Source organism: Sminthopsis crassicaudata, chromosome 3, assembly GCF_048593235.1.
Source record: "Sminthopsis crassicaudata isolate SCR6 chromosome 3, ASM4859323v1, whole genome shotgun sequence".
Taxonomy (NCBI): Eukaryota; Metazoa; Chordata; class Mammalia; order Dasyuromorphia; family Dasyuridae; genus Sminthopsis; species Sminthopsis crassicaudata.
The window spans coordinates 607,941,999-608,014,087 of record NC_133619.1 but is presented as its reverse complement, the minus strand read 5'-3'; the positions used below and the strand labels follow the sequence as shown (position 1 = coordinate 608,014,087).

General features: G+C 38.7%; 1 protein-coding gene, 1 long non-coding RNA gene and 1 other non-coding gene across 8 annotated transcripts; all 3 read right to left on the bottom strand.

Moving 5' to 3' along the window:
• Positions 1-3,661: 3,661 nt before the first annotated feature.
• Positions 3,662-30,579, bottom strand: LOC141564010 (uncharacterized). The gene is made up of 3 exons (XR_012488555.1): positions 13,027-30,579; positions 4,755-10,341; positions 3,662-4,372 (listed from the first exon to the last, which is right to left on the bottom strand). It is a non-coding gene; the product is annotated as an uncharacterized LOC141564010 (long non-coding RNA).
• Positions 30,580-37,105: 6,526 nt separating this feature from the next.
• HNRNPR (heterogeneous nuclear ribonucleoprotein R) lies at positions 37,106-65,275 on the bottom strand. Of its 6 annotated transcripts, none has more exons than XM_074305900.1 (11): positions 65,091-65,275; positions 62,110-62,275; positions 59,669-59,787; positions 59,082-59,189; positions 54,849-54,962; positions 50,221-50,397; positions 48,276-48,411; positions 44,564-44,769; positions 41,420-41,569; positions 38,546-38,667; positions 37,106-38,405 (listed from the first exon to the last, which is right to left on the bottom strand). In XM_074305900.1, the coding sequence occupies exons 2-11, from the start codon at positions 62,264-62,266 to the stop codon at positions 37,793-37,795; spliced, it is 1,902 nt and encodes a 633-aa protein (XP_074162001.1). In that variant the 5' UTR covers positions 62,267-62,275; positions 65,091-65,275; the 3' UTR covers positions 37,106-37,792. The 6 variants fall into 6 exon arrangements, with proteins under 6 accessions (XP_074162001.1, XP_074161999.1, XP_074162002.1 ...); XM_074305898.1 differs by having other exon boundaries at positions 44,564-44,779; positions 48,277-48,411; positions 65,091-65,253; XM_074305901.1 differs by having other exon boundaries at positions 62,110-62,278; positions 65,091-65,249.
• On the bottom strand, positions 49,231-49,335 carry LOC141565209 (U6 spliceosomal RNA). The gene has a single exon (XR_012488893.1). It is a non-coding gene; the product is annotated as a U6 spliceosomal RNA (small nuclear RNA).
• Positions 65,276-72,089: the final 6,814 nt, after the last annotated feature.

Sequence of the window (72,089 nt, the reverse complement as noted above, 5' to 3'; positions counted from 1 at the left end):
GGGAAACTCCCCAAATCCTTATAATTTACAATTCATAAAAGCAATGGTAGTTCTCCCAAATAGAATGGACAACCTCAAGGCACTGGGCCCCATCTCACCAAAGCTTGGGTGACCACATGTCAAAGATGTTCTAATTTGCTTTCACATATTATAGGATTAAACAAGATGGCACTAACTAAGCAAAGGACTATTAAAAATACAAATTTGTAAAATGTCACTTTATTCTTGAAATCCTGGGAGATGGGTGCTATTGTCTTGGTGGGTAAATATATATATATATATATATATATATATATATATATATATATATATATTTTTTTTTTCCCCCTTACATGTATACCATCTCTGATTTGTTTTGTGATTGAATCCTTGCCTATGATTACCTCACCACCACACATTCAGCAAGACGAATGGTGAGGAGAGCCATCACATCATCATCTCATCTAAATATATGTATATAGAGCCATTATCTCACAGTGAATAGGTAATTATCCTTAAGTGCTCTGCTGCCTCAGATTCAAGTACACCTTTTCAGAGTTTCATCCTTTTACAGCCAACAGTATTAATCAACTAGCCAAGGGTTTGTTTATTTATCAGAAATTCAATAAATAAGCCAAAGCAAAACACAACTGGAATTGTGATCAAGAGAAGCTAGTCCTATGCTCAAAAAGTTATCAAACTGTGCATAGCCTTTGACTCAGCAGTGTTACCCCTGGGCTTGTATCCCAAAGAGATCTTAAAGGAGGGAAAAGGGAGAATGTTTGTGGCAGCCCTCTGCGTAGTGGCCAGAAACTGGAAACTGAGACGATGCCCATCAGCTGGAGAATGGTTGGGTAAATTGTGGTATGTGAATATTATGGAATATTTTTGTTCTGGAAGAAATGACCAGCAGGATGAATACAGAGAGGCCTGGAGAGACTGACAGGAACTGATGCTGAGTGAAACAAGCAGGACCGGGAGATCATTATATATGGTAACAACAAGACTATACAATACTATGATCAATTCTGATGGACGTGGCTCTCTTCAACAATGAGATAATTCAAACCAGTTCCAGTTGTTCAGTGATGAAGAGAGCCATGTACAGCCAGAGAGAGGCCAGTGGGAACTGAGTATGGACCACAACATAGCATTTCACTCTTTCTGTTGTTTGCTTGCATTTTATTTTGCTTCTCTTTTTTTCTTGTGTGACACAATAATTGTATAAATTTGTATGCATATATTGCATATATTGCATTTAACATATATTTCTACCATGTTAAACATATACTGGACTACTTGCCATCTAGGGAAAGACTTGGGGGAAGGAAGGGGAATTGGAACACAGGGTTTTACAAGGGCTAATGTTGAAGAATTGTCCACGCATATGTTTTGAAAAACAAAAAGTTGGTTTTTTTTTGTTTTTTTTATTATATATATTTTAATAATATTATCCCTTGTATTCATTTTTCCAAATTATCCCCTCCCTCCCTCCACTCCCTCCTCCAGATGACAGGCAATCCCATACATTTTACATGTGTTACAATATAACCTAGATACAATATATGTGTGTAAATCCCATTTTCTTGTTGCACAATAAGCATTAGATTCCGAAGGTACACGTAACCTGGGTAGATAGACTAACAATTTACATTCACTTCCCAGTGTTCCTTCTCTGGGTGTAGCTACCTCTGTCCATCATTGATCAACTGGAAGTGAGTTGGCTCTTCTTTATAAAACAAAAAGTTTTAATAAAAAGAGAGACAGAGAGAAGCTACTCGATGAACGGGAAGACTTTCATTGTTTGACTTTGGCAGTGATTGCCCCCTTGCATGCTGTGCCTCCTCCCTCCCCCACCCCTCAGTACCAAGAACATAGTTTGATGTCAGGGTAGGATGGTTGGGACTTCTGAGTGCAAGATGTGGGATCAAACTGGCGCTGCCATTCCCTGGCCTTGCAAGGCCTTGGCTGAGATACTTCCCAGAGTTCCAGTCTGCCCATCTCCAGGGTGAGGAGACAAACAAATTCCCATCTGCTGACAATAATCACTGAGGGGGAGAGGGGGAAGAAGATTTGTTGCCTAAGGGAATGGATAATAATAAAGTGGGGCTAAAAAGTCCCATTCTTAAGGGCACATTCACATGAAACATGCTGCAAAAGTAATACATGGTCTTCCCCGGCCCTGCTCTCCAAGCACCTGCCCCAAACTCTCATCTTCTCAGCTCTAGGGAGACTTTCGACATCTGTCCCCAAGGCATCCTGCATCCCACTTCTTGGGTATTTCCTCCTTTGAACCCAGAGAAAGCCAGGTGGGACAGGGGCGAGCATTCTAGCCTTGGCAGTCAAGATAACCTGAATTCGAATCCTGCTTCTTAGGCTTACTAGCTGATCCTGGCAGTCTATACCTGCCCATTGCCTTATTTTGAAAATATTTGTAAAGTTCTTTGTGATCCTTAAAATGCTGTCCATGCCCTATGACGATCATTTTAAAGTTTTAATTACACCACCAGTACACTTGTACATTTTCAGACAGATGGCAGCGCAGCGTATAGAACCCCGAGCTTGGAATCAGGAAGGCCAGAGTTCAAATCCAGCCCCACTCCCTGCTGTGTGTTGGCCCTTTAGCTGCCACCTGCCTCAGTTTCCTCATCTGCTGAGATAGGACTCATACAGACCTCCCTCCCATGTGTGATGTGAGCCCCAAATGAGACGTTTGCTTGGCAGAGAGCTGGCACAAAAGAGGCACCACAGAGACACTGCCCTTTTGCCTTCATCCTCCCTTCCTCCCAGCCCCCAGAGAGCAGTCCCTGAATCTGCCACTAGCTGTCAGGGACCTTGGAGATCCAGCCCTGTGACTTACAGCACAGGACACCCAGGGCAGGGCTTTGACTTTGTTCTGAGCCAGTGATGGACCCAGCTCCAAAGTCAAGCCATCTTCCTCTACCTCATGCTCTGTTCATCCTCCCATCCCACTCCCACCCTTTCATTTCTTTTTTTTTTTTTTGGGGGGGGGGCGATCAGAATCATACAACCAGTCAGTGTCAAGTATCTGAAGGCAGATTTGAACTCAAGGCCTTTTTCCTCCAGAACTGGTGCCCTATCCATCTAACCACGCATTGCCTCCATGTCAGAAAGGATCTCCATGTTCTAAGTTTTAAGAAGCTATTTCAGACTAACATCCCCAGGGCTGGCCACCTACGGTCAAGCATTGCCATGTTACTAGGATTAAGGCAGAATCTCAATTAGTAGGGGTGAGCCTGGTCTCCAAAGGCACACTAGGAGGAGCCCTGGATGTCCCTCCCAAGCTTATGTCCATAACGTAGGCCGGCCACAGCAACTCATGAAGATCTGCTGCAATGCTCAAGGGGAAAAGGAGGTCATTACCTGTGGTGCCGGTCCATAATGGCACTGTGCACTGGAGCTACCGAACCAGCACCCTCCTAGAGGAAGGCGCAGAGCCCAAACACTCCGGACGGACCAGGGGGCGAGGGACTGACAAAAATGGGCAGAGCCACTGAGATAGCCCAGGAGAAGGCAGAAGTCGCCAGCTTCTTGTAGAAAGTACTCAGAGGCTAAAACAGCGGGTCAGAGCCCTCCACATCCGCCCAGGCAGAGCCCTCGGCTCCCAGAGGCGGCCTGTCCGACTGTGACGCGCTCAAGTTATCCATACGTCAGGACAAACACCATTGAATGAGAACTTTATTCCGAGAGGCAGCTGGCTTCTGTACACAAATGGCATTTTAGAAGTGAATTCAGGAGCAGGCAGGAGAGGAGAAGGCCGCCTTATTTGGAAAAGGGGATTGCCCTAGCGACAACATTCATCCCCCCTTCTGCAGCTTGTATTTGCCGTTTGTATAAGTAGCTTTGGGGGGTTGGGGGGTTGTTTTTTTTTTTTTTTTTTGAAAAGTACATTAATGTATTTAAAGAAAATCTAACATCCTCCAGAGAGTCAGAATATAATTACTTTACACAAGGGGCTACCGACTGCCGGGTGGGGAGGGTCCTCCCAGCACACCCACTTAATTAGGATTTCTCAAATGGTGCTTGCTTTATCCTTCTTAGCCAAGTGGGATGCTTGAAGGCTACTGGTTCACATGGGATTCCTTAAGGCAGCATTCTGCCTGAGCTTTATTCCAGGACAAGGGGCCAGTGAGAGTCGATTTAGGTGAGAATAGAGAATAAGTTTCAAAAGGCACAGCCACAGGCACTGCAGGCCCACACTGGGAGGAAGCCGCCTTTGCTTCTCAGAGGCCAGGCCCTGCTCACCGATCCCATGGGGCGGAAGAGTCTTCACCCGCTTGTCTTCTGGAGGCCAGTCTCCTAGCTAGGTTTGAAGAGATTCCTCGTCAGTATGGCCACAGGAGAGATCAATCCAGTCATGAAGAGACCTGCACTGGTGTAGACAGTGCCAACATGATAAATATATGTAAACTGATGCCAATTCAGCCTTTTGTTAAACTTTTCAAAGGCACTCCATCTTCCCACCAAGTTTCCATCTTTTCAAGTTTATTCTTTTGGGGCCAAAATAGAACAAATGAGGTTGGATAACCGTACCCTGCCACAGCTAAAGAATGAATAACAGTACTCCGGGGGACAGGAGAGCAGCAGGGGAGGTCTGCGTGTTCCATGACATTCAACACTCCCAGCTAATAATAAAAGTTTTTCTAAGATGACAGTTGCTGCAGCTGAAAATACAGAAGCTGCCCACATAGAGGGAGCCAAATAATTCTAAATTTCTGACAAGACTCTTCCCTTCAAACAAACCTCTCACTTACCTTGATGTTAACCTTTTCTAGACTACTGCAGGCAGGTGTGGAGTCTTGGCCACTTTTCTCATCGACCGCGGCTGAGAGAAAACTAAAACCGAGCTCGCTCTTCCTTCTCCCCGGGTCTACTCCTCTCCAGAAGGCTTTCTTCAAATCCTGGTCCACAGGCGTGCCTGCAGCATCTATCTTGGGAATGTTGAGGACCAGACAAGACAAGCAAAGACAGAACTGGGCACACTGTCCGCTCTCAGCACGCTCCAGGGAGGCAGGGTGGGGGGAAGCATACAGGCCCTGCACTCAGGAGCTCCAAGGTCCAGTCTTGGTCAGCCACTTATAGGTGTGTGACCTTGGGCATGTATCTTCACATGCAAAATAAATAAAACAAACAAAAAAGAATGAATTGATGAATGAATACAGAAAGGAAAGAAAAGGAAGGAGGGAGGCAGATAGTGCCAGTTTATTCCCATTTTATAGAAGCAAAAACAGAGTTTTCTTACTACCTAAGTGAATGGCTCATGGTCATACAGTTAACTAAGTGCACCTGGCAAAATGAGAAGTCAGACCTCCTCCGTAAGACCAACTCTCTACTGTGTCAAGCTGATCTGATAATCAGAGCCAGAAAGGGCCCAGCTCATTTGCAGGAAACAGAGCCAGGGAGAAAGGACTTGCCCAGTGTGACAACCTTTCAAAGACAAGACCAGGCTGGAGTCCAGGTTTCCTAATTTCTTAATGAATTCCCTTTCCATGGCAGCACATGGCTTCTAAAACCGTGGTTTGGATTAAAAGAACAGAGGAGAAACAAATATGCAATGTAGAATTGTCTATTAAGAAATGTGTATCAAAAATCCCATTTTCCACATTTTAACTAAATACTCAGAATTCCCTCACTTATCATGTAACAGCACTCCCACATTGATCTAGGAATCATCTTCTCTTCACATTATATTCAGGGACAAGGTCAGCTGGGAGAGTAATACCTAATTTTCTTAATGAAGATCCCAAGAAAGATGATTTCATTTCTTACTGGCCTGAGCTCCTACATTCACTTACTGACAAACTATTATGTTTAAACTCAAAAGAAGTTTGGAATACTAGGAAGAAGCACTGGAAGAAATCTGGAATATGTAGGATTTGAGCTAGAACCAGAGACTTTGGATCTTATCTAGTTCAAACTCCTGCTATTACAACAGGGGGGAAAATCACTGTAGGCCCTTTGGGGACTCTGTGAAGGCTGGTGACTCATTTGTCACAAAGCAAACTGGTGGCAAAGCCAAGCCTAGAACCTAGAATGCTTGACTGTTAGTTCAGAGCACCATAATCTACTATTTTCCTGAAAGGGCACAGAAAGGACATGAAATACAAATACATAGATATATAGATATAGATATATATGCAGGCACACACGAAGTCATTTTTTTTTTCTATTTTGGCAATTATGCGTCAGGGAGTCAGGAAGCTCAACTCATCCTGGAGTCAGAAATCCAAGACCATCTTTCTCTAACTTATTATAGCCACCAAGGACAAAACGTGGAGGGTAACAAATTTAGAAGGGCTCATTTCACTGGAACTTCTCTAGCAACTCAAAATGGAAATAAAAAGATTGGCCTATAAAACCATCAGTGCCTCAGGAGAATCTGAAACTATGGGCTTGGTGACATTTCCATAAGTCTGAGGAAGTTCGGCAGAATATTAATAGGAGCCACAGTGATTCAACTAAAAGCAACATGGTCTAGCCCGTGGCTAATGCTGCCTCCTCCCATCTCCTCTTTTTCTGACTCATTTCATACAAACATTGCCAATCCTTCAGTTACCTAATCCTTTCCTTAGCCTGGCACCCAGGAAAGCGTGGGTCAGACGTGTGCAAGCTAAGGAAGACTCAGAGATTGCCTGGTCTAACGCTCTCACTTCACACACAAGGAAGCATACACCCTGAGAGAAAAGGCTCAGTAAGATCACCCTGCATGTACTTCCCAGGCAAGATATGACAAAATGAATGTAAAGGTCATCCAAAACCCTCAACGCTAAAATTATTAACTCGGGGAACTGTTTTACACTCTCTTCTTCATTAAAACATTTAACTTCTCTGCCTTCTGTCCCCAAAAAAAGGAAGGTAGAGGAAGGGTGAATTAATTCCTGAACTCCAAAAAATTTGCTCCTTGTGTCAATTCTGGGTGAAGGAGGAGAAAAGGAAAGGAAAATATTTGCATTCACCTATTTTTTTTTCAAAAGGAAACAAAGCAAAACCAAGTTCAAAAATAACCAATCAATAAGACTTGGTTCCAGGAGGGGAAAAAAAAGTTTAAAAATGTAGAAAGATAAATGGCAGAAGAAAGAAGCAGATTTCACATTTTAAAAAAAAAAGAGACCCTTCGCCCACAACCCTGTATAAAGAAATGAGAAATTCTTGCAGAAGATCTAGCTGTGGGGGCTAGACCCCTGAATCCACAGTACTGTAGATCATCTGGGGCCAACCTTCTTATGTGAAGCTCTCAAAAGATGGGCCCACTTCTAGAAGCTACAAGGTCTCTGTCCTTTTGTTCTATCTGAAACTAGCAGTTCAGAGCCTGAATTTTCTCACTCCCGGATCATTTCTGCATCAGTAGAATGATGGTGGAGTTAAATAAGGGGATCTATTAGGAGGTGCTGTGAAGCTCTAATACTCCATATTCTAACATTCCCCCCAGATCCACATGTGGATCTATGAAAAGACACAAAAGGCAACCAAAATGTCACCTTTTCATATTTCCCATTCATAATAGAGAATTCTCTAGTCACTCCCCAAAGATAGTTAGGGTATGAAACTGATTGATCACCTGGGTTTAAATAGGCTGAAGAGTATAAATGAGATGTACAGTTTTGGACTATGTCCCAGACTGTTGAAGAGTAAACTCGGGAGATTTTCCTGCTCTGATGTTTTACATTTCTTCTACTTGAAAGATGTGATTTTTGTCCAATTCTCTATACTTGCAACTTCATGAATTGCTACATGGCCAAAAAATAAATTTTTTTTTTAAAAAAATCAGCTTGTAGGAAACCTCTTAGTGATGAGGATCTGACCTTAGTCAGGCTGGTCCAAAGATAGCCACAGCCAGACCCTTACCCCAAGGTCCTCCAGTCTGGGGAGAGGGGCAGCTGTACCACTTTTTTCTTCATGAAAGTGTTCTCTGGACACTTAGGAAGCACTGAAGGCTTTCTGCTTATTTTCTGTAACTCCAATAACAGTTTGATGCTCTCAGGGATTCACAGTTTGAAACAGCTCATTTTCCAGGACAGTGTGAAATTTTCTCCCCACCTCATAGGGTCATGAGGAAAAGTGCTTTGTAAATGTTAAAATTTTATATGTATGTGTTATTTTCCATAAGAAATCTAGCTTTCAAACTAGTGACAGCTCCTGTTCTCCAAACACATGCTTTGTTGAGCTCTTAAGCTCACAAAAGAAAGCCCATCATTTGCTAAATCACACACCTTTGCACATCTTGACAGACTCAATTGACTCCGAATGGGGGGAAAAAAGAGGAAATTGGAAGACTACCTTCCCTACTCCAGGGAAGATTTTCTGTGAGGAGGTTTTTCATCAGTCTATAAAGTCTGGTTTCCTCATCAAGTAGCAGATGAAGGAAATGAAGTCTCCTAGGTCCCTGAGATCTGGGCTTCATCTTTTGTCCAGAGAGCATATGCAGAATGGTATCATCCATACCCCAAAATAAATTTTTAACACCATATTCCAAAGTCAAATCGAGGACTTTGGGGATTTTCTCCACTTTCTTTTCCATCACTGAGAATATTGAGAGTAGGCAATTACCTGCCCTCTACGTGACTGACAGTTCCTCCAAATGATTCTGAAGACATGTTTTTAATATTCATATATTTAGACCTTAAATCACAAAACTCATTTGCAGATAAGTGACATAAAAGGATTATTTTGGACACACGTGCTTGGTCACACAGAAAGAAGGGACAGATTTTGAGTGACTATCGTTTTGAAAAAATGAGAAGCCTTGGAGCAGGCTCAGCAGGTGCCAATTAGAACATTTATGAAGAAGTATGAAGAGGACCACGCAGGACAGGAAGGCACAATGGGGGCTTAAACTCTACCCTGGTGGAGGGAGGCAGCACAGGAGACTGCAGACCAATTGGAGGATTAAATCACAGAAATAGAAAGTAGAAATTCTGTCCAAGCTTCAGCGCTCCTGGAAGGGTCAGACGTACCTACCAAAGATGCTACCTGACCACACACGTAAGCCGTTTTCTCAGAGGTGAAGGTAAGGCATCCTTATCCATCCAACACTCCCACATCCCCACGCCACCAATGGCAGCGCCTGCTGTATTCAGGGGTGCAGTACCAGGAGCAGAGCAAAGAAAATGGAAGGCAGGACACAGTCACCCTCAGAATCACTTCTGAACCAGCAGGCACACTGGCCAGACTGTTAATAGCTACCACGGCCCCCTCCCCACTCTCCTGCCCCACTCATCTGTTCTGGGATATGGGGATGGCCCAGGGCTGAGGCTGGCAAGCCCAAGCTCAGGTTCTCTCAAACTGGACCAGCTCAGATCCCGGCTGGTGACGACATGGACACGTCTGCTGGTGACGGGCCAACTAAGTCCAAGGAGGCTGCTCACCGGGGGGACAGACTTCTCCAGCTATAGCACTTTATCCTCTAAAAAGCAGGGGGGAGGGAGGAGAGCTAGTCGTCTCCCTCCTGTGGGCATCACAGCATCCACTTACACATTACCGAGTTCTAGTTCCCAGCTCTGCCAGTGAATAGCTACATTAGGTAAATCAGTTTTCTTCCCTGGGTCTCAGTCATCCCCTCTTCCAAGAAATGGGTGGAACCATATTATCTGCAAGGTTCTTTTAATGTTCTACATTATGCTACATGAAATCAAAGGAATTAACAAAGAAAAATGGCATATATGTATATATATATGTGTGTGTGTGTGTGTGTGTGTGTGTATAATGTATTTTATACAAAGAATCTAGCATCTCTTTACATTAAATGATCTTAAGTGGAATATACCTACAAAGTAAATTATACCAATCCACTCCCTTTAGAGATGAGAGAATGTGCCCAACATCATACAAGTAAATGGCAGGACCAAACTTTAAAACTAAGCCTTAAGACTCCAAATGCAGTCTTCTTTCCACTCAGGGTTTCCACCAGTAAATTCTACTCTAAAGAAATTGTGTTCAAACACCTTTCTCATCTAGCAATTCCAGAGTTTGTTTGGATTTTAGTTCATTTAAACTTCAGAGTATTTTGCTTGATGGGAAAATGTGCTAAAATTTGAGTCAATAAATTAATTTCGATTTTTAAAAAATCCATTAAAGTCTTGCTCTGATGCGTAATCACAATGCAGAGCCGACCTTGAATTCTCAAAGGCTAGACCAAAGAGATATAGCAGACCCTATATCAAGCTTGGACAGGTTCCCAGGGCAGAGTGGTAACAGTAAATGTATGTTATTTAAGAACTAACCTTAGCTAATGTGGCAAGAAGATCCTCATGAATACAATGCAGGGTAATTAATTTTTCTGACATCTTAATTCTGCCAGACCATATGTGAAACAGTAGTGCTGGTGATCTCCATGAGGAAATCCTAGAATCCAGAATTCAGGAGACACGTCACTTAACCACATCAAATAAGGTACACCATGAAAAGTACTGCAGCAGTAAATATGTTACATGTAAACATTTTTAATCTATATAACTTTTTGAAGCAGGTCAGAGGGGAAAGACTGCAATATAAAGATTATGGATGGATTCTCAACATTTTTCAGGGGTTACAGACCCTTTGGCTATCTGAATTCATTCTCAGTATGTTTTAAAATACTTTTTTATCCTAATTATGAGTTAAAGGTGCATGAAAATAAAGATATCATTTTTTTCATATATAAGTTCACTGACTCCATGTCTGACTCCTTAAGCTACAAATCTCTATTAACAGGTCTTCCACTATATCCTTGTATCAGAATGCAAAACACTATATTTTAAGTCAAAAGAAAACCATTTTTAGAACAGACATCAGCAGGACTGGTGAAAGATAAATGGTTCCCGGCCCTAAAATATGTTAAATGGTTGATGTTCCAGAATCACCCTAAATCTTAGATTATCTATTAAGCCCCTCTTTCCATATGAATTAAAACAGAGATTTTTTTTTAAATCTGTCCAAGTTCTTCTATTTATTATATATACATATATATATAATTTTATTTTATTAAAGCTTTTTATTTTCAAAACATATGGATAGATAATTTTTCAACACTGACCCTTGCAAAACCTTATGTTCCAAATTTTCCCCTCCTTCCCCCCAGCCTAATTCTGTTTGTGGTGAAATCTTTTTTTTTTTTTTTAATTTTGCTGAGGCAATTGGGGTTACGTGATTTGCCCAGGGTCACACAGCTAAGAAAAGGGCAAATTTGAACTCAGGTCCTCCTGACTTCAGAGCCAGTTCTCTATCCACTGTGCCATATAGCTGCCCCAAGTCAGAGATTTTCTATAATTATCTACTTTAGTAAAACTGCACCCAAACAACTTAAGTCATTGCCAAGTAGTCTTGGCATTAAAAGATTTCATTTCATATTCAAATTAACAAGACAACAAATTTAGTGGTTCAACGTATTTTTGGCGAACATAAGAATACACTGAAAAATAAACTTGCACAAATTAACCTTTGCTATTCACTTTGACTTAAAATAATCCAAAACCTGAATATATGATTTAAGGTCAAACAATGACTGGTGATGTGGTTGAAAAGCATCAGTCTGAGAGATAGAAGACCTAAATTCTAATCAAACCTTTGCCATTAACCAACTCTGTGAACTTGTGATTGATCACCTGCCCCTCTCTGGAGCAGTTTCTCTGCCATAGAAGAGGTTTGGTTGAAGTAGGTGGTAGCTCAAGTTCCTTCTCAATCAAGGTTTGGGCCCTTTCAAACAGCTCTCACAATCTTTTATGGTTCTTACAGAATAGAAATCAGAAGCATTCCCTTTTAAGAAATGAAGACATTTTCTGTTGTTTTTTGTTTGTTTGTTTGTTTTTTTTTTGTAAAGGTCATGATTCTGGGTATTTCTCATTTACTACATTCATGGAAATACAAGAGAAGTTAATTTAAAATATCTACTATTGCTGATGCTTAAAATACATAGTTTATACTTTTTGGAGGAAATGGAGAGAAAGTAGAAAATTAAGTAGGAAAAAAGGACTTTCCTAGAGACCTCTGAGATATACTTCATACTGTGTGCTCTAAAACGCTGTCCTCTAAGGCTTTGTACCCTGAGATAGCTACTAAACAAAAAGTGAGTTAGTGTGATCTTCTGTTAATAGCTATAAACAGACTGAAACATCAAGACATTTGAAAAAGAAAAAGAAAAAAAAAGCCAACAGAAAACTCTTCTACAACTGAGTTAAAGCATGAAAGGCAAACAAAACGACATACCAATTATTTAAACCCCTAAGCTTCTGATGTCTTAGACTGAAGGAGGCCTAAAATGTTATTTAAATAAATGACAGAAAGAACATTTTCAAATCAAAACCCCAGAGCTAGAGGACTCCCATTGTATTTTCCCAAATCAAGGTAGACTTGAAATAGTCTCTTCTGACACAATGGCATTGGGGATTTTTACAAATTCTTTTCTTACAAATTCCTTAAATCTTTGAATGGTTTCCCAGGGAGATTTCCTCCTCCAAAGGTTGCTGTACCATTTTGAGGAAAGGCAGGAATTTTAAGAATTAGAAAATAAAGCACTTTATTAATATCCAACAAAACACCGGAAATGCAAGAGAATGTGGGATGGGAAGAGCCACAAAATAAAAGAAAAATTTGAAGCACCTTTCCCCCTAAAGTCTTCTCAGGACCATTCATTGGATTCCACTGGGGTCCCCCCTTACATCAACGAAGGTCCAAATACAACCAAGGATTCAGAGCATCAACTAACCCTGAGATCTCAACTTCCTGACATAATATGTTTCAATGCCCTTCATAATATGCTAAGATCCAATCTCCTAGGGAAAAAATTTACTCTCAATTCAGTAATTCAAACATGCACACCACCAATTTGTTCGCTAACACTTTAAATTTTAAAACTGATATGAACATAAAAGCAAAGATATCGCATGAGATTGAAAACCTTGAGATTAGAGAGCCAGATTACAGCTTTGTACCTATAAACTTTTCTCCCTCCACTTCAGTAATACACAAGCATTAAAAAGATCAGGGATCCATCAGCATTCTGCATTCCTTGTTACTTTTTGTGTTATCATTTCAGTCCTCTATTTTACTGACCTTTTCTTATCAGAATGCTCAGCTTCCTTCACAACACGGCTCAGGTCTCAAAGTAGGGAGATCTTCCCTGTCCTGGTTGTTAGTGCTCTAGAGATAAGAGATCTGTTTTTGGATAGAGTCCTCCCTTATAAAATGGCCAAGGAATAAACTTCTACTGAAGTGCTCCCTTTCACCTTGGTACATCTCAGCGTGAAGGGGATCCTGACCTCAGAACAATCTCTGGCCAGGCAGGAAGGGTTTCCAGCTTATACACAGCGGTGGACTTTTTGTATGGGGTGCAGGGACCTGCTTGGCTAAATGAGAAAACATTAGTCACCAAGTGAGCCACAATATACAAAAATCTCCAGGTTTCAGCAGTTCATAAGCAGAAGGGGGATGATTTCACAGGCACAAAGAACACCCAACCAATGAAAAACAAAGATCCTGACTGAAGTTGTTCAATTCTTACCTTGCTGAGGACCAAGATGCTAATGAAACCATTCCCACCTTAAGGTGGGACTACTGCCCACAATCCTGGGGCAGGGTAGCATGCCTTAACCTTGGCAGCCAGGTAGATTGATCTGGGACCGGGACATTTGGGCAAAAAAGGGGCTAAAAACAATCCTTGGGTTTCCAAGGGAGAACTCAGAAGTTGCCAAGTAAATATCCATACTTTTGCAAGCTTTTTTTTTTTTTTTAAATCTTCCAGAACTAAATTTTAAATATTCTGAGAACTGTTTCTACCTAAAGGAACTAGGATTTTGTTAGAATTGTTTGATCCTTTTAAGCTCTGATCCACTTTATCAGATGCCAAATAGTAAGCCTGGCCCGGGTCTACAAGTATCTGAAGGTTGACAAAGCACTTTCTTACAACAGCCCTGTGAAGTAGGCAGTAAAACCAACAAACTAGAGGGAAAAAAAAACCAATTCACAGCAGTGTAGAGGAACACTGATTCCCATTTAACACAGCTAACCTGAAGATAAGGAAAAGGACAAAGAAGAAAATAGCAAAGCAATCTCCTAACTTCTTCGTCCTCAGTTCACCCCTTCCTCTCATGTTGCTGGAGCACCCGGTCTCTGATGGAGGATCTGGCCTCCTATCACCACCACACACACACACACACACACACACACACACACACACACACAAATATCTCTCCCCTGCCTGCTCCTCCACTCTTCTAAGGAAGAGGTGAGCTCTCCTGACCAAGGGCACAGCTCCAGACCTGTCTGTATCATCACGATCCTCTCAGCTGCCTACAAGCACAGCCTCGCCTCCCCCCACCCCCAGCCTTACACACACTCTCTCTCTCTCACCTGATCCAACATCCCCACCTATCATCCTGTCTTTTCTGCTCTTGTTGGCTGACAGAGCTCTCCAGTCCGCAATATCACTTTTCTCCATCTCTTCTGGCCCCTTCAATCTGGCTTTCCCAATCCATCATTCCCCTGACATTGCTCTCTCAAGTTGAGAACATGGCTTCAGAGGTTATAAAAGGAGCTAAATAAGAAAAAGGGTCTGGAAACCGTTTTGCCTTATTTTTATGAAGGAACAGGAGGGGGAAAGGTTATGCTAAGAACAAAGGAAGAAAGGGGGTCAGGAAAAACGTGTTCCTAATGGTTTGGGTACCAATTCTGCCATTTCTCAGTCCTCCCATTTCCCGAACACAACAATGTTCGGCACCCAATCCTAGAATCTCCTCCTGTCGGTGCCAGGTCATTGCTTTTCTCCATCTTCATGCTCACTAATCATGGGTATTCCGTCTCTTCCTTCCTTCAATGCTACCTCTATAAATCCACCCCTAGTCTCTCTCCTGCGCTCCAGCACGGGTTTCACCAATTGCCTGTCCCACAGACATCTCAAACTCAACATGGCCAGAACAGAATTCATCATTTTCCTTCACAAACCATGGCCTCAGCCCGACTTGCTCCCAAGGACATCGTCTTCCAAGTCTCTCAGGCTCACATCTTTGTATCTTTTACCACAGTCCATCAGCTGCCAAATGGCTTCTCCCTTTACATCACTCAATTTGCCCCCTTTTCTCCACCTGATTCAGCCATCACCATGGTACTGGGCCCCTGTTAACCTCTTACCTGGACTACTACAAAAACCGTCCGCTGTCCTATGTTATCCCCACTCCAATCCAACCTCCACTTTGCTGTTTTTTATTCCTAAAACAGTTTGACCTTCTCACCTGTTGGGTCTGAGATAAAATTTCATGCCCCCAGTTCAGCATTTTAAGGCACTGCATAAGTTCGCCCTCCCTGCCTTTGCAGCTTTCTTACTGTTTGCTCCATGGTAACACGTGCTACTGACAGCTCCTGGAACTGCCCCCTTTCCTTGGCAGTACGTCCCCCACCCCAGGATTCTCACATAACCTCCTGCAGGCCTTGGGAATCTAGATCACCTTCCAACTCGATAGTTTACACTGGCTACTTATAAGTTATCTTCATTAGAATAGGAACTTTTTTCTTTTTATTAGCCCCACTAAAAGTTCTTTAATAGCAGAGTCACATTTCTCATTTCCCTCAATTCTTAGGTTTTGCTTTCTGGCAAAAGTCAAACATTTCTTCCAAATTCATGCTTTATTCACTAACTCTTGGAACATGGCACCATCTACTTACAGGGAGAATATCAGTTTGGGAATTAAGAGAAGTATACCCTTGTCTTGGCTCCCACAAAAATCAGGAGGAGAAATGTTCATCTCAGCCTCAAAAGGACTTGTCTCGGAATCAAGTTCCTGTCAGGTCACTCAGGTATCAAGTAGGATAATGAGAATTTGAGCTTTCTGTCTTTTAGGCTCTGTCTTTATAATTGTTCTGGGAGTAACAGATTTTCAACTTGACATCATTTTCCCTTTAAAAAAGAGATTCTGTGATTTGACTTAAGAATGGTCTGGAAGACAAGGGATCCTGTCACAGATCTATCCCTTTCTCACTGTGTGATATTGGGCACGTTACAGCAGGAAGGCATACGCCCATAGGGTGCTCTCAGAGTGGGGATCTTCCAGACTTTGCAGAAAATGGACTCGTTTTTGGCCACGGCGCCCCCCTGTCCTTCCACTGAACCCTTGAAATCCAAGATGCAGATCAAACATTCCGTTTTTCTTCCTCTCCATCACACACTTCAGGATGGCTCAAGTGTCACAAGGCTTTCAGTCCCCCTCCATCATCACATTTTTTGTGGGAATGTAAATCTCAGGCTCCTATCCCCACCCCCATTCTGTCTGATGGAGCGCTTTATGAGTAAGAGGACTGGTAGGAATACTGTGCTCTTGCTTGCCTGAAGCATCTTTGGAGTGGATCTTCCCCAAAATCTGCCACAACACTAGAGGGACTATGGCATGTATGGCTCCATGACTAGAAAGCTGGGATGGTCACATCCAAAGAAGGTACATTCCCAAAAAAATTGAAGGGAAAATTTTTGTGTACACAATTGTGTGGGGAGAAATAGAAGGAGAATATAACTCTCTCTCTTGCTGAAATGGAAATTTTAAAAATTTAGCCACATCAATGATACAGGAAAATTAAGCATTTATTTTTCTGCTCACTTATAAGAAGTATATTCATTGATAAATGTATTCCATTTTGATCTCATATATGTCTTTTAAAAAATAATATTGATAAATTAACCATTTGAGGGAGAAAAAAAAGAAATTCCTTCCATAATACAACTGATAAGCAACCATTTGGCCTCCATTTGAAGATAATCAATGGCAAGAATCTAATGAGTGTTAGAAGTTGGAAGGCCTAAGTACCCCAACTCTGACAAAGGCTATGTGAACATGGGTGTACCTAGGTTTTAAAGTGTGTTAGATGGGAATAGCTACACCACTTCCTTTACAGGGAAGGAAAAAGGACTTACAGCAAGCATTACATGAACATAGTTCTCTTCATCCTCATGTTCTATCATCTCTCAAAGCAGGCTATTTTGACTTGGGACAGCCTCTTCTAAATATTAATGGTGCTCACACAGAACCAGCCTTTTTCTTCCAGAGAATCCACATTAAGGTACCCATTCTCTCCTGAAAGACATTCTCCTTGAGAAAAAAGGTGGCTTAACTTTTGTTTGATATTCACATCTGGTTTGGCCCAAAGTAGGAACTTAATATGATTTAATTGAGGGCCTCCAAGTATTTGAAAATGGTGACAATCTCCAAACCTTTTCTTTTCCAAAATAAATATTCCCCACTTCTTTTAACAATTCACCTATGACAAAAGTTTAGACCACTTACTTGAAATTTCACCTCCAGACCACAACAGATAAATGGATCAAATCCTTCATGGTAAGTATTCAAGCACTATCTAAACTCATTTCCCTTGCTAGAATTTGTAGCACAACAAAGCAAGTGAGCCTTAATTAGGCACTCAGAATATGGGGCAGGGGAAATAGGAAGTCATTTGAGGGAAGTAATATTCTGGCTATGTTATTTGTTGAAATGTTATCTAACTTGAATATTTTTGCTGTATCAGTAGAATGGCAGGCATGAGTCATTTAGGAGAGACCAATCTTCTTTAAATCCATCTCTCCACTCCCACACACATCTCGTTTCCTCACAGGAAAAAGACCAGGTGAGATAATTCTTCAACCCAACCTTAAGATATCACAGACTTATACATAACATTAGAGCAAGAAATTTGAGAAGTTGGTCATTCAATCCAATCTATTTATTCTTAACAGAGAAAGAAACTGAGGACTCAGAGAGAAAAGTGTCTTTCTCTGGGTCACACAGGTAAATTAGTGGTGGTACTGGGGGAGGGACCCAGTCTCTGCAATGTGCATCCAGAGCTCTTTCCACTGTTATACTCCCACACCAACCTGCTAATAGGCTTTTATATCTACACACATATCACGGTCAAGTCAGAAACAGAATGTGTTCTCAAATTTTGCCAGTTAATGAGCATTTGCTGGATGTCGTTTATGCAGAAAATTCTATTCAGGGTTTTGGAAGATAAAAAACACTGAAGAAAGGACAGGCTCTCTACCTGAAAATCTAGCAAGAGAGCCAACTCTCCCCTCTTAGGCACACTGAAACAAGACACATAAAATAAAAAGACAATGTAATAAAGCAATGAAGTACATAACAAATGCTGCTATCAGAACAGAGAAGTCATGAAAGAGGGAATATATCACATGTTCAGGAAACAACAAACAAAGGCACAAGACTAGATGTAAACAGGTTTTAAGTAAGGGACAGCAAAATGATTAGCTCAGACAGGATTCATTTTGGGTAGTAATTAAGAGTAAGGCACACAGGAAAAAAGGGAGAAGTTCACCAATAGGAAAATGACATATGTAAAGTCACAGTAGAAAGCTAATTGTATAGGGGAGGGGGAACAAGGAAAAGTAAGAATAATTTTGGTTTCATATTAAGGTTCATGCATCCTCTAAGATCAAAGCTGCTTAAATTGTGGGTTGTGATCCCACCTGGGACTGTATAACCGAACATGGAGGTTGTGAAAAATTTGACAGCAATAAAAAGTGTCTGAACAACCAACTACAAATTAATTCAATGAGTCCATCAACAGGGCAACGGCTGAATAAATTTTGGTATACAATGTAATGGAATATTATTATTCTATAAGAAATGATAAGCAGATAAATTCAGAAAAGCCTGGAAAGACTTGTATGAACCCTTGCTGCGTGAAGTGAGCAGAACCAGAACACTGTACACAGTAACAGTGAGATTCTGTGAAGATCAACTATGTCTTAATTCTTCTCAGTACTGAAATAATCCAGTACAATTCCAATTGATCTGGGATGGAAAATGCTATCTACATCCAGAGAGAAAACTTTGGAGACTAAATGCAGATCCCAGCATGGTATTCTCATCATTTTTATGTTTACTTTTTCTTTCCTACGTTTTTTCTTTTTGGACTGACTTTTCTTGCACATGACAAATATGGAAATAGGTTGCACATGTATTGTACATGTCTAACCTACATTGGATTGCCTGCTGTCTTTGAAAGGGAGAGAAGGGGAAAGAGAAAAAATTTGCAACACAAAAAATCTTACAGAAATGAATGCTGAAAACTGTCTTTACATGTATTTGGAAAAATAAAATATTATTAAGAGGAAAAAATATTGACATTCTTCCCAATTAAAAAAAAAATTAATTCAAAATAAAACACATAATGAATCCTGGCAGCGCTTGCTCCTGTTGCATTCCAAAACTTCACTGCAGCCTTGGTTCTAACCACACAACACGTGAACTTCACACTGTGCACCACAAATGCTGCCAGAAATACCTTTGGCTCAGATGCAAGAGATGGTCATGTAAAACTTTCTTGGGCAAAAAGGGGTGGTGGATGGAAAAAAAAAAAAAAAAAAACAGTTTAAGTCTTGCTCTAGGCAATCAGAACAATCAGAAAGAGCATGAGAGCTTAGATGGAAGTAGACCAGAGAATATGAGAGCATGGCAATAACATGAATGATGTCGATAATGACAACAGCTAGCATTTATACAGATTTGCAAATTGCTTTTTATACACTTTATCTCCTTTGATCCTAATGACAATCTTATGAAAGAGGTGCTATTACTATGCCCATTTTGGAGACCAGGAAATTGAAACTTCAAGGATTTATCCCAAATCACCCAGTGAGTGACTGCGCAGGCTATGAAGCCAGGTCCCACAGTGCAGCAGAAGTGATGTATCTATCACTCAGTGGAGGGGCCTCTAAGGAAGTCCATAGAAAGAGGACCCGCCAAAGGCCTAAGGCCTTGGGGAAATGCTTTATAAAATCAGTCACGAGAAAGCAAAAGTGTCAGGAGGAAACAAAGTACAGACAGGTGGCAGGATGTGGCACTGAAGATATCAGAAGACAATTTAGAGACTACTGCTGGGGGACAGACAGAAAGGATTAGAACTAGAGGGAAAAGCCATTGTTTCAGTTTTGTTCCATGGTTTGTTGATGATTAACTGTGAAAAAGCATTAACTGCTCTCAGTTGGTGTTTTGGTTCATTTATTACTGAAACACTACTGGACTGGTTCCTCCAAGTAATAGAGGATAACCGACCAGCTCTCCATCAGTAGTGTAAGCAAGCCAATTATCCTGAAAGGCCTAACAAGGATCAATGTGGAATCAAATTAACAATGTCACTCACAAATAGTGTCTGTGTGTACAGTGAGATATAGAAACTATAGGATTTGGAACAAAAACAAAACAAAACAATTCTCCACATTTTACAGATGAGAAAAGTGAAATCCTGAGAACTTATGTATTTACCAAAGTAAGGTTAAATCTCACAGGAACTCTACAAAATATGGTTTAGGAATGATAAGTTTGTATAATAACTACATAGATGGCATAGCTCCAGCTTTGATCATCAGTGCTCTACCTCAGGAAATAAAGAATCAGGATGTTGCTACTCAACTCTCCCTTACATCAAGGGATCTTAACTTGGGTGCCCATGAATCTAATTTTAAAATATTCTTCAGTAGTAACACATGAGTAGCATTGATTTCCTTCATAAGTTTTTTATGCATTTAAAAAAATTCTCCTGAGCAGTGGTCCACAGGCTTCATCAGATTGACTGCCAAAGGACTCCATGACACAGAGAGTTAATAAGATCTCCTCTCTTATGATTTCTCCACCCCTTCTCCCTCCTGATAAAAGTTCATTTTGATTCTGGTTATTTCATTATCTGTGATCTTGGGTACAAGCCTATTTATTTTTTCCATCTTCAGGAAAGTTACTTCTTTTTGAACCTCAGTTTACTCATTTGTTCAATGAAGATATTCTCACAGGAATCTTAACAGAAAAGCAAAATGAGCTGTTACCTGTTACTGACTCATGGGACCTCACCCTTCTGTGGGCCTCAGCTCCCCCAGATCTAGAACAAGAGGGATGGAAAAGAAAATCTCCAAGATGGCTCCCAGGGCTCATCCCCTTGAGGCATCAAATGAAGACAATGACCTTAATTGTAATGTTCGTTCTAGCTTTCTGGAGGCCTTGATCTTAGCAGGAGGTAGGAGAGCCACCAGGAAGATGGTCAAAAATAGAATGTCTATCTTCAAGTCCTTCTTATATACCTTATTGTATATATACCTTATATACCTTATTGTAATTACATCGGAACAGCATACTATGTGTGAATTAGAGAATAATTACATCACCATACTAAGTATATATGTGAACTAGAGAACCATCACCTCATCAATTCCACTAAGTTAACACCTTGTTTCAAGTATACTTGTCCAGAGTTTTAGCCCTCTACACTTAACAATAAAGAAATGTAAAAATGGGAATTATTAAGGAAGACATAAAATCTGAAAGAAGGAACTGTTACTACACCCAAAACCAGAGTTTGCACCAAAAACACTTTATAGACTTGTATCTCATGAAAGATAAAGGGATCAAAGACTGTCCAAAGGATGGGGATGAGAAGTATTCAAATGGATAGAAAGTGATACTGGACCTTCACTGACACAAAGAACTCCAGGGTGAGGAGGTATGCCCACCACTGCAGGACCCCACCTGTCTTGAGACAGATACTTAAGACACTTGAGTGACTTGCTAAAGACATCAACTCTATGGACATTGCTCTAAGATTTGCAAGGTGTTTTTCACCAAATATCCATGAGGTGAGTAATGCAAAGATTAGTATCCCCAGTTTATTAATGAAGTAACTGAGACTCAGGCAGTGGTAAGATAAAGAGTTGATTTGAACTCAGATCATCCCCCTGATGTCAAAGCCAATGATCTTCCTCTTTGTGAAAATAACTTGCAGAATAATTTCCACATTCTTTCATAAACCAGAAATACAACTCTGGGGCATAAAGCCAATTCTCTGATCAATCATATATGGTGTTCTGAGATGATCTATGTCTATAAGTAGGTATATACTGGTAGATATAGACACATGTGTAAAAGTATATAGTAATATATAGAGATACACACACACACACATATACACACACAAATTTAGAATAAACCTTCAAGTTTCTTCATACAAGTGTTATGCAAATTCAAATCAGTATTTAATTCTACTGACTATAATCACCTCAGGAGCTACTCCTGAATTAATCTGTCTTTTTCAAGCCCAATAAAAAAGATATCAATTGCCAGTTTTTCATGCAATAACAGGAAAAGGAGATGAAATAGATAAAATTCCTTTCAGACTATAAGAGTTTTATAGCCAGCAATGCTATCTTATTTACAAATTGAAGGAACAAGGAAAAGATTTTCTTTCAGATCTATGGATAAAGGGAAAGTTCATGATCAAACAAGACTAAAATGGTCAATTTTGCTTATGTAAAATTGAACAAATTAAAATTACTGCTCAAACCAAATACAGCTAAAATTAGGGGGGAAACCAGTTAACTAGGGAAAAGAAATCCACAAGTTTCTGATGACTCATTCTCAAAAAAGACAAGGAAGTAATTTGAAATTTAAAAAATAAAATTCTTTCAATGAAAAATGCCATCCACATCCAAAAAAGTAACTATGGAGACTGAATATGGATCAAAGCATAGTTTTTCACCTTTGTGTTGTTGTTATTGTTTGCTTGTTTTCCTTACTCGTGATTTGTTCCCTTTTGATCTGATTTTCTTGTACAACATAACAAACATGGAAATATGTTTAAAGCAACTCTATATATTTAGCCTATATCAGACTGCTTGCTGTCTTGGGGATGGAGAAGGTAAAGAGGGAGAAAGAAAAATCTGAAACACAAAGTTTTACAAAAATGAATGTTGAAAACTATCTTTACATGTATTTGGAAAAATAAAACACCATTGAAAAACTTTTTTTTTAAAGCCTAAGACCCTTTCCTCAAATGATAAATGTTCAAAAGATATGAAATGACAGTTGTCAATGGTAGACAATTTTTCAAATAACTAATATCACATCCATCATATTGGCAAAAGAGGGAACATTCATTAACATACTGCTGGTGGAGCTGTGAATTGACACAGATATTCTGGAAAATGGAATTATACTCAATAAGTGACTAACCTGTTCAATCCAGCAACTATACTGCAAATAGATCAAGGGAAAAAGAAAAGGACTTATATTTACAGAAATAATTATAGCATCTTTTTTGTAGTAACAACTAGAAACAATGGATTAGGCAGAATGTATCAGTCAGGGAATGATCAAAAGAATTATGGTATCTAAGTATAATGGAATATTATTTCATCCTTAGAAATGACAAAAGCAAAGGGTTCAGAGAAACATGGAAAGACTTGTATAAAATGATGCAAAGTGAAATGAGCAAGATCAAAGAACAAATCAGAAACAACATATATAAACAAACTACTTTGAAAGACAGTATGCTGATCAATGAAAGGTCTAACCATGATTCTAGGACTAATGAGAATGGATGATACTTATCTCCTGAGAGGTGATCTATTCAAGAAGTATGAGATATACTTTTGACATGTAAAGTAGATAATTTCTTTTGATTAGTTATGTATATTTTTAGTGTTTTATTTTTCTTTTAAAGTGCGGATGGGTGAAGAGAAAAAAATTTAAGTGTTTGTTAATTGAAAAATGAGAAAATAAAAAAGTCATTCTCAATATACACCTTGATAGGAAGAAAAAATAGCCCAATTATGAACAATTAATTGACAACCAACAACTTTTCATCTTATTTTGCTCTTTCCGAGTTCAGTTACATCTATATTTTTCAAGCACCTAGTCCCTAGTACAGGAACTAGATTTTTATTTGTGGCTGAAAACCTTAGACCATCACATATAAGGTGGATGTAAGCAGAATATAGCATATTGCCAATAATGACATGGAAGCAAGGAGTGTCACAAAGAGGAATCCAGGGAATGTATGATCAGAAATAAAAGGGTAAACCAGTTATGTAGCAAAAAAACAGGGACATTATTGGATCAACAGGCAGACAGTAGAATAGGGTCATTAAAAGATCTTCTGGCACTAACAGGGAGATTTTTTATAGAGGGTGGGTTTATGGGAAAATATGGACAAGACTCACAAAGGACAACGTCTAAAATAATTGTGATCAGTTCTCTGGGGGTCTCTAGTATGCACATGGACCACGAACCACATAAACATAGAAACCAACAAGATTATGCTAGAACCTGTACAGCATGGCTACTCCAGAATTACCTTCTAAAACAGATAGCATTTGTACTTTCTTCAGAAGAATACTGGGCTCTGAGAGGAAAATTCCTGCTCAAAGTCAAATGACCAAGGTCATAGCACCTGAAAGCTCCACTTGACTTTCAGTGGCTGTAGTAAATAAGATAAACACTTTTGGAGGCACTTTTCTGCTCTCTAGTGGTTGCTTCAGTCACACACAACATGATTATGTACACAAAAAACTGACGAGCAAAGAATAATTAGGAACAAAATTGGCTTTGTCTAAGATCAAAAAGATGATTCGTTGCCTGGATCTATCTTCAGAACACCAGGGTGAATTAATTTAGTAGGTTATCATGTCCTAGGCACCACAATAATTGTCCCTAGAGGAAAAAGCACCAGACTTGGAGCCAGCTTGGAAACTTGCTAGGTGTACAACAAAAGATATTTGTTTCCAAGGGGAAAAAAAAGACGACTAAATATTTTTTTCACATATTGCAATGGCTCAGAATCAGAAGGGATCTCTCAAAGACCCCCTAGTGCAAAACTTGTTCCAGAAATGGATACTTCCCCTTCAAGAACCCCAACAAGATGCAATTCATGTGGTTTCCACATGAAAACCTCCAAAAAGAAGTTTTCACTATTTCCCAAATGAGCCCATTTAGTTTGGGGGCAACTCTAAGTCATAACATCTGTAAGCCTCAGTTTCCTTTCCTGTACCATGGAAATGATAGTAAAACCTACATAAAGTGAGCTTTGAAATGTCATAGCGATCAGCTATTCCCATCATTTCATGTCCTGAAAACAAGCTGAAAAACCACTTCTCTACTACACTTCAACCCACTGTTCAAGTTGTCTTCTGTGCTCAAGCAAAAGAACAAATGGACTCTCTCCCATGGCAGCCCATCCAAATTCTACTTTAGGATAGATCCTCTACCACCACCATTTCCCTCTCTTCTCCAGGATGAACTTCCAGTTCCTTCCACCAATTTCCACATCACCAGCTACAGTTCCCTTCCATTCAGGGCTTTTCTCCTCTGATTTAATAGCAATTTATCAATGAACGTCCATTTTTAAATGCACCAAACATTTCAGATGTGGTTTGAGCAAGATAAATGACCAGCTCTCTCTCTCTCTCTCACTACCATACTCCCTTCTTATCTAAGGCTGGCCCAATAGGTCCCATTTTATCCCACTAGCATCAGCAACATGGGAGAGATGGCTTGGAAGGAACCATGCCGTGCCAGAAAGGCCCCCTAAGAGCCAGGTTCGAGTTTCTCCAGTTTCTCCTCTTCTTCATCTCCTTTCAAGGCCACAAGTGGCAGAGGTTCTGACCTGCACCAAGAGTTCATCTAGGAAGGTCCCTTTGCCAATGTATCACATCTGTATCCTTATTTTGTGGGCATGAAACCACTTATCAAACATGGAGGCTACTTCCTTTCTGAAGAAAACAAACCATCTACCTTTCTGTTGGGAAGAGAATAAAGCTAATATTCCTGGTGGCCATTGCTATACTTTATCTCAGGCTGTTAAATCAGGCTATTTTGGTGCCAAGAACATTCCCTTCAGAGCAACAAAATTGATACTTTCGATTAAAATTTGCTAGTAAGGACAAGATGTCTCACAGCTTGTGCTATTTAAGTTGGAAAGTTTCACTGGAAGAGAACGTTCCCTTTGGAATCTTGAGTGACCCTCCCCAAGATTACTATCAAAGTCTATGCCAGGGATTGGTTCTGGTTCTAGGAGGTACTCAGAAGCTGCAATCTTACCCTGGCAGCACTTCCCCCCAAGTCGCTCAGCCTAGATACAAAAGCAAACACAACTTAACGATGAGAGGGAGAAGCTGCTGCTGCTTTTCATTCCCTGATCTCCTAAAAGTGACTCTCCTAAATTGCATTGTTCTCTGTAAAGAATAATGATGACACCAGCTGGGGCCACGTTCTCTAGACTTCTAAGATCTAAGCCCAGGCCTTCACCACACTATCACCACCCCTGGGGAGACTTATCACCCCATGACAAATGCAACTGCTGATGTTTAGAAAGCATAGACTGCTTTTTCCAGGGGCTACCACTTGGTTCTAGAGCTGAAATGCTGAGATCAGAACCATACTTGATGTCCTCCTGAAAAACCCTTAGCAGCTTCCATGGAAATCCACTCTCCTTCCAATTTCAGTACTGAATAATGAATCCAAGTGAATGGAAATTCCTAACACTCTTTCCTTAAAATCTCCAACTCTTTTAAGCAAAGGATTGATCTTAGGAAGCCATAGAAGTGCCTACTTTACTAAGTGCCAAGCACTGTATGAAGTGCTTTAAAAAGATCTCATTTCATTTACAGAGCTAAGGAAGAAACTGTAACATACAGACCACCCTCTGGACAAAGTCCTTGATGACTGAAAGCTCTGGAAGAGCAGCTCTGCTATGGGCACTAAGTAGGATAGGCTGAAACTTCTTCATACCTTAGACCTTAAAGTTCCTGAGGCAAAGTAACTTTAGTTACCTGGCGACTAAGTATTTGGTGATGAGCCTCGGCAGTCAGCAAAAGATGGTCTAAAAGGCCTGAAATGGAAAACTTTCCAAATTGGCCAAGTCAATTCGACAAACATCAACTAAACACCAATAATCACGTGTGTGTGTGTGTGTGTGACAGAGACAGACAGACAGACACACGGACAGACAGGCAAAGGAGAGATCCAAAAACATACTCTGACAAACTCTAAGGGAAAGTCAATTCCTTGTAAGAAAAAGACCATCACAGTGAAGGTTTCATGGAAAAGATGGCACCTGAGCTGGCCTTCTACATGATGTGAACTCCATATACCTTGGAGAGCCTGAGATGAAGAGTCCCAGGAGGAATTTGGGAAGCAGGGGAAAGTCCTGTCTGGGTAGAATCTAAATGTGTGACAGAAATTACCAAAAATAAGGTGGGAAGGCAGGACAGGTCCAACCCTAGTTGGTCTCAGCTGCAAAGATAAGGAAATTGTATTTTATCCTACAGGCAGGTGAGCCAATAAACGTTTTTGAGCCGAGTACATAGTAACATTTAGGTATTCGAGAATAATTTGGGAATGTTTATGTTGTGAAGAAGCCTGTCAGATTAATATGCTCACTGGAAGAGCTTTTTGAAACCCAAGTCACCTCCATATCACATTGAAAACTCTAGATAAAGTTACAGATAGGGGCATCAAACCAACCAGACCTAATTTCTATGCGGCACAAGGTCCAAATTCAAGCAGACAAGCCCCTCAGCTCTGTCTTGGGCAGATCCAAGCCTGATTCTCTTGGAGCAGATTTCTGAGTGAGAAGCCAAAACTAAAGAGGTCCTTAGTTCTCCCACAGACTGGCTAAGGACACAGCCCGGGATGAGCTTTTTTTCATCACCAAAGTTTATATCTTATGTACCGTCACCATCATCCCCTGCAACCACAGTTAAGAGAGAAAGAAGTTCCAAGTCCAGCCTTGCCATATATTAGTAATATGAAGGATGGCAATTCTTTCTACATCTGTTTCTTCACCTGTAAAACGGGAGTAATATTCAGACCACCCAAATTGCAGATGTACCTGTGAAGTGCTTTTACTGTTTACAAATACTAGCAATTAAGAAAAGAATTTTACAAAATGAGGTCTGTTCAATATTGAATTACACAAATTATACAATAGGATCCAAAAGGCACAGTTACAAGGTTATCAGAACACCAAGCAAAATATTATGTTGAGTATGTCAGAGTAAACAATTTTCTGAGTCATCTATATGGAAAAATGGAACTTTGAGAGGATTTCTTTTTTAGAAACTTTTTTTAGGGCCTATATTCTTGCAAATGAGTCAGAGATGGAGGCTAAACATTTATATGCTTTCAAACTATTACAAATCTAAAAAATCAAAACACCAAATGGTAGCAATATAACAAAACTAAAGATCCTTGTACCAAAGTAACAGGAATCCTTACGCTAAATTAGAAAAAACCTTTTTCCCCTCAGGGGAAAAAAGCAGTTGTAGGAACTGAGAAAAAATTCTCAAGGGGCCTGAAAGGTCCAAAAGATTAATACTGGTTCAAATATACTAAGTAAAATACAGTATAGTATAAATAGAACAAAATACAACCACTCATTTTGTTTGATTTTTGTCTTTAGTATAAAAATAGGTGTCAGTTGTAATTCTGGATGTTTGCTCAATTTTTTGAACATCCAATGATCCAAAGAAATTGACAAATTAGATTAATAAAAGGAGACTGATTCTCAGTTTCTTCAGCAAAATCTCATTATTATACAGCTCATTACCAGATAAGACTCGCCTATACCTAAAGTAAAATTGTTCCCATTAAATATAACTTAAGATATCTGAGGTTAACATGGGTAAACCTGTAAGCTGGCTGCAGGTTGTGTCCTAAGATGCATTAAGAGGATTCACTATTTTTATAAATACTCTGTTTAATCATAGAATTTAATCTTGAAAAAAAAAATGCCATTAAAATGTTTGCTTAAAGTCAGACAAAATTCTTCTCCCTATATAAGACACTGGATTCATGTGGACACATGGATTCATCTACTTAAATAAAACCAGAAAATCATTCTAACCTACAGTAGGAAGAGATGTGTCAAAATGATACACAACTGATTGAAACTGAAACAGCCTTAAAACTATTTTCTATATTCTACATACCTTTTGCCTAACTTTCTTTATGGAGCAAAACCATCTGAGACCTCAGATCTGACTAGCATCTTCTGAGAGAAATGAAAGCTAGGCTGCACTAATCTGATAATTTTACAAGATTCTTGATTTAAAGTTTTTGTTCTTCTGAAATCAAAATTGACTATAACCTCATTCCATCAGGGTCTTTTAAGACAGACAACACACTATGGGGATTAGTTGGTGATTCTCTTATTATGCCTGGGTCAGGGACAAGAAGATTAAGGCCTCTAATGAGGTTATCTATAGAGAGAGGGTAGAGCTCTAAGTATTGAGTACTGTGATTAGGGGTGTGGACATCTGCCTTATGAGAAGTTATAATCTATATATCTGCCAGGGTAAAGGAGGAATTTCAGAACACTATTCCCAGTAAGGGCATCTGAGGACTAATCTCACCCAATGTCCCTAGTCTCCAAGCAGAGGACCCTGAGGTCCAGAAACTTACTCTCCAGCTCCTAATCAGTAATTCTATGATCTGAGTTGACTTGCCCAATGTCACAAAACAAATGGTTAACAAAGCCAGGAGCAACCAGAACAGTAGTTTCCACAGTGTCACATGCTGAGAAGGGTTATGAGATATATGAACCAACAAAGGGGAGAACTGGTAAGACAGAGACCAGAACTAGTTTGAGGAAGAACTCTTATCTTCCCAAGAGTCAGAGTAGGAAGATTTCCTGCTCATTCACCCCAGAGAATACCAAGGTTTTCAGGAATCTATTTACATCCTGCTCTACTCCTCCCTTCCTTCCCACTACCACAGTGACTACTGATTGTGTTCATATGCCCATAGCTACAGAACTTCTGTAAAAAAAAAAAAAGGTAAAGCATTATCTGTGCATGTTTCAGAGACATTCTTCTCATACATATGTAGAGTAAAAGACTAGAAGAAAAGTGTTAGAGATGGAGACATGATAACATCAGTACATATCAGGCAAAGTCTAAATAGGAAGGAATCAAGAAGCTTCAAAGATAGTTCAGATGCCAATTCGTGCTTCCTTCCTCTTCCATAGGGATTTGCTTCCATGGTGTCAGCTCCAAGATTCATGATGGCAATTTAGTCCAATAAAACACTCCCAGTCCCGAGGCCCAACATTGTTTATTAGAACTTAGATCATTTATCTATAATCTTGCACTCAACCCTGAAATTTTGTTTCATTCCAACTTTGCTCCAGTATTACCTAGGTTTCCATCTGGACTTTCTCTTATTTATTTCATTCTGAAAATTAAACTCACTGACAATTTCTTTCCCTCAAAAGCCCATTAAAGTGCATTTTAAATACTTAAGTACACTATGCCAATTCCTAATTTTCAAACATCTTTACCAAGGTTAGTTACTGAATAGAAAGAAATAGTAGGACCGACTTTAAAAAAAAAAAAAAGGCACTACCCTTTAGCAAGAGGGAGAAAAAGCAACATCTCTACTCCTGACAAATTTCCCTACTTCCTTGCCCCTTTCCATGCTACTCCTCTATGCTGACCATTCTGTTCTGAGAAGTACCTTTGGCCTCTCCCCTTCTGCTCCTAATACAGTGACATGGTCAACAGTAAGGCACAGCAGAAAAGGCTGTGGGCCTGCCATTAGGAGACCTGGGTTCAAGTCACACCTGACTCCTTATGCATATCAAAGCACTTCTCACCCCCAAAAGTATAGGAAAAATTTTATCTAGCTCACAGTTATCAGCAAAGTGTGGGGTTATATAGAATAGTGAGCTAGGATTTTCTTGAGATTCTCTCCTTAAATCTGTGCCTTATCCCAGAAGAAGAAAAATATCAGGATCAAATTTTGAAAGTGGAAATTCAAAGCCACCATCCTAAACACTAAGTCAAGAAATATCCTTTACCAAAAAAAAAAAAAAAAAAAAAAAAATATCAACATGAACCCTTTGTCCCACCCCAAATCATCAGCACAAACACTTTGAACATAAAATGTTTTATTAAAAAAAAAAAAAAATTAATCATTATACAGGTATTTCAATACAGTTTGTACAGATACATAAACACTCTACCAAAAACTACAAATTTTGTTGAATTTCCTCCCAAGAAGATAGACACCTGTGAATGGCCTTACTCTCCAGGCTTTCCCAATCATGGGATGAGTGTACATGCTGGTCAAGCTGTTAGTACAGGCTTTTGGACCACAGCCTACCAATAGCCTTTTTAAGAGAATGCAACGATTTCACTATACTCAAATAGGACTCTACCTTCATTACAACACAAATGGTTTACTGAACAGCCTTGTCCATTACAAGCCACTAAGAGAATTGATTTAAGAAAGATAGCTTTACTAGGGTTGTTTAAACACATTAAAATCCTTTATTTAGGACAAGAATATGTCAGCTAACATTTGATTAGTCAGCATCAGGTGAAATTTTATTAGGGCAGTTACCCCAACAAAACAGTTTTGTATTTTCCATCTCAGTCAAAATAATAGGTCAGCAGATTACATTGTTACCTCAAAGTTTATTTATCTTGTAGTAATGACCTTATTGCACAATTACAGTGATGGAGGCCATATGTTTGTCTATGTACAAGTATTTCATACATGATACACATTGTTTTCTGACTGACCATATTGTCGCCAACCAGTCCCTTCCCCTGTCTGAAAGCATGCTTTTTCATCAGTAAAGCAGAGATGATGCTTTCCTGCTTTGTGTATCTTAGAGAGGCCCTATGGAAGATGCCCCAAGTGCTAGAAAAAAGCAAGTTAGAAAATACTTCCTATACTGTGCAATGCTCCATCCTTATATTTTGAAAATACTTAGAAAACCATGTTGAAATGAATGGAGTTTATAAGTATTTCCACCATCTACTACTATAAAACTATCCCTGAAGAGCAACAGATTCCTTATTAGGTTGCCCAGGATCTTACAAGCTTTCCTTTTTAAAACATACAGAGCTGTAAAGTGAAACAAGAAAAGAAGAAAGGACAGGTACATAGCCATTAAGTCCCAAAAATGCATAGTAGAGTGTCACAACCCTGCCAGGGCCCTCCCAGAACCTTCTCAAAGGTTCCTGTCCAAAGATTTCCCAAAACCTACTGAAATATGCCCTTGGAGCCAATGTCCAGATAAGTTAAAGAGGGAATGAAAGTCATCTCAGAGTAAAGAAGCTAGGTAAGATGAAAAAAATACATTAGGGCTATCTTACTTCAGTACCGAAAATGTGATTTTATTAGTACTGATATCAAAATCACCTCCATTGAAGTCTTCCTTTGAAGCAACATGGTAGTGTGGAAGTGACCTGGGTTCCTGAAGGCAATGCCAGGCAAAGTGCAAGCTCCAGAAGGTCCTGGCGAGCTGCAAAGACTGTGCAATGGGCCCAGCGGTGAGCTGAGCGTCTGCCATCCAAGGACCCGCCTAGCTAAGTTCAGAGAGCCTCATTACCAGGTTAGCCGCAGGGTGATGGTGAATGCGCCAATTCATGAAGACCATCTACTGAAGCATAAACAAGGTGCAATGTGCATTGGTGGAGACAGTACCCACAGCCACAAAATCATGGAACCTCCTACTACTGACAGTGGGCCCTGCCCAGCCCCAATCATGCTTGTATGCCACTCTTCCCCCAACCTCTCCAGGATTTGTCTCCTTTTTGGTCCCCCATCACCATCCTGGATATCCTGCTAGGAGGGCAAAACAAAGGCTTTACTGTTCAGAGTTCCCCTCCTGAAGACATGAACAGGTTTCTCTCCCCCCACCCAAACACAATAGGACCAAGGAGAGTCAGAATCACAAAATAGAAAAGATGATAACTAGAGCCTTAGGAAATTAACTTCCCTAAAGGAATTAGCTAGCAAAATTTGACATTACAGTGAAACTGGGCGAAAGTACATTAATGATATTATTGTTAAGTATTGTAAATTATAAATCTGTTTATATTTTTAAATCTATTTAAAAAGTGGATCCCCCCTTTCATTGTTAATTCTAATATACCCCATAGCCATCGTGTCCCGGGAGTGTCCTAGAAAAGACAAGTTGTTTAGTTTGTGATGCTGTCTATAAATTATATAAAATGCCTTGCAGATGTCAAAGCACTGTACGTTATTCTTAGCGATTATAATGCCATCAATTTATCCCACTGAACTTCTACAGTGAACTCAATATAGATGATTCACTTTTTCTATAGATGATACCTTTTCTAAATCGCAAATTTATAAATCTGTAATTTCTACTTCCAAACATGAATGGAGAATTCCATCCTTTTGGAAGGTTGGCTGCAAAAAGCCAATTTCTCTACTTTTAAAGCCAGTCTCTCAAAATAATCTTCAGAATATCACTAAAATAACCAGCTACTGGTCTCATTTGCATGAAACAGCAATGGAAAAATAAAAAGGAGTCAAAAGATAATGCAAATGTGTGGTAAGCCATTCCCACAGATCATTTGAGTGGGCAGATCATCCACCTCCAGCCCCACTCCACCCCTTTTCTTTTAGGATGACAATGGCTCATGAAGTCAAAAATGTCATCAATGTTCTGTCCTAAGGCACATCAGTGAAAGTCCTGGGATTAGTCCCCTCTAATTCCAGTATTAAAGACTCCATCACCATGCTGCCCCTTACTTAAACTGCTTATTAGAGTGTAAATTTCTTGAAGATTGAGCACCCTACATTTTGTATGAATTGCCAAATACTTCATTCAATATTATGTAGTGTGAGTGTCCTCGCTAAATTCTTACAAACTGCTGACAACAGAATAGTAAAGTAACTATGAAAGTCTCATTTTTCTACATACCCCATGTAAATTACCCAATGTAAAGGGTTTGGGTACTTCCCCCACCCTTTGTGTCCCTTCTGATCAAAAAATGAGAAAGAAAAGTGCTCTTACCAACAACTCCATTGGTATCGTCCCCAGCGAACCCCACCTAGCAAGTCGACATCATGACATGTCAGGTCAGGGCAGCCTCAACCACGCTTCCCTGATAGTCAGGTGATAAAAGGAAGGAGTTAAAACAGGAAAAGTACACTTGCAGATTTCTGGATAACATCTGAAAATGATTTATTTTATTTTTTTTTAAATACAAACGAAAAACAACTCAGAGCTTCTGGTAACCTCCAAAACAAGAAAGGTTTTTTTTTTTTTTTTTTTTTTTTAACTTTAAGGCTGTAACCATTTCAAATTAAATTCAATCCTTATCAGATGTTCAGTTACTGGCCAACACCAAACTCATTTATGTATTATTTTGAAAGTTTAGTGTTTTCACTTCTAAAGTAAGGAAGGCAGTCAACTTCAAGTGTCAAAATAGACTGGTGCCTTATTTCATCCACACCTAATTCTGGATTCTTAAAAGCTCTAATTCACTGGGGCACATTAAAAACTACTTAATGCCTAAGTTAACAGAAGCTCTCCCTTTTAGAGAACATGGTAACACTTCTAAAGCCAAAGTACTTCCTATAAGGCTTTTCAGCTACTCATAAAAAAGCTTTCATATTCAATATCCACCAAAAGCATTACAGTACTACTGGTATTCTTAAAAAACACTAATAAGTGTAGATAATAAAACTGCTTTTGTCAAAGTTTCAAAAAGGTCTTTTTCACAACTGACTTAACATATCAATAGCCTTATAGGAAGTTTTTTTGTAAATGGGTTAAAAATATAATGAATGGACTTAGGCAGGTCACCCCAATAGGAAGAAGGCAAAAGATGCAATGCACTTTGAGGAATACAATTACAACACTATCACATAGCTATAGATTAGAAATGGGATTTTTGGACCCTATTCTTTTGAATCTAAATATATAACTGATTTTAAAGTTCACTTTCTTAGACCCTTTAAACTTTTAAAAGATGAGGTTCATCTTTGAGGTCAATTTGTCTATTATAGAGTTTAAAATCACATTAGAGAAAAGTTGAATACAAACTTATTGAAAGCAGTGGGCTTTCATGATGCAGATTAACCCCAACAAATTAAGAAAACTAAAAACAATTATGCTGAAATACCTGTGTAATTTGAGTAATAGGAAATTAACTATAGGAACATGATGAAATTATCATTCAAATCTTTTGAGACGACTTTTAGGATTAACAAGAAATCTGACAGTATAATAAATATTTTTTTTGCTTTTTTTTTTTTAAATCAAAATACCTTCATATAAATATACATACATTGAAACAACTGCTATAAATGAGTGATCAAATAAAAATTAGCATTCCATTACTAGAGGGAGTTGTAAGTCAGTTTCAAGATATACAACAAAATCTGCCTCAGTATAAAGTAAAACCATTTACCAGATACACACTTTTTTCCCCCTGCAGTAGATTCATGGTTAATACTTAATTGAGCTGAGGGAGAAAAAGGAAAAGGCAGCAAAAGACCAGGAAATCAAATTTCTCAGGACTTATTCATTACACAATCTGCAATTTTAAAAAATATGCTAATAACGAAAATCCAAAATGACATCTTTCCTTACTTAACTTCCAGTGTCATATGATTACATTTTGTTATTACTGTGGTATCTTTGTGAAAACAAGATAGATTTTCAAACTTTTAGATCTGTTGTCTTATATATAGAATGCTGCTGCAGCACTGAGTGATAGAAACTTCCCCCAAAAAGGGATGTCTATAAGTGAAATATATTAGTTCTCCACATGGTTACATTTTCCATTAAAGAAACACATGAATTATAAACATGTATCAGACAGGCACCGGACTTTAACCCAGGGAGTTGGTCAGGGTTGAGGAAGGATGGCTGCCTTTTAGAGACTAACCACTGAAGTAACTTGCATTTTATTTACTGCAATGACTTTAAAAGTTTTGTTTTGTTTGCTTACAAGAATCAACTTTTTCTGAATTCTATTTGTATTTCTAAAATTCCTTAAGCCATACTTAATTGATGCCTAATTCTAATTTGAGAACACAAACAAGTTTGCACTTTATACAAGTTTGGAACCAAGCATTTTTGGAGGTTTCTTACTATCCCCCAAGGAGAAACAGGGCTTAATCCAACTCCAATTTAGAAGATTCGTATTTCAACCGTAAGTCTGTATATTCCAATTTTGAAATTAATATCTGAAGAGTATTTTAGTGTCTTTTCACACATGAGAAACAGGCACATTTAAAAAAATGATCTACTGGAAGAAAAAAGGTAAAGTTTAATGAAATACTCATATTAATTCAACTCTTACAAAATAAAATCAGGCCCAATAATGGTTTTAAAATATTCAACATTTTAAACACTAAAAGATTAAGGCCTGTTCAAAGACTGTGATATTATCAGTATTATCATTTGAGAAGGAAATGAGAAATGCATTTTCAGCAGCAAATATTAATTTTATTACTTCAAATCAAATTACAAGTCATGAAACCCAAGATATGATCTACCAAACCAACAAGAGAATAGTTTGGTTTTTAATTTTCTTTTTGGAAGATTTGGTCTTCTACTGAAATGATTTTTTCTAAAAGACACCAAACAGCAACAAAAAGCAAAAGGAAGGTGTGTGTAATCATTTAAATTATTTTTACATTTTGTCCATATTTATAAACAAGCTTTAGAAATCTCTCATGGTGCAAGAGGGGAAAGCAATAATTGTAATTTAAATAGGACTCCAAATAGCATTTTGTCTGACGGATTCTTGTAGTTTTAAAACTTAGATCCTTCTGCTCCTCTCTTGGAAAGCAAAATATTCTTCTGAAGACTAAAAGTCACAGCTCCAAAGGTTAAACAGGGAAAGAAGTGTCAGGGTATGATGACCAAAATAGTCCAAAAAAAAAAAAAAAAAAAAAAAAGTTGTCAATCAAAAGTGAAAATTATATATAAGATCCATTAGTTGCCTTCTTAAAAGGCATTAAAATTCTGAGGCAAATTTACATATTGAAAGGAAATTTTGTTTCTCTCCAAAACAAGTTCAATGACTAAATTAAATGCTAAATAATCAATCACATTCATAAAAGCTTTAATAGAATTTTGGTCGCAATTGACCCCACAGCACTATTAGTAACTGTCATCCCTGTCATCCAGTGAAGAAGCACTTCAAACACAAATTATCCTTCAGAACAAGAATGTGGGTCAGAAGGAATTGTCGGCCACTTCCCCAACTCCTTTAATATTTGATAGAACTGCAAATTAATCCATGCCTGTAAAAATGTTCAAAAGCTATTTGAACCTGGCTTTTAAAACAAAAGATAAAATTTCAAAATAAAAAGTGATTGTGAGAACACCAATTAATTGAGTTCCATGTGGAATAATTCATAATTGGATCTAAATTCTCAGGCTAACATTCACAATGCTACTGTGTTGGAATAGACAAGAAATTTTGCAAGAATTTGATCACTCACATAGGCAGTTATACTTTGAAAACAATATTCCTTGCAAGGATTACGAATGAAATAATGTTTTAGGACACAATTGAATTTGAAATAGGTACTGTTTTGAATAGATTTTTGAGTTTTATTGAAATCTTACATGAACAAGAAATTGGAAATACAATCACATCAAGGAACAAATTGCACGGCTTTGACGTTGAAGCCAAACAAATTTTGTAGGGCAGATTTCAAAAAGGTGTGAAGTTATAACAATTTAAAAACACAGTTAACCTACTTCTAGGAATGCAAAACATACAATCATAGGTTATTTTCAATACAAGAAAACTGAAATTTGTTTGTTTTAATTTCTTAAAACTACTAAGACAAAGCACTAGCTCGTACTTTTATTTACAGCATACTCATACTCCTATATAGTCTATCTCAAATCCAAAAAAAAAAAAAAAAGGAACTGTCCAAAAACCAGAGGTTCTGCAAAAATCATGATTTAACAGTATGCTCAGACTGCTTTGAAACTGCTAAAATGAAGCCTAAAACGATAAAAGCATTGTGATCCCCAGAATATGGGAACTCTGCAAGCCCAATAATGTCCAAGAGCATTTATGAAAAGAGGAAAAAAAATAAAAATAAAAAGACTTGAGTATATACACAAGTGATTCTTCAGCCCAATACAAATGGCAGCAAATTGCTACTGAAAGATGAAACAGTTAAGCCAATTTTTTTTTGAAGAATGTAGATCTATAGCCAATCAAATCTCGCCAATATCATTTTCAAGCCCTCACTTGTCTACTTCATTTCCACTGTTGCCCATAAGTATCCTGATAAAATTCCTGGTTGTCATTATTGTAGCCATAGTTACCAGAATAGTCGCCACCTTGCTGAAGCGGCTGCTGGGCGATGGGCTGGGAGCCCCAGTTCTGCTGGCTGTTGGTCTGACGGCGCTTGGAGTCAGGCTGGTTGTACCCATCGGCCTTTCTCTTGCCTCCTACGTTGCCCCCACGGTTACCCCGAGCTCCTCGCGAACCACGGCCTCTCTGTGGCTGTGCAGGGCCCCCTCTCCCGCCCCGAGCTCCTCTTGGCGGTCCCAAAGGTGCCCCCCTCTGAGAATAGCCAGCTCTACCTCGTGGAGGTGGTGCTCCGCGCCCCCGTGGTGGTGGCGGAGCACCGCGCCCACCCCTTCCTCCTCCTCTTCCTCTTACTGCATAGCCATCATCGTAGCCATAGTAGGGGTCTTCATAGCCTCCACGGTAGTCATGGTAATCATAGCCATAGTAGTCATCATAATAATCTTCATAGCCATAGTAATCTGGGGGGTAGCCGTAGCCACCTCTCCCTCCCCCACGCCCCCGGCCTCTCAGAGGAGGCGGCATACGAGGTGGGGGATGGTAGTAATAATCTTCATACCTAGGAGAAGAGAACCCTCGTTAGCTTGCTCTGGAAGCCCTTAGGGACTTGCCCTGAATCCCTCTCCAGGGGCCAAAGAACAAGGTGCTCAAACTTGGGATGCCAAGACCTGGTTACAGAACACAGCAGGGCGGACTCACGCAGTGCTTCTGGAGGCCTGTCTGGCAGCCTGGCGCTCTTTCCTTTTCTTGTCCGGAGGCTTGGCTAACACTATCTCAATTTCTTCCCCTTCTATTTCTTTCCCATTCATCTCATCCATGGCCTGCACAAAAATGGAAAAATACCGATCAATTTTACTTTAAAGAAATTTAAACACCACAATATATCCAATCAACTACCTAAGGATTAACATGATGCAGTTTCATATAAGGTTGAAAGTTCTTTGTTTCACATTTAAAATACAGGTAAGTTAAAATAGAAAGGAAACCTAGTTCTCTTTGGTGACAAGCTCCAGAGAAGATAAATGCCTTCTGATACATCTTTCTTTTACATAAATTTTTATTCAAAATTTTCTACACTTAAAAGTAATAAATGAAACAGTTTTCCCTATAAAATTCAATGTACAAATTAAGGCAAACATTAAAGTTGTTCATTCTTCCTAAAAGTCTAATATTATGGTCTTCTTCAAAGCATTTCCTTCATCTACATTAAAGCCAGATCAACCCCAAGGAAAACAATGTGATTTAAGCTAAACTACATTCCAGTTATTTAAATGACCACTACCTCATCTGATAGACAGCATGAGTATTAATCCTCATCCCACTTTACAAATGAGAAGCAAAAGGGCATTACAACTTGCCCAACAATCAATGTTCTAAATGTCACAACCTATATTTGAATCCTCATCTTCTGCTCTAAAGCCCAGGACTCTTTTTTACTTACCCTGCTGCTTGTGGGTTGTTTCATGAAATAAAATATAAAAGCATTCCAAGAGCTTGGCTGGGTCATACAAAGATGTTGTATTTAATGTATGATTCAAGTTCACTTCCATTTTGAATACAAATGATTTGAACCACATCAATGTAATTGAGTGGAATACTGGCCCAAAGACTCTTGAAGAAATAAGTATAAAGTCTTCAAACAAACCTGGGACGGAACATCCATTGGGAAACCTGAAGAACCACCTAAATTAATGCCCAGAAAATGGGATTGTTGATTATGATAACCCAACTAGTGTGCTTTAAGTGGTTATACCCTAGGTCAACTTCAGCAAAAAGAATCTTTAAGAGGCAGACTGCTTTTGAAGGTCATAGCATGTATTTGAAGACTCTCTCCATAGAACATCTGTCAAATCTCTTCTAAAACCTCACTTCTGGACTGCTTAAGGCTCAAGCTTCAATGAGTCTACAAAAATCATTCACAAATATTCTGGAGACTGTGACAAACTGACAAAGGGATCAGGAGATAGAAGCAGAGGCAAAAATTTACCTCAAGTTCCTCTTCTTTAAAAACCCTCCCACCAGTTCTTATGAATATCAACTAGAAAGCAAGCCAGTCTACTCAGTGTTGAGTTAAAATATATGCAAAAATACAGATTTGTGAGGGCACGCACAGAGACACACACCACATATGCATGCACATACAGAGGTCAGACCTTAAAGTGAATCCTGACCAAGATGTGCAGACTGATATAGAATATGGAAATGTTAAAGTCTAATACAACAAATGTTAAAGAGACATAGACTAAAAATGAATAATTCCCAAATTAAAGTTTAAACTACCCAGGGGCTGAGCTCCCTATCAAGAGGAAAAGTTATCTATCAGAAATAAAATGACCAAAAAACTCAGTCTTAATGAGCAAGTCCCAGTATTCTACTACTATGGTCACCATTTTACTCAGAAAACTCAACTCCCAGCTTTTCTAATCATACAAAAACATCTTTGATACTGGTTTTCTATTTAAGTGTTTGGAAGTAAGGGATAAAATGTTAGTAGTACATAATCAAAAAGAAAGCTGAAGAACAGCCCAGTTCTATAGTTTTAACAATTTGTGGGAATACTGTTCCATTTTTAAATGTTTTTAATCACAAACTCAAATTCCTTTCTTATACCTTTCACTAAGGATTCTGAGCTAAGTTTTACCCCAGATCATTCTTCCCAACAGTCAAATACTAAGAAATTAGCAAGCCCCATATCTACTTTACATCTATTACTACTTTATACCTGTGATTAAGAAAAATAAGAAGTTAAAGAACAATAGAAGGACAAACATATAGAACATCTCAGCACACAGTGCTCAATGACAATATAATACAAATTACCTGAGAACTCTACCTTACTTCTATAGAAAGTCAAGAGAACAAGGAATACCTACCTTAATTAACATCATTAAATGGTTCCATGAAAACATGATCTTAGATGAAACCATGTTCCAGGATCCAGTCAGCTCCACAGGAGCAATGCTGATGTACACACAGCAAGTATGACAACACTGAGGAGACTTGACATTCAAAGTATTAATTCTACTGGGGCTGAAGCACTAAGGGTTCATTCAGATCATCAGTGAAATTGTCCACTCAATCTGTACCTTAAGCTGAACCATTAAGGCAGATTCCCCATGTTACAATGAGCTCTGATTAAGGTATATTAACAATAGTGTAAAGTATCAGTCCAGAAATAGTACGCAGGTTAGAGCTGTAGAGTGCTTGCTTTCCTTTTCACCCACAAAATGCTGAAGGAGCAAACCACATGTTACTTGATATACTTACAACAGTGCTGAATTAGTGCTTCATAGTCCACTGGGACCAATTTTATAGATGGTGAAACAAGACTCCAGAAGGTGGCTTGCCTAAGATCACACAGCAAGTTACTAAGAGTCAAGAGTTAAAAAATTGGAGCTTCCATGAGTCCTTTGAACTACATTTTACAAAGCATTGAAAAACTGAACTTTCAAAGTTCAGCAAATAAACTGAAATGCCACTAACCCAACAGAGAAACATCAATCCTCTGAAAAGAACCTCCTTAACTTCAAAGATCCCTTTCAAAACACAGGACACTAAACTTTGCATTTCTACCTTAACTGCTGCTCCCCGGTCTTCAAAGTGAACAAAGGCATAATCTTTTAGCTTCTTCACTCTTTCTAGTTTCCCAAATTCTGAAAAGGATTTCTCCAATATTTCCTCTGTCACTGTAGTGGCCAAATTTCTCACAAACAAAACTTTCACCTATTGAAAGAAAAGTGTGTATGATTAGATACATGATGCAAACACTTTATGAAACCTACTCTGAAAATGTATAAGAATGCAAAGGATACTTATTCTTCTATGAAACACAAGTCATACATTTTTGCAACATAATTATATAAAACCACTACAAAAGAAGGAATTACCTGACAGTCTCTGTTTCCAGATATATAATTGGCTGTTGCTATTTCCTATAATTTATTTCAAGCACATAACTTACAAAAAACCAGCAAGACACTAGCCCAGCTGGAAGGATGCAAAAAGCAAGCTTGATATTTTTCTTTTCCATGCTAGAAAAAGATTAATTATCAGAGTGAATGGATATATATATACATATATATAGGAAAAACATTGCTTTAGGGTGAAAGAAAAATCTAACTCTTCATTTCTAATCACATTTCCATATTTGGTTCTTTTTATTTAAGATTTATTTATAATGTTTAGCACTGGACTCTGTAATAAGCAATCCTTGGAAAGCTAGCAGAATAATGAAGAACTAAAAAAGATGGTAAAGACTATTCTGTCCAAGGGGCAGCATAGTGTGGTGACTAGAACGGATTCTAGGCTTCTATGTGAATTTGCAGCTTACATCAATCTTTGGCAAGCAGGCAAGCCTGAACAAAACCCTCAGGCCTTCAGTTTCCTTATCTGTAAGATGAAAGGTCTGGATTCAATGTCCTCAAGTTCACTTCCAGCTCTAATTCTATGAATTAATGGCCCTACCCCCTTCCACTCTGTTTACAGAAGGGCTGTGTGACTTGCATATGTGATCACATGGGTGATAGTAAAACCAGGGAGTCAGCTTGTGGATGTTTTTTAAAATGTCATTAAATTCCATTTATGCCAATTCACAGCACAATTCCCTCCCCTCATTTGAATAAAATGGTTTAACAAAGTCCCATTTGTGTTCAATTTGTGTTTAACAAAGAAATCATTTGCACCTTTCAAGGAAGAGCTCTTTGACTGGAAGTCGAAGCAAGAAATCTAAAAGGAGGTAAAAGCGGAGTGCCAGAGACACATGCCCCCAAAGTTCTCTGGACATCAGAGGGGAGGTACCTCTAGGGTTGTGTCACCAATTTGTGTATGTGAAGACACTAGGGAATTTCTCGGCATAAGAAATTCAAAGTATGGCTGGGTTTGGAAGAGGGATCAATTGAGGATAACTAGTAGCTAAAGCTGAACTGAGAGAGAACAATATGGGTGCTGACTTTGGTTGAATCCAAGTGCTCACTCAAAGCCTTCTGTAGCACACACACTCAAGCTTTAATCAATGTTCCAGGGCTCATTGATGCAACCTTCCCAATTCAGAGAAGGAACTGGAGGCCCAGAAAAATTACGTAATTTGCTCGGGCAGAGTATAAACCAAGGCCTAAGAGCGCAGGTCTCCTGACTCTGGTTTCAGAGTTTTCTCACAGACACCACACCATCCTTGGTAGAGGAGGGCAAAGGTCAGATCTGGCTGGAAGCGCTCCCAGGTCTAGCTACATACATACCCAATGCACTCCCACCTCCGTCTCCACCCCATTGGCCCCTGTAGTAGAAGGGACTAGCCATCCCCACCCAAGGCCACCCATGGACTCAAAACCAGCCTTGCTGAAGCAGCCAGGCACTGTAAGGAAGAGATGGGAAGCAACCAGTCAGTCAAACCGCCACCTCCTTGACCACCATCTCCCCTCAGACTCCAATGGAGACAGCTCAGGACCAGAACTCAAGAGCCTTGGGGACAGCGGTATTTCCAGTTAGTGATCAAAGCCACCATCCTAGGAAGCCCTATAGAGATGCAACTTAAGAATCAAAACTCTTGAAAAAAAGTTCTTATGACTAAAATCCTTGGCACTATCAAAGGGATCACCATAAGAAACAGGTTTTTATCAGTGGAAATAACATTAAGTGAGAGGCATTCTCATATACTTTACTATAGTACCCTAGGACTCAAGAACCTTTCTGCTTGATGTGCAGCTGAAACTTTTTATATGTTCTGTGCTCCATTAGAATATGAGCTCCTGAAGAGTAGGGACTATCTTATTTTTAACTGGACCCCAAGCATTCTGCACTTAGTAGATGCTTTTTTCATTCATTCAAAATGAAAATTGTTCTTCAGGATCTAAGAGAGTGAGGTTGGACACAGTTTCCCAAAATCTAGAGGGAGAACTCCTGCCTCAGAAAATTTAAAGGAAACATATTCCCTGAGGGGATGATGGCTCCCAAAAGGAAAAGTACCACCATCTTTTAAACCCTCAATATCCTACTAGGGATCATCCTTGTCCTGTCTTTAGCATATCCCAAGACTCACACTTGGAATGACTTAATCCCAAGGTTTAGGCACCACATGCCAGGATACCACCATTCACACTGGTGAGAGCTGGTGGGGCTGCATGCATGGGAAGTAGGAGAAAACAAGCAGCTTCTATATAAATAGTTCTTGACCGTCAAATCCAATCTTACTGAATAGCAATGTTCTCCATCTTCATCTTTTCTCAAGGTGGTCACTGTCCTAAAGAGCACAGGAATCAGAACTGGAATAGACTTTACAAGTCTTCTCAGGCCCCTTGTACAGATAAGGGGAGCTAATGTTATTAAAAGTAAATAAATAAATAGAAACAAACAAACCAAAATTAAATAAATAAATAAAATCAGTGTAAAGGCCAGCCCAAGGCCTGGGGAAGCATTCACCACCCCAAACCTCGAAAACTTAGGCCAAAAGAACACGAGTTCTAACACACATTGTCAACTTGGTTCTTTCTTGGCTTCCACAATCTCTGTAGGAGGCAGGCCCAGAATCCCAGCTCTCCTTCTGTCGACGATCACAGGGATGGCCAAGCTTGTGGCCTCAAAGAGAGTTCATTTAGGGTTAAGGCACTGCTATGGTGAGTGGCTAGTAAGAACTAAGCCCTCACTGGTGTTCTTGGTACAATAATGCAGGCATTCTATGGTCTGCAGAATTCAACCACAATCAATACAAATTTCTACGTTTACCTTGGCCATAACCTCCGGATCTGGTTCTTCCACAGGGTCGGCCCACTCCACGGTCACAACATTGCCCCAGACTTTGACTTTCCCACTCATAAGCCTGCGCCGGGCTTGTGCTGCCGACTTGTGGTCTTCATACTCAAGGAAGCAGAACCCCCGATTCTTCTTTTTGTCATCGGGTTGATGATAGAGAATAACGTCCACCAAACCCTCTGTTAAACCAACATCCAGAGAGATGAGCCAAAAGCATCCACCACACAGCTAGGGAGCTGACCTATGCTCTAAATCCACTTGCCCATGACCAAAAAAGAAAAATCAGCCTGGAGTACTCTGCTAATTACTATTAAGTAATTAAGCTTTTGATCCAAGAGAGAAGATTACGGTCATAACCATATCATAGTCCTTTTAACTTTAGGGGTCCTGTAATCAAAGGCAATAGATCCCACCAAAGTCTTTAACAATTCACACAACATGAAACATTTTTGAAAATGTTTCACTGAAAAATCATTTCTTGACATTCCAAACTAGAAATACACAACTCACAGTTCTTCTCTGTTCTTTATGTCTACAATGAGAAGTCAGCTAAATTAAGTCTCTTCTTCCTCCACAATGTCTCTCCAGTTTGTCCTTATCCCTCTGTCTACCCTCATTGTCTTCCATCCCCACTGCCCCCCAACCTTCAAGACCTTTACTCCAGCAATCCTGCCCTCCTTACATCTGTGCAGTCCACTACTGATAAAGCAAGTAGCTCTCTGCTGCTGCATCTCAAAGTCCTTTCAGATGCCTTTTCTCCAAGAAATCCAACATATCATATCTTACCAATTAACAACAACAAACGAAACAGAAAAAGACCATAGAAAATGTTAACCTTAACAGAAAAGAATTACTCAGAAATAAAAGTTTTGCAATTCACAGGATGAAATAGTTACCTGTGGTTTAATAAATGTAATCTTAATAAAAGGACAGAAAGAAAAAGGAATTGAATAACCAGTCACAACTTGAAAACATGGGACTAAAGCTGAATTAATCCAAAATAATTAGTATGATCAAAGACTTGAGAAGCTGGGAACATGGAAGGCAAAGCTCAGACAAAAATCAGTTGAGAGGTACAAAGACATACACGAAATAAATTCCAAAAGCCCATCTAGAATAAAACGACCTTAAAAGGAAAGGGCCATCCCCTAAGTCCAAAAGACAATACTAACAATTGAGGTGGAAACATGACTGCTCAAGAGATCAAGATATGAGGGATTTCATAATGTCATACACCAGGGAGCTTCAGCAATCCAAATATGCTGCTGAAAATTGATTATACTTCACTGCCTTTTAACAGAAATCTCTATCCTAGCTAGAAATTCCAAACCATTCACTCATTTAAGGGCACAGATATAAATTTTCAAAGCCTATTATCAATAAAATGTTTCAGAAAGAATTCATTCTGACTAATTACCAAAGATCTTTATAGAACTTTAACACCATAAAATTTACATCATTATTTAGGCCTACTTTGTGCTCTTGAACAGATAAGAAAAAGCCATCAAAACACAGGTAAGGAGGGAGCAAAAGTACTCGAGACAGTCCTCTGCTATACATAGTCCATTACCTAACGGTCTTAGATCCTAAAAGTTATCCAATGCACTAAACAAAAGCCTAATCACTGGATCTCACTGCACCAGTCAAATTACTCTGAAGATAACCCTTGACCTTCCCCAAAGTAAAAAGCTATGTTGACATTCAACAGCTCTAAACTAAGCCCAACAACTCTGAAAAACTCAGTAGTGCTTGATCAACCAACCAGAATTCCAAAGGACTCAGGAGGAACCATGCTATCCACCACTATCCAAACAGAGATCCGGTGGAGTCTGCATGTGGCGTGAAATGTATTTTTTTCTTTCTTTTAAAGGAGAGTAAGGGTAAGTGAAGGAAGCAAGCAACAGGGCTAATGTGGGAATGTTTTTCTTGTCTATCCATATTTGTAACAGGTTTTGTTTTTCTTGTCTTCTCAATGGTTAGGAAAAAGAGAGAAATGAGAGAGAGAATTTGGAACTGAAAATAAAATAAAATTTAATTAAAAAAAAAAAAAAAAAAAACCTATTAAGTATGTCTTCTTCCCACATAAGATCTGGAAACTGAAAGGAAAAATGAGTTGAGAGTGAAGATGTGGGGCATGAAAATGTACTGTCTCCCTACTGTTTAGAGTGCTTCTATTTTACCTAGAACAGTTGTAATGATTCTTGGAAGTCTAGAAACAATTTCTGCCACCAAATTCCTCTAAATTGCAATGCCTCCTATATAGTAATGAAATAGGAAAAACAAAAACAAAAGCAAAAAACAAAAACTGGCTCCAAGAGAATGTAAGCAATTTGCAGACTTAGTACAAAGAATTCAATTGATTAGGAAATATTATTAAAGTAAGGGTGAGGTTTTAACAAACATAATTCTAGATCAGGAAAACAAATAGCAAAATTACAATGATCATGGCCAACTTTATTTTGTGCATTTTCTAAGACAAAAAGGAAAAATAATTTATTCTCATCCCGTCATTCTGGAATGTAAACTCCTTAAAAGTAGACCCTGTCTCAACTGGTGCTATTCCCAGCACATCATCTGGCACATTGTAGATTAATAAAGGCTTACTGATAGATTGGAAATGACTTCAAAAATGAAAAGAGAAATAATTTATTTAGCTTGCTAGTTGTTCTTATTTTGAATGCATATAAAAGCATATGTTAGGCATTATGCTAGCCTAAATGACTTCTGTGGCCTGAATGACCAGTCTCCAAATATCTAAAGCATTCCTCTTCAAAGATTAAACAACCATTCTAAATCTGGCTGAAGAAACAAAGAAAAACTCCATCTCAGTTGCAATAACAATAATACAGTTTAACCATTAAGAAAAATTTTCCAGTCCGGGCTATTTGTATTAGGTTACCAAAGAAGAATGTGGACTCTCCCTTCCTAAAGATCCTTAACATCTGTTAACCATGACAGACATAATCTTGCTGAGATGCAAGAGATGACCTAAGTCAATTTATGTGTTCCAGCATCTCGAAAACAAAAAATAGACACCTGGAACTGCTTGTGCATTGTATTTTAAATGGAATTAGGACAAGAAAGGCAGTCAGTCCAATCTAGTCCCATGACAGAGCTCCCTAAACATATGGGTCCAGGCTTTAATTCACTGAGAGAGAGGTCATCTCTTGTTAAGGAAGCCTGGCCTCAAAGTATCCTACATTGATAGGCTGAGTTTCTCCAAAGTTCAGTGTAACTTTAGTCCTTCTATCCTGATCTGAAATAAACCCATCAGACAGAGCCAAGTTGATCCCCATTACAGTGACTCACAAAAGTGGCTACCAATATTCATTAATAACCAAATTGAACCCAAATCAGTCAAAAGCTGAGTAGAAACAAAGAGATGGTTTTAAAAAACAGAGGAAGGAGGAGGAAAACAAGACCTTTCACTGTTATGTAGGGCTCTAATTTCAAAGACTAAGACAACATCAAACTTTCACCTGGCCTAAACCAGATCAAAATGTACTTGACACATGTTTAACAAAAATAAATAAAAATATAATACAACATAATGTTGATTTGAGATTTTCTAAGTCAACATGTACCTGGCTCAAGTCTGACACCACTGGGATCTAAAGTAACCTTTCAAGCTAAAATGATAACTCAGATTCCCCCAAACTAATTTACAAACATTACTTTTTTTTACCTGTGACTTTGCTGAATTCTTCCAATATGTTTTCCTTGGTTTTGTTCTTTGGAATCGATCCAACAAACAGCCTGTTGTTTGCCACTGAGATGCATACTCCAAGGTGTTTACCAGGACGGATTTCATAGCTGTCACACTGCAAAGAAGAAAAAACCCAAATACACCCCAAAACCACCCCACACTCAGGATACTGAACTTTAATTCTCAAGTATTTCATAACTTTATAAAATCAGGCATTTCTTTAACATCAGCAGTTCTCAAACTTTTTGGTCTCAGGACCCCTTTATTCTCTTCTACTGAGTTCTCTTCAAAGAGTTTTTGTTTATATGGATTAAAACTACGGTATTTATCATATTAGGAACTGAATTGTCTTAATATTATTATTATTTAGAAAATAATTTTGACCTCTCAGACTTCTGAGAGGACCCTTTACTGACTACTCCCTGGACCACACTTGGAGAACTGCTAACTTGAATCATTAGAACTAAATTATTCATTATCTCCTATAAATGCTTGCCATGCTATTATTTTTTAAATGTCATTACCTTAAAAAAAAAAAAAAAAGCTTTCAAGCCCCAATTCCATATGGTTTTGTCACTTCCCTCCTTTTGTCTTCAACTTACTCAAAATTGAGGACAGGAGAGATTGGCCCATTTAAACAAAATTGAATCTACTTCAAAATCTTTCTCATTATTTCAGACAAGTCAACTGAGATAAATTATTCAAGAGACTTAGGATAAAATCAAGCACAGTTTGCCCCCAAGAATATGAAAGTATGGTGAGGATGCATAACAAATGAGAAAAAACTTTCTTAAAAAAATAATTCAACATTTCTATGTCATTTTAATACTGTACCTAATACACTACAAGTAGAAACACAATGGCATATAATATGCAATACTTGAACACAAATTTGTGGGTCTGAAATTCAACAAATTATAATAACAATGATTTTTAAAATATCAAATGCTTCACAAATTTGCATGTCGATCTTGTAGGGGGCCATGCAATTTTTTCTGTATTGTTCCAATTTTCACCTACATGCTGCCAAAGTGAGTACAATACTAATGATTTTTTACAAGCTTTCAATACCCACATTACAATAAGATAACTTATCTGTAGTTTAAATTTCCTGATGCTATGGACAACAGGGAGTGGAAGCGTGTAAGAGGAGAGAAGGAAGCAGGAGAGGGAAGAAGAAAGGGAATGCTTCCAAGCTACCAACCTCTAGGTTCCCTCTAGGAAGGGAGGCATTAACACTAAAGAAAGAAACTGGAGCCCCTCAATGAATCAGCTAACTGTAAGGGAGAAAAGGAGCAAAGTGATGAAGAAATTTACCCCAACCTAGGAAGTCTCAGGCCTCTGATTATGTAGCACTGTGCTAAGAAGGTAGTAACAAGACAACATTTCCCAACTCTAGGACACACTGAAATCAAGTGACTTTGCCACTGTTTGTTTACTATTGCTATTTGGAGGGAAGCACAAGGGAACAGAGGGAAGAAGGTACCCAAAAGACAAGACTGAGAAGTGGGACAGAACAAGCATAGTAAAAGTTCTCGAGACCTAGGACAAAAAGATAATAAGAAACAAAGGAGAACCAAGGATACTTGTAAGAATGATAGAGCCAAAGCCATCTGTCACAGGAGCAGAACATGTAGACATGAGAGACTAAAGGAGCAAAATATTTTTCAAGCCAAGCTAAGCTTTCATTTCCAAGAAAACTCCGGCCAGAAAGCACCCAGCAGAACTGAGGACCTTTTCTTGCTCTCAGTGTAGACCAGCCAAAGTCAAAATGGAGATGAAACTTCTAAAACCAAGTAGTCATCCACTAAAGTTTTCAATCCAGGACTAAGAAGAATTAATGATCATTAAAAGCAGAGCATTCAAGCTGTTTCCAAAGGATCCTTGAACCGTAGAGTTTAGCCATAATGGCCCCTTTACATACCAGCTTGACAGCTTCCTGTGCGGCATCCTTTCCACAGAAGGTAATGAATGCATACCCTCTATTCTGACCAGATAGAGGATCCATCATAAGACGCAAGTCCCAAATGGGACCAGCCTTTTCAAACAGTGGCACCAACTCATCTTCATAGAGATCTCTTGGTATCTTACCTACAAAAACCTGGAGGAATTTTTTTAAAAGTTCATTAAAGTCCAATTTAAATATATAAATCCAAAAGCCATATTGTAGACAAAAATCAATTCTTTTAAAAAAAAAAAAAAAAAAAAAAGTTACATATACATGATTAACTGGCATGACCAGAGGACAGGAAAAGTGCTTAATTATAACACAAACCTTTGTTTCAATCCTTGGCAAAAATTTTTCCAAGTTTTATTAGCATATTAACACTTTTTTTTAGACATTATGCTATACACAATTTTTTCCTTTAATGATTAAATATCTCAAAAAATAAATACTAACTCAATTATAATCTGCTTTGAAGGTTATAAATTGATTTCATGCAAGTAATAGCTTTAAGGTAAAAACTATAGGTGAGCTTTATAGATGAAAAAACAAGTCATAATAAGGTGATGATCTGCCTACAGTCAAAAAGCTAATAAATGTCAGATTCAGAATTCAAACTCAGGTCTTCTGACTCAAGTTTTTGGACTATGTATCCCATGCTATTTGTATTATGCCACAATAGATGTTCAGTAACTGCGGGACACTCCATGCAGTTCATAAGACTGGACTCCCAGTCAACCCTAAAACAACTTTGTAAATAAATCTAATAAAATTTCTAAATGATTTCATAATCTGCATGAAAATAGGACAGTTAAAATACAAAATTAAAGAATATACCAAAGGTAGCTTCATCTTTAACAATGTTATCTATGCTCAGAATTCTGCTTAAAGTGAAACATTGAAAACTTGGAAGAAAAATTGTAGCATGACAATCTCATCTTCTGTAATAAAATTTCATATTCTTAAAAACTTACAGAATGAATCAGTAAAATTGTAGCTAGCATAAAGATGAAGAAGTTAACTCTAATTTCCAGAAATTTATTTCTACAATTTTATAGCAACAGAATAGCTATTCCACCTACCTTTAGGTAAACCTAAAATACTTAATCTTCACTCAACAAAATCTTCATAGCAAGGCAGATATGGAATCTTTCCTTGATTCTGGTCCACTCACTCCCAGACATTCCACAACCATCGACTCTCTTACTTCCCCCAATTCCTGTCTTATACAGCAGGTCCCCTGGCCCCCACTTTTACTGAAGTGGAGGTTACTGGCCTCTCTGTTCTCCTCCTTACCATAAAAACCATCCTCTAGACTCACTCATTTCTGTCTCTCTCAATCTAGAAGTTTCCCTCATTTGCCTCGTCTCCACTCTCACCTTTTCCTGGATCTTGCTCCTTCAAAGAGCCCCTCCCTTTCAGTATTTTCAGTCTCCTACTTAGCAGGAGTTCTACCTCCATTTCCATATAGCGAAGCTCCCACAGCTTAAAAAAAAAAAAAAAAAAAAAAATCAAATCTTCACTTAACCCATATAGCCATTCTTGGTGTAACTCCGATATAAAGCATTGTGCTGGGCTCAGTACATAACAGTGGTTCCCAATCTTTTCAAGGTTAAGACATTCTGTACACTGTCATGTTATAGTTGTGCTATTAGTAACCACTGACTGAACACTCCTAAGACTGGGGGTGAGCCCTCTGCATGAGTTCCTCAACAGCAGCTGCTTCCCTCCAGGGAGCAGAGAGGTGAGGAACAACTGCTATAGAAGATGAGACATGTAAAAAGAAAACATTCTTATCTCATGGACCATGGGAAAATATAAGCAGGTCAGATTTGGTTAACTCATGGGCCAGTTTGCCAGCCCCTGTTCAATCTACATGTTGGCCAGTTTAGTATTTGTCACTTCAATGTGTTTAAAATAGAAATCACCTCTACTGTGATGGACTTGGCTCTTTTCATGAACAATGAGGTGATTCAAGGCAGTTCCAATAGATCTGTGATTGAAAGTATCATCAGCATCCAGAGAGGTCTATGGAGACTGAATGTAGATCAAAGCATAGTATTTTCATTGTTTTTGTTGTTGTTTGCCTTTTTTTTTTCCCTTTCTCATTTTTTTCTTGTGATCTGATTTTTTTTTTGCTCACAATGACAAATAAAGAAATATGTTTAGAAGAACCACACAGATTTAATCTGAATGAAATAGCTTGGTGTCTTGGGGGAAGGGGAGAAAAGAGAGATGAATTTGAAACACAAAGTTTTGTGAAGATGAATGCTGAAAACTATCTTTGCATGTATTTGGAAACACCATTAAAAAAAAAAGAAGTTCACATTTGAGATACATAATATAAAAAGAACATGATAATATAATTTTAAATAATAAAATAATATGTCATAATTTTTTAAAAGAGCCACTTGTTAAATTTTTCAGGGTGAGAATTTTCTTTGGAAATCAACCATATTACAAATTAAGTTTTAACTTAGAAGATATAACAAAATGGTGGAGAAAAAACTAATTTAAATTTAAAATTTAAAAGCACACTGTAAAAAAATTAACTAAATAAAATAAAAATCATCTACTGCTCAAAAAAAAAATTATTCCCTTACCTGCCTTCCTAACTCTTAACAAGAGTAGCATATTTAGCTCAGAAACTTCAAAATCATTTTTTTCCTTTGATTCTTCCTTCTTCACTTCAACCCTCCATATACTATAAAATCCTCAGATTATTCATTTAAAATTTATTTTGTACCTGTTCTACTGCTACTTTCCTTGTTCTGGTCCTAACCACCAGAGACTACAGAAATAGCCTCTAACTTTTATCTCTTCCTCCTCCAAATCATTCATCATATATATTCCACATCCCAGTCAAAAAAACCTAAATCAATTTTTGTTTCATGGGTTGCTGTGACCAAAGGACGCCACCCCTACTGAATGACCTACTCCTGATGAGCCTCAGTATTTAGCAAAGCTAGTCTTCTTAAATCCAACAAACTACTACCAAGACTATGCCTGTTACCAACCCCATATAATATATAAAACCAGACCTCACACTCTATTGGCAATGCTTTCAAAAAACTCAGGATTGCACCAGCTTGAGGCTAGAGAGTAAGTTCTTGTAGATTCCAACTTACATCAATGGAGGAGGACCTGCCTATGTTTAGAAATCAGAAAATCTCACTCTTTCAGGACCACAGGTAGCATAGGAACATCTAGCCACTTGTTTAACTGAACTTGTGATCTCACTAATATAGGGAACTCCTGACAAGGAACTTTCCTCATCAATCAGCACCTTCTCTGCCACTTACACTCCCAGGGAAGCTGTAAATGCCACTGTATGTATGACAAAGGAGACTTGAATCCAGGTATTCCTGGCTCCAAGGCTACCTTTCTACCCACTACAACAACCTGTCTCTTGGGATTTAGGAATAAAATGCCAAAATAGTTCAGTTTTATAAGCAGAAAAACTAATAGCTCTCACTGCTGAAAATAGTGCATTATGTAAAGCCCACAAAGCCCTTTTTCTATAAAATTAAGGCAACTATTTTTCATCAGACAGATATGACCATTTAATGCTATGTTTAAGTTTTTATTAAAGGCACAGAAAAGGGGCACACACCAAATCTTTTAACTGAGAACAAATTGTGAAAGATGCCCTCAGTGAGCTTAGTTAATGTTGTAAAGAGTAAGGTATTCAACAACTTAACTTGGAATTAATACAGAATGTTGGAGGTGGGGTACATTATTTTTTTGCTTCTTCAACTTACAAATATTTATTTTTTTCTCTTCTAGGACTTACATAACTTCTATTCTTATCTTCCTTACAATCTATAGGCCCAGAGGATTTAGGAGTTGAAAGAGACCAGGAATCATTTGCTCTGTGTTGTGATGTGATGTCGCACAAACCAACAATATCAGAGAGGACTTACAACACCCAGGTTCTTCAGACACCAAATACTGTGCTCTTCCTATTGTACTACATGGCAATTTTTCAACTTGCTTAATTCTGCAGCTTGCATAGTATGTTTATGTTTATTGTACAATTCTTTTTTTTTTTCATTCTTGTTGCTATATTCAGCTCTTAAAGCCTGACATAATAAAGTTAGAAGAGACCTGAGCTCATCTAATCCAACCCTCTCACTAAATATGGGAACTTGAGGTTCCAGAGAAGAAATTTATGCAAGATGATACAACTACTAATTCTGAAAGAGCCAGGATACTCAGAACCTGTCTCCCAAGATTACATCATCTTCCAATGGATCATGCTACTTCCTACAGACCTATATAGAACTGTATACTGAGAAGCTGAAAAAGGATATTTTCCCACTCAGCTCCTAACAAGTACTGTTAATGTCTTCTCTAGTTCAAAGACACAGTCCAGAATCTATATTCTAATTTAGAATGTGGGCTTTTAAGTCAAGGGTTTAGAAACTTGTTTAGAATCTTTTTGTATTTCTAAACCTTTTTGATTTATTCATCTTCCATGCTTACATATCTTTTAAGAGCAAAATTAAAATGAATTAAAAAAACTCAGAGACATTTGCCAAAATATGAAATTAATACACTTATTTCTAATGCAGAAAAGATTTCAAGAAGAAAGCCATCAAACTTACCTCTGTCCCAATGCCAGGTTGTACACCAGAATACACACTATCCGGAGGAGGACCACCATATTTCCTCTGACCTGTGGTTACATCTAATGTGTAACCAGTCCTCTCGAGCAAAGCCTAAAAAGGATAATACAGCTTATAAAATTGAATGGATGTTATACAAAAAAACCTAATCTTTCGATATGTTGGTCTTCACCAACGCACATCCTAAAACAGCTTTATATACACAGACTTTTTTTAAGGGTTCTATAAAATTTGATTCCAGCTAACCAGGAAGCAGAGATGACCACCATTTTGGGATGGTATAAAGAGGATTTTTAGTATTGTTTTTACTTTTCTAATTACATATAAGACAATTTTTAATGTTCATTTTTAAATAAGACTTTGAATTCCAAATTGTGCTTCCTCTTCCCTTCCCCTCCTTAAGACAGTAAGCAATTTGAAATAGGTTATACATATAAAACATTTCTGTATTAGTCATGTTATAAAAGAAACAGAACAAAAAGAAAAAACTATAAGAAAAAATAAAGTGAAGATAGTATGCTTCAATCTGCATTCAGACTCCATTAACTCTTTCTCTGGACATGGATTCTATTTTCATGAGTCCTTTGTAATTGTCTTTGGATCATTGTATTACTGAGAAAAGCTAAGTCATTCATGACTGATTACCATACAAGGTTGCTGATACTATGTAAATGTTTTCCTGCTCACTTCACTCAGCATCAGTTCCTGTAAGTCTTTCTAGGTTTTCTTTCTCATCATTTCTTATAGAACAAGATTATTCCCTTAGATTCATATACCACAACTTACTTGTTCAGCCACTCCCCAAATGATAGCAATCTCTAAAAGAATTTTCTACTTAAGACAGGGGAGACTGATCTAAATGTCTCCTAGGGGTACTCCCAACTCTTGTTCTAAGTTACTAATAGCTGTCCAAATTTATTGTTATTCTTCAACAAGCATTTTCTGTTCCAATTGGCCTTTAGTGTGCAGCATGATCAAGCCCTTGTTCATTACCATCGTTGTTCCTATCCCTTTGAAATGTCCCCTTTCCATTAACTCTACCCTTCAAAAGTTCCATTTCCTCCAAGAAGCTTTTTCCAACTTTAGTATTCACTCAACTCATTCCTCCTGTATTGCTGATTAGTACCACAATCTAGCCCTTAGTTATCTGGTCAGTTTTGTCTAAGCCAGGAATTTGGTAAGGGCAGTCAACAGATTTCCCTCAGACCTTAGTGTAGTTAAATCTGCATAAAGAAACACACAGGAGACCCCTCTAAATGGACAGAAATGTGGGCTTGGGCCCAGTCAGTCCTTGATTCTACAAAACTGTGTATTTCATGCAGTGAGTAATATAGGAGCCAACAATGAATCACCGACTAAAGACACATGATTTCAATTCCCAGTATGGACATCTGCTACCCTAAGGGGGTGAGGGGGGGAGGGTGACGGGGACACAGACTCAAAATCTCTTATTTTTTTCCTCATCTATAAAATTAGAATGATGCGTCATTAGCTACACTTTACAAGCTTTTCAAAAGAGTGTCGTATAAACTTTAAACACTATCCAAATGTAAATTATTAACCTATAATCAATCCCTGGTCTCATTCTACTGTATGAAACATGGTCAAATGACACAATTACAAAATAGTAGCAGCCAATGTTGATAAATGTGCCATCACTATGATGTAGAAATGGGAAACATTTCTTAAAGAATGGAAGCCTTGAATAGCATATAGTTTAGTTTATACCATTCCTTAAACAAGGATTCCATTTAAGGATCATATCTCAGAACTAGAAGGACCTTAGAGAGTATATAATATACTTCCCTCATTTTTAAGTGAAACCAAAAATCAGGAAGAAGATCATCTGACCAAGATCACAGAGTTTGTGAGCAGGCTTGCTTTAATAGGAGCCGTCCTCATCTCTAAATAGATTTCTAAGTGGGTCCTTAAATGGTCCTACTCTCTCTCCTATTTCCAACTCAAGGTTTAGTTTTGTTTTTTAATCATGTCAACTGTTCTTAATGAGAAAGCAAATCATATAGGGCAAATTATATAGGCCTGTCTAGTGCAAAGGTTAAAGAATTTGTTTTTCAAATATTACTCCCTAAAATGGAATTATAGGATTTAGAGATAGAAATAACATTAGAAATCATCTAGTCCAACCTCTTCTCTCATAGGGCCCAAAAGTTAAGTGACTTGTCCAAAGTCACACACAGACAACAGCAGAACCATGATTCCAGTCATGGTCTTGAATATAAATTCTTTCTACTATCCCATACTAATAGGCCTATGAAGAAGGGAAATGGGTGAAATTATTCCATTTAGCAATGACAAAACTGAAGCACAAAGAAGTCCTAAGACTTAGGGAAAAAAATGATGCTGAAAGAAATTAGAATCCAAGCTAATTTGAAATCCAATGCTGTTCCTCATACAATATCCAAATTCAACCTTTATTTATTTAAAAAAAAAAAAAACCCTACAACATAAGACATATTTTTTCCAGACTTCTTCAAAGTTTTATTATTCCGTTGGAAATTGAGTGGATGTCCAATAGTTGGGGAATGGCTGAATAAGTTATGGTATATGAATGCAATGGAATATTATTGTTCTATGAGAAATGATCAGCAGGATGTTAGAGAGGCCTGGAGAGACTTACATGAATTGATACCAAGTGAGGCGAGTAGAACCCAAAGAACACTGTACCCAGCAACAAGATTATATGATGAGCAACTGTAATGGACTTAGCTCTTTTCAATAATGAGGTGATTCAAGACAATTTCAATAGACTTGGGGTGAAAAATGATGATCAACGTAATGGACTTAGCTCTTTTCAATAATGAGGTGATTCAAGATAATTTCAATAGACTTGGGATGAAAAATGCCATCTACATCCAGAAAGAGCACTATGGGGACTGAATGTGGATCAAAGCACAGCATTTTCACCTTTAGGATTTTTTGTTTGTTAATTTTTCTTGCACAACATGAAAATATGGAGATATGTTTTAAAAGACTGTAGATGTTTAGTCTATATTAGAATTCTTGCTGATTTGAGGTGGGAAGAGATAAAGGAAAGAGGGAGATAAATTTGGAACACACATTATTTTTACGTGTATTTGGAAAAATAAAATACTATTGACAGGGGGAAGAAGTTCTATCATTCTAGCAAAGTGATGGTCTGTTTCCTGCTCAAGATTGTAAGGTAAATGGCCAGTCAAGAAAACTAAGCTAACATAAAATCTGGCTAGGTATCCTCATTAATCAGCACTAATCTCCCATTTCACTTTCAGGGCCTCTTTTTAATCATGAAGGCACACTGAGAATCAAAAGAAAGAAGAGTGACTGAAGAGTGACTTCTTTAATGAAAAAGATACATGGAGAAGGCTCAAACAAATAGAAACAAATATTCTGAAAAACCCTATACAAATTCAGGTGTCATTATGATAATGATGACAATCTGACATTTGCAAAGTGCTTTCCAAATTCCAGGCACATACACAAAAACACATTTGAGCTCCACAAAAACTAGGAGCCAAACAGGACAAGCCTAACAATGGCAAGACAGCACAGGGGACAAAATATGCTGAAATTAAACTCAAAAAGACTGGGTTGTCTAAGGCCATTTCAAGATACTTCCTAGTTATATGACTCTGGGTTCTTTCTTGTCAAATGGGGATGATAATAATACTTACATTATTTATCTCATGGGGCTATTGGAAGATTACATGATATGTGTAAAAGAATTTGGCTATGTAAATATCATATTAGAATTTATTAATATCACTATCCTTTCCAATTGGCAGATGTAGACATTGAGCCTTAGAGAGTTTAACACTAGGGACTTTTGTAGTGCCCTTTCCATCACATTATGCTCAAGCACAAACAATATAATTTTCTCATCTGTTTCTCACAAATATCCTGTGAAGAAGATCCCCCAGACAATACATGAATTTTGAAAATGAGCTAACTGAAGTCTGGAGAGGCTCAGCCCAAACCCAGAGCCACAAGTGTCCAAAGTTAAATCTGTCTTCCTGACTCTAAATCTAGGGCCCTTACCACTCTACTTCAATGCCCTTCAGCAATGGAAAAGGGAGAAAAACACAGTTGAGCAGAAACTCTTACCTTTGATGAAAAATCTCCTTAATTTAAAAAAAAAAAAAAAAAAAAAGCTAGGCGTACTGGAAAATATGACAATTAACCTCATTAACTGTGGCAAACTGAAATAGGCTTTACCTTAATCTTTGCTTCATCAGGTCCCTTTGTTGATTCTTGTACTTTGCTCCCTTGTTTCTCCCTTTGCCTGTAGGTCTTCATAACTCCACATAAAAATGCACTTTTGTTCTACAAAAAAAAAAAATCATTTGGAGTTGCCAGAAGCATTTGTATCAAAAAAATGAATAAATGATTCCATGCCCTCTCCTCCCCTCCTCTCCAATATTTAAACATCAGAAAGAATGCAAATAGGCCTTTCTTGGCTTTTACCTTTGGCTTTATCATTTGCTATTCTTAATCTATAAGTCCCTCCTACCTGAATATTTCCCCCCACAATAATGTAGCAGTCAATCTCAATATTATGAGCGTCTGCTCCCCATACCATTGGTAACATCTCCTGAGGATGTCAGTAATGTAAAATGAATGGCCAATAAGCTATTTTCGATGTGGCTTTCAGTCTCAACTTTGGCAGTATACCAACTTCAGGTTTTAAAAAAACACCTGGAGCCCAGCATACCACTGGAACTAAAGGCAAGCATCATGGAACTCAATCAGAAAGCTCCACTTACGTTTACTCACTCAATACCTCTTCCAATTCTTAGTCTTACCTGTACATGAGACAGGTCACTTTCCTTAAACTGTTGGAGAACAGAGAGGGCGCCTTCTTCATTAAATTCTCTGAGAGCATCAATTGCTCTTTCATCAAGATCGACATAAGCTACCAACCCTAAAAATTCAAATTGAAAAATGGTAACATTATTCAAAAATCTAGAGGGGTGACAAATTGATGAACCTGTCCTATTATTAACTTTAAATCACAAATAGTTACATTCAATTCTATTACTAACAAATTATCTTATTTTTAATTACATGCAACTATATACAAACACTATATGAAAGGACATGAAAATGTAAACATTTAGAAATAAAATACTTTTACTAGGAAACTGAATTTATTCTAGGTCCCCCACCCTCAATTCCACCCCTGCCCCCCAAAAAAAACACATAAATACAAAATTAACCACCCCACCCTCCAAAAAAAAAATTACTGGAGTTTCAAATGCCTTGGAAAGAGTTAAATCTGCTGTACACACTGTGCAACAGACTGAGGCTTGCAATCATCAATGCTGGTCCACATTTCTAAGTAATGTTCATGTGAACACTACTATCTTCTCCAAGGATCTATCTGCTCCAAACTATGGATTTATGGAGTTTTGCAATCTTCATTCAAGTGTAACCAGTCACCCAACCAACTTAGGGGTGGGGGGGAGAAAAGCCACCTAGTGACTTCAGTCTCAGTTTATCAAAAACTTTCCCTTTCTTAGGGCCAAAGAAAGATTGACAATTGTTTTTTGAGTCTATAGATGGATTTTGCTGCAGTCAAATTAAGGAAAGACACAATCACTCTTCTGTAATACTTAGTTTTTAAAAATCATTTATAGGTGCATTTACAACTTGGAAAAACATTCAGAAAGCCACATTTTAGCAGCTTCTTCTTGAATGTGAGATATTCTGAGATTTAAGGAATGCTGTGGCAAGTCAACAATGACATTTTCCAAATGAACTATAATTTTATGGCATGGATCTACTTAAAAAAAATTTTTTTAAATTCTTCTCAGCACTTTAAACATGAACTGTTAAAATATAGATTATTTACTAAGAAATAAAATGCAGCTCTTTTAACTTAACCTACATTTATTATAATTGTTATATATGAGCTTGTAAAAGACTGTTAGGAAATTGAAACAGTCAGCACTTTTTTTTTTAAAAGTGACTCCACTAGTAGCAAAGCCCACCAAAGAATTTCATATTAAACTGAAATTAAAAATTTAACAAATATAGTGCCATTTGCAGTTGCTGATATAAGAATATTAAATGCACCGGCATAATTTATTTTAAATGTCCTCAAATGATCATGTCTAAATAAGTTTGGAGTTCCTTACATGAAAAATTCCACAGTGCCACCCAAACACCACAGTCCCAGAGGTCCATCAGACCTTTCCCTGGTCCAACCATGCTTATGCTCAAACCATAAGCTTCACCATCCTTACTAAACAAGACTCTTCAAGAGGGCATCTTTAAGCAGATCACTATCTGTTCCCATGGCAGAAATGCACAAAAAGCTCCTTAGGACTATTTCCAAATGGATACCTTACCCAGGAGACATTTAAGGAAATCATTTTTAACATCTAACATTTATGTCCTGATTTTTTTTAAAGGACAAAAAGTTATTTTACAACTTACAGTATTTAAGAAAGATTTATAATACAATTCAATTCTCTTTCTCAGAAGCTGACTGCAGATCCCTAAAAGCTCTAAAAATGAAGGTTTCCATCCATTTATGTCATCAAAGGGGGAGGACATATTTATTTATGAACAAGATTCCCTAAGGGTAAACATTTTTCTCCCACTTTAAAACCTGAAACCACCTACAACCAAAACCTTATTTAATATATTCAGATTTTCCTAAGCACTTAACCCTGGGACTTCTGGATAAAAAAGCAGCCAACTATTGCAAACCAAACACTTCCATGAGATGCTGAGAGATGTGGATTACTGTCCAATGAAAAGTAGACAGGCCACAAAACTCACATAAGGATATTTATTATAGTTTCAGGCAATAATACATCCTAACTATTCCTCACTATGACACCTAGTTCAGAGCTAAACTGATTTAAGAGTCACATTAAGAAGCTAAAAGTAGAAAAGTAAAAGCAAATGATGATTGATTTGGATTGAGAAAAAAATGTAAAATTTAGTAATGCTGGAATACACATTTTTCTTGTGATAAAACTAAGACAAATTGATGTACTAGTCTGAAGCAACTAAGACTGCATATTCAACACTAAGAAGGCTTCAAAATCATGAAATAAGAGTCAGTGTCAAAGTCAAACCCAATTTGCCTTCTATGACAGAAAAGTCATATATATTCAGCTCTACACGGACAGATCAGAAACAGTAGTATTATTTAACCTTAAAAAGCTATACAATTCAAAGTGGTTTGCCCTCACTTTCATAACCGGTCAGAAACAAGAAATGCATATTATACCTGTCTGAAATATTTCATCAAGTCTCTCTGCCACCTTCTGTGGGAGGCCTGCCTCTATCAGTGTCTTGTAGTGCTCTGTGTGAGTTACACTGGAAGTGTCCATTGGTTCTTCCTCTTCTTTTAACTGTACCGCATTACCATTCACCTGATTAGCCATTTTATTATGCTGCTGGAAAAAATTCAGGAGCTATATTACATTAAGCCAGAAATAACTAGTTTGCAGGACAATGCATGACTTATCTAAACTAACTTGTACACATGCTGCTAATATTCTATCAAAATCATATTTAATGCCTTTTTGTGAGATAGCTGACCTAAATTTGCAATAAAATCATTCTGGTTAAACAATGGAAAGTGTACATGGAAGCATAAGGTTTTAAGATATTTCATGTACACCAAGGTGATCAAAGAGCTCAAACTTTCTGATCAGAAGGAAAAGTATCTGATTAGTCCTGGTGATCAAGTTATCAAAAAGAAACATTTTGATGAACAAGTCACCACTATAAAGGCCTAAAAGCTCTGTAGCTCCCATTCTTACACAAACTCAATTATATCTTGTTTTTAAACAAACCAAACACTCAAGGTTTGAAAATTTTCAAAGATCCCTGGCTCTCTGCCAAGTCATCCTTCCATTCCAATACAGGTGCGACAGAAGTATAACTGTTCAACATGCTGGTGGTGTTTAGGGGTGATTCTTTCCATCCTAACTCACTAAGATCACTAACAAAATTAATTTCATTCTTCCCATCTATAAATTTATGAGAAAAAAAACTTAAAACATTTAAAATGAGTTATTTGTAAAGGCAACTTTTTAAAAAGGAAACCCAAATATATTGAATTTTCCATATCAGTTTGTAAGACTGCAAAAATATATATTCAAGCTAGCTTCTTTCCAAGAGTTCCAATCCATGGGGCCTAGTTAAGGGTGAACTCGGTTAACCAGCCAGCAATCATTCTGTATATTCCGCCATTCAAGTACTGCTGAAATGGACTAACTACTTGGGGAAGAGAGTTTAAATGGAAAGCTCTAAAAGACCAGCATAGATGAAAAGGTACCTGCCTCACAAAAGCAGTTAAGAGTTAAAGGTGCATTTGTTTGTGGTGAAATGACAACTTGATGAAGATAATATGCAGCAGAAGAAAGACATTGCAACATATACTGAAATAAAGGATATGAAGGTGGTATCAAGAAGCCTGGTTTTTGAAGAAAATTCAAGGTAAAAGCTATCAAGAAAATACAAGTCTCCCAAAAAACTCGTGCCTCTGCACACTACGAGAGAGCCTACCAGACATTGTGGGAAACACCAGGAGCCATTGTCCCACTTAAAACAACTTAATTTCTTTCAAAGACCACTGAAATCCAGTTGAAGATAATGTGAGAAGATAGAACAGACCAAAGTTGGAGTTAGGGTAAAAAAGGGAGAGAGGAGGAAATGAGGAAATTCAGCACAGATGAATTATTCTGGAAGAGCTAAAGCTGTCAGGATATGTTATGGTCAAAGAGCAGTATTAAAGATTTGATTGTCTGGTGATATGTACAGGTTGTGTACAGACAGACGCATATTTTGCTGTTGCACTCTTATTGACATGGGTAAATGCTTTTCAATGCAGGCCTCAAAACGCTATCTGATGGACTCGCTAGAAGCTAACACACTCAAAACTTCACAGTACTGTGCTCAACTGTTTATCACGAAAATGGGCATCTGCACGTTATTAAATCAGACCATATTCCTTCCCATGGCTGCGTCCTATGACTCCCCCTTCTCCTGAATGTTCATACCTCCCCCCATACAGCTAGGAAATCTTCAAAATTCCAAAGTTATACACATCATCACGAGACCTTCGCAGCAAAGCAACATTTTGCAGTCACAGAATGGAAGCAAATTCTTAACAGATGTGAACATTTCTGTTAAGAAGTATCATTATCAAAGTATGGGTAAAGCATAAGACAGGTTGCCTATTAAGCACAAGATGGAAAAAAAAAAAAAAAGTCATGAATACTATTAGTACCAGATGTACTCAGCATGCCTCAAATAAGCAGATATTGGAGGGGGAGGGGTGGAAAGGGGGAGGGGAGGAAAGACAGGAAAGGGGGGGGTGTCTTTACTTAAAAAAAAAAAAAAAAAAATTTGAAACTTTCAAAAAATGCAGCTTTACAGACTAGGTCTAGGGGATTCCAAAAGAAAAACCTGCCTCTCCTTCAAGCCCAAGGCTGGAGAACTAAGCCTATTATGTTCATTGGCAAACTACCACCCAGCCAGAGCAAACTTCGGGCGATAGTAAACACTCTAGTGAGCTTTTTGTTGGAGGGAGGGGGGGAGAGAGGTTTCTTTAGGGGGAGGGACCACGAAGACCATTTAAATTTGGAGGGATTACGCAGGGGAGGGGATAAATTACCTGGCCCCTCTTTTCCCGGATCTTTTTAATGCTCACATTAGCGACCCAGGAGCGCGGCCGAAAGGCCGGCAAGAGCCTGACCTGGACACCACGTGGGGAGGGGGGGAGTAACTTACTCTCACTCCCTGGACCACTACCACTGCCTCTCAGTCTACTGGGGATGGATGGAAGGTGGGAGGGATGGCAACGTATCACGTGGGGGGGGACTATGGGGGAGCCTCTTTCTCCCTAAGGCCCGGGAAGCCCGGCCTAGCTTGACCCGGCCTCCGCCCCCCCCCCTCCGGCCTCCCGGCGCGCATGGCGGGGCCCTCCTCGGAGGCGGGAAAGGCGCGGCCCGCGGCCCCGAGCGGAGTGCGCTGCGGGGGAGGGAGGCGCCCGGCCGGCCTAGGCCCGAGGCTGCGCGCCGGGTGCCGGCCCAGAACCGCCCCCCCCTTTTCTTCTTTGCCTCCTTCCCTCCCCCCCTCCCGCTCGCACCGGCCGGCCCGCCCGGCGGCCCCTTCCAGAGCGGGGACGTGGCGCGGGGCCCGGGCCCGGCCGAATCGGGGCGGCCGGCCCCTCCCCCCACGGGCGGGCGCGAGACTCACCAGGGCAAAGCGGGCGCCGGCGATGGGGGCCCGTGAGAACGAGCGCGAGGCTCTTTGAAAACGACTAGAAATGGCGCGCGCGCCACCCCCTCTCAGTCTCCCCCCGCCCTTTCCCCCCCCCAGGGCCGCCGCCTCCTCCGCCTCCTCCGCCTCCTCCTCCTCATGGAACGGGCGGCGAGATCCCGGCAGCACGCGGGGTTTCCCGGAACTGCTTCCAGGGACTCGGATCTCCGATGCAACCAATCAGCGCTGAGGAAGGCTCGAGCGGCGGCTGCTGCAACCTATGGTAAAGGGACTGTGAGCTGGAAGCGACGAGCCGGGACGACCTGAAAGCCAATGACCGAAGGCCTCCGCTGAGCCAATGGGAAAGCTCAGCGGCGCCGGACTAGGAGCCGGGGGCGGAGGGAGGCACACAAAGGGTGCGCTGAGGCCCGCTGCAGCTGGACTCTTTTGGTACGAACTAGGGGAGTCCTTTTGAAGGCTCTAGACTTCCGACCTCTCACTTGCAGGCGAGCACAGGAGAAGTGAGCGGCTTGGCCTCCCTGCAATTTGCCTCACCCCGTCGAGACGCGACTGACGCCTGGGACCGCCTCCATCTCCACATGGTCCCAGGCCCCAAGGCCGGACCCACCCGATTCTCGGACCCGAACTTGCTTTATCCGTGACCACTTCGACTAACGTCGGCGAAAAGGGGCCTGGTGGGGGATGTGACGCCCATTTCTAGCCTCGAATCTGTAGTTTCCAGGGATAAAATTGGAGCCCTTGGCTTTGTCACTCACCATCGCGCTAATCTTGTCCACATCCGTGAAGTGCCCCGGTCTGCCTGGCCAGGCGCTGACACAGGCCCTGCCCCCACACGGGGAGGTCCAGCACAAATGTGCAGGAAGCATGCACTGAGCGCCTACTATGTGCCAGGCAGTGCAAGGCCAAAACTCCGGGCTGTCTAAGAACTCACACTATTAATTGCCAGACGTCATGCAAAAACAATGTGCAACAAGCAATAACTAGTAAATTGCAGGTAATGAACAAAGGGAAGGCACTGGCATCGATCAAAAGAATAGGACAGTCAATGGTTTGCTAAAGAAATGCGCATAAAAATAAATACCTGTAGATGGAACAATTAAATGGCAAGCCCTGAAGCTGAGCTCTGGGGATACAAAAGTGAAAGATGAAAACTGATACAATTGTTATACATTAGGGGGGTTGCCGAAAATATTCAAATAAGCATTCATTCAAAAAACACAGTGATCACTGCAGAGCCCTGGGAAAGAATAGGGAGATGTCAAGGGTAGATAACACAGTTTCTGTCCTCTGTGCTCAGTAAAGTAGATGTGGAGAAAATCTCAACGTAAAATAACTGAATTGGGAGTCCATGGCTAAGTGAATGGAGAACTGATCTAATGGAGGAGATTTAAATTTAAGTCCTTCCTCTTGACACCTAACTTTGTATTCCTAGAGAAGCCCATCCCTAGCTAAGTGACAAATTGCAGATCTGCATGGGTGCTTGGGGCATGGGTGCATCTGCACATGAAATGTCTGTATTGGTGCATGGATGCATCTATACCCATGAAATGTCAGGTTTCAGCCAAAAAGGGGAAAGAAACACAGTTTAATAAGGACAAATATAGTTATGAAAAGTGTGTGGGAGTAGGATATTATGAAGGGTAAGTAAGGAGTGAGGGAAACTGTTGTGGCAGCTAGGGGGCCCCATAGGGCATTGAGGGCTGGTTCAGGAGTCAGGAAGATTGATCCAGAGTTCAAATCCAACCTCAGACACTTCCTAGCTGTGTGACCCTGGACAAGTCATTTCACTATTTGTCTCAGTTTCCTCATCTGTAAAATGGAGATGAAAATATCTTGATCAATATCAAGTATCTAGTATCTTGATCAATAAAACCCCCAATGGCATCACTAGAGTGAAATTCGAATGAACAACATCAGGAAAAGACTGTTGGGGTACAGAGTATCTAGAAAAAATTTTAAAGTGACCACTTTCAAAACCTAGACTAGGGATCCCTTTTGTTTCTCATAATTACCATCCCTCAGAGAGTGATCAAAATGATTAAACTACCTTCTTTGGCCTTCTAGTGATGATTTCTAATTTTCTCTATTATCTACAGTATATATTTGATGGCTACATAGAGGTCCATGAACTTTATTACAAAATAGATGGAATAGATGCAAAACACAATAGATAGGAGTTTTTATTAAAGTTTAAATTGATTAAATTATCTGTACTTGGCATCTCTCCATCCTTTCCTAGGGATTTAAGCTTTAATCAATTTGAAGATTATAGAATCTTGAATAATTCTTTCTACCTTAAGTAGACAAAGATCACAAACTCCCACTTACCCTAAGTTCATTTTTTTTCATGTCTTGGTGACATGTAAGGATGTGAAAGTCCCTGAGACTGATGTTTTTTTGCATAGAGCCATATATTTAGGAGGCATTTTATAAACACTTGTTCAATAACTGAATGCTATTACTTGCCAAAACCTGTTTCAGCACCAAGCTAGATATAAAAAGATGATTAAATCTCAGACCTTAAGGAATTTAAAATCTAGTAATGTCTGTAGAATCTTGACCTCATTTCTCCCTTTCACTTGTAATTCAATGCATGTAGGTGAAAGATGATCCTAATCAAGCTAGGCTTCATTTCCAAGACCATTTCAGGATCAAGTTACCAAGAGAACACACTCAAGAAGTATCTCTTTTAAGTATCTACTGCATGATTAGCTCAATGCTGAATAGATTCATTTATTTAACAAATAATTATTGTCTGACTTCCCCATGCAGAGCCCAGTTATGTATTCAAGTTTTCTGAATTTCTCCTTTGCTCTAGTCACATCTTACTTTGATAATAACAATAATAGTTAGCATTTATATAGCACTTACTATGTGCCAGGCACTGTGCTAAGTGCTTTACAAATAGTACCTCATTTAATCCTCACAACACACCCCAGGTGAATACCAGGAGGTAGGTGCTCTTATTATCCTCATTTCTCAGTAAGGAAACTGAGGTAAAGTTTAAGTGACTTTCCCACACAACTAGTTGTCACACAACTACCATCTGGGGCAGGATTTGAACTCAGGTCTTCTTAATCAGGTGCAGTGCTCTCTATTCTGTGCTGCCTGTTTGCCAGAACTTTTATAGGAGAGGCACAATGGAAAGAGTACTAGATTTGAGGTCAAGAAATTTGGGTTTATTTTCTAACCCTGACACTAGTCATGTCAAGTCATGATCAAATTTGTGAATTTTTATTTGCCTCCATAAAACAAAATCCAACATTTCAAAATCAACAGAATTCCATAGGAATACAAAACTCTTGGGATAAGTCTAGCTATCAATATGCTGAATGTCTATTCACTGGAACTGCTAACTCTCCCATCCTGGCAAAGAAAAGAAATATAACTATCATTGTTAGAACATCACCCACAAGTTTCTTAAATGAAATTGTTTTGTCAGATTATATACCCCTAAATTGTTCCCCTAAATCCTCTGTGCTACAATTTATAGACTATAAACCCAACTTCTTCCCCTTTCTTCACTAATCTTTATCAGTTGTTGCTATTTTCTTCTAAAATATATAGAGAACTTACTCAAAAAATGCAAGCCATTTCCCAATTGATAAATGGTGAAAAGATATGAACAGATAATTTTCAGATGAAGAAATTAAAGTCATTTCTAGTCATAGGAGAAAATACTCTAAATCACTATTGATTAGAGAAATGCAAATTAAGACCAACTCTGATATACTACTTCACACCTCTCAGATTGGTTAAAAATGACAGGGAAAAATAATGATGGATATTGGAGGGAATGTGGGAAAACTGGAATACTAAAGTGTTAGGTTCTTACTAAGTGCTAATGAGATAATGAGATATTAGGTTCTTACTAAGTGCTAAATCGGTACTTAACAATTCTCTAGTTCTGGTCTTTACTAGAAGTTTAACCCCTTTGAACTCCTGGGGAGGAGCTTGCATACTTAGGAGGAGCAAGTTCATTGGTTGAAGTAATTTTTCCCAAAAACCCTTGCATTATCCCACGCCCATTCCCTGGGAGGATAAAAGAGGACGGCACTGGAGAGATAGTCTCTTGTCTGGCCTAGATTTGAGGCGGCTCTCTGGAGGAAGAAGAAGTCACTACTCTGGACCAGAGTTGGTGGCAACTGTCTGGAGACAAGATCTCTACAGGAAGAAGAATCTGTCCGAGAGATTTGAGTTGACACAGCAGATCTCCTCCCAGAGAGCAATCGGCAGCTTCTGGAGACAACAGAACTTTACACTGAAGCATTACTAGTAGAGTTGTGAAATAATCCAACCATTGAGGAGAACAATTTGGAACTATACCCAAAGGCTATCAAATTGCACATCCTTTGACCCAGCAGTGTCTGTATCCTGAAGAGATTGTAGAGAAGAGAAAAGGACCCACATGTACAAAAATGTTTGTGACAGCCCTTTTTGTAACGTCAAGGAACTGGAAATTGAGTGGATACTTATCAATTGGGGAATGGCTATATAAGTTATGGTATATGAATTGGAATGTGTATTGGAATATTATTGTTCTGTAAGAAATGATCAGCAGGATGGTTTCAGAAAGACTTGAAAAGACTTACATGAATTGATGCTGAATGAAATGAACAGAGCCAAGAGAACATTGTACACAGCAACAAGATTATGGGATGATCAATTCTGATGAACTTGGCTCTTTTCAACAATTAAATGATTCAAGCAGTTCTAATAGGCTTGTGATGGAAAGAGCCATCCATATCCAGAGAGAGGATTATGGAGACTGAATGTGGATCAAAGCATAATATTTTCACCATTTTTGTTGTTATTCTTTGTTTGCTTGGTTTTTTCCTCTTTTCTTAGTGTTTTTTTTCCCCCATTTTGATCGGATTTTTGTGTGTGTGCAGCATGATGACTATGGAAATATGTTTAGAAGAATTGCACATGTTTAACTTAGATTGTTTGTTGTCTTGGGGGAGGGGAAGAGGAAAGAAAGGGATAAAGTTTGGAACACAAGATTTTACAAAGGTGAAAGATGAAAAGTATTTTTGCATAGTAAAAATAAAATAATATTTTAAAAATGAATGTCTCATCGTTTACCCTTTTATCCAAAAGATATATGTTTATTATGGACTACCATTACCTTATTTTCTACATTCTAAGATCATATTTCTCTTTAAAAATAAAGATGCACATGTCTGACTTACTTTTAGATTACTATCTCTGACCCTGGGGTCTTACTGAATTCTTCATTTTGAAGTGAATAATCAAGTATTCTTCAAATTTTTTCTTCTCAGTCTTTTCTGTAGCTTACTTGTTTTTGTTCTGACATACGTTACATTTTTCTATATTTGCAAAATATTTCTATTTGGTTCATTCTAATTTTCAGGGAATTTATAGCTGGAACAAAGTTTTATGCCTCTAATGCCAAGCTGATAATTACCTTTTCAATTCTTTTTTCCATAACTCTCATTTCTTTTCCAATTTTACCCTCAAGTGCTCTCGTTTCACTCATAAAAATATTTTAAACTTTTTTTAACTTTATGAAATATATCTGAAATTCTTGCTTCATCTTTTCTATGAATTCTAATTGAATTTTTGCCCAAGCTGTGGTCTTCTTTGGGGTTTTGCTCCTAGATGTTTTAGAGTCATCCTTTCCTTCTCGTTTTGTGTCTTGAGCTTTTCTGCCACCAAAAAAATTATTTATGATGGGATTCTTTTTAATTTGTGCATTCTTCCAGCCCTGTCTTCAGACTTGACATCAGGACTGAACCCTGAGCACCACTTTAGGGAAGGTCCGGGCTGGTCCTGTTGCTGCTTTCTTGAGCTACTGAGTGTTGTGTTATTTCAAGATCTCACAGACAGGTTGAGGACCTGTAACTTTTCAATGGTTCTAAAGTGACCTGAATCAGACCAGAGTCTGATTGCTAACCCTCTGGTTTGAGCTCTACCTCAAATCTATCCTGAATTTGAGACTGAGCAAGAGTAGACTGCTACTGAACTCTAGGCCTATTATTGGCTAGAAAGTTCTGAAAGGTCACAGTTCAGAGTACCATTCTTATAGGTTTCTCTGCTCTAGGATTCCTGCCTGGGAGTATGTGTGAGTCTCCCTGTCTCCAACCTCTCCCTGCTTCAGTCCATCATCCACTCGTGTCACAGTGATCTTCTGAAGGTTCAGTTTGTATCATGTTTCCATAAATAATAAACTGTTTAATAAAGTTCAGTGGCTCCCTGATGCTTCTACGATCAAATTTAAAATCCTCAGTCTGACACTTAAAACCTTTTATAATTTGCTTCTTTCACTATTTTCTACTTAGCAGAGATTCCAGATATGCACATCTTGCCCTGTATGGCAGAGATCTTAACCTGAGGTCCATAGATAGATTTCAAGGCATCTGTGGGTGGGTACAATGGCTCCTGTTGGCACAGACTCAAAAAAACCTGAACTCAAATCCTGCCTTGGACCCTTAATCTCTTTCTGCCTCAGCTTCCTCATCTATAAAATTGTAAATAATGGCACCGAACTTACAAAGATTAAATAGGATAATATTTGCAAAACACTCTACAAAACTCAAAGCTCTATATAAATACCAACAATTAATATTCTGATAACTTTATATATATATATATATGTAGTATATATATATATACATACATATATATATACATAATTAGTTTCCTTTGTAATTCTATAGATTTTGTTTTAAACCTGCATTATAAAACCTTATTTTGAGAAGAACTTCACTAGAATGTCTAAGGAATCCATGACATAAACTTAACATATCCTCCCTTCCTCAATGTTTAAAATGTTGTGACAGCTAAAATATATAGGATCTGAATGGATATGAAGAGGATATGAAGGGAGAAGGGGAAATTTTAAAATGACTTCAGAATTATGAATCTAAGGAATTAGAAAAAGGGGATTCCTACAACAGAAATGGAAAGGGGTAGGTTTGGGGTAAAATACAATGAGTTGTTTTGAACATGTTG

Coding starts and splice junctions, on each gene's coding strand:
- HNRNPR (XM_074305898.1), bottom strand. CDS start 62,266: ATGGCTAATCAGGTGAATGGTAATGCGGTACAGTTAAAAGAAGAGGAA. Junction 59,788..62,109: donor TGATGAAATATTTCAGACAG/GTATAATATGCA, acceptor TTGAATTTTTAG/GGTTGGTAGCTTATGTCGAT. Junction 59,190..59,668: donor GTGACCTGTCTCATGTACAG/GTAAGACTAAGA, acceptor TTTTTTTTGTAG/AACAAAAGTGCATTTTTATG.